This window comes from Lepus europaeus, chromosome 14 (genome assembly GCF_033115175.1).
Source record: "Lepus europaeus isolate LE1 chromosome 14, mLepTim1.pri, whole genome shotgun sequence".
In the NCBI taxonomy this organism is placed as follows: Eukaryota; Metazoa; Chordata; class Mammalia; order Lagomorpha; family Leporidae; genus Lepus; species Lepus europaeus.
Window position 1 is genome coordinate 35302448 of NC_084840.1, and position 72089 is coordinate 35374536.

Sequence of the window (72089 nt, forward strand, 5' to 3'; positions counted from 1 at the left end):
TTGTCGCTTTGATACTGAGTTTGCTGAGCAGTTGGGCTGTGTAAATTGTTGACACTTGTTTGAGCATAACCAAACCAAGCATCTCATGCGGGTTCTCAAGAGTCTGGAAACTGCAGCTTTGTAGAGACGAACCTTGAATGTGGCCCTGGAACAGAATTTCCCCATCCTGCACAGATGCAAGTAGAGAATAGTCTCCACCTGATTTGTGTCTGATGGTGGTAAAGGCACGTTCTGTACCATGTGAACTTCCTGGCACACGCAGCTGCAGCTCTCCCAGTGGGGCTATGTGTTTTTCCAAAACAGATACCACTAACATGGATGTTCTTGGAACAGATTTAGGATTGATCAAATAAGTAAGTAGTGACTTTGGACATGTGTCCCAATGTCTTCAACAGTGCTGTGAACTGACTATTAGTATGCATTCTCTGTTATCTTTAAAGATAATTTAAGTTTAAAAAGCATGTTTCATATGTTTCAATAAACTGGAGTTTCAGAGATACAGTGTCTGCTCTTGAAGGATTTATAGTTCAGCTGTAGATACTGACACAGACACATGGACCAGTAATTATCATGTAATAGGATACATGCTATTATAGAAATAGGTCCCTGGAGGAGGAAGAAATTAATTCAACCTTGAATAATTTGGGGAAGGCACTATAAAGGGTCCCCCATCTGAATTTTGAGAAAGAATATAGGATTGCTGTAAGTGATAAAGACAATGTGGGCTCAAATTGGCTACAGTGAACCATATGAGAAAAGATTCAGAGTGAGGAAAATATCTGGCCTCCTTAGGGAAGAACAAGAATCTTTGAAGTGGCTTAAATTTAGTGATGAGCAATGAGACTACAGAGGTAAACCAAGGCCATAGTATAAAGATCCTGCCCAGGAAGGAAAGATGCTGGCTAAAGTGTTTTTTTTTTTTTAATAAAATTTCACAATAGAAGAGAATATTAAGGAAAGTACAATAGAACATAGGTCTTTTTAGGAAGACCTGGTTCTTGGTGTGAAACTCAGTTGTCACCAAGAGCTATCAAGCCATTTCTACCAATGGAATAAACAGTCATCTCCTTCAGACTCACCCTTAGGATGTGCTGTATTTCCTGTAAAATCGTGCAAGTTTTCTGCACCTAAGTCTTAGCAAACTTTCTTGACACTCAAGTAAACTTTCTCATTCTCAGTATTGCTAATCCTCTCCTCTCCTGTTTTCTCACTCCTTCCCTCCGCTCCTGTCCCTTTTCCCTCTCTCATATCTGGTAACCCTTATGAATCAGAGATACTCATAGGCTTTCTAGAAGCTCATTGAGTAATAATTCACTGACCAAACATTCCTTGAATGTTTGCTAAGCCCTCTGTCAGGCTCTTTGTACAATGCTAAACAGAAGGGATTAGCAGGTGACGCTTGAGGAAGCAGAATTTATTCATGACTTTATTATTCTGCTCTATAATTTCTCCTGTATGAGGATACTTCAAAAAGTTATTGGAAAATGTATATTATGAAAAAGCTATATATGGATTTAAATTTTTTTTTAGCAAACCAAACCTGTCTTTTAATTCCATGTTCCACAAAGTTTTTGAAACATACATATGTCACACATTTGTGATCTTACTGCATCAAAGCTATTTTTCTGAGCATCTATAGTGCATCCTCCATTCCTCAGTCAAGCCTTGTACCAGGTTTCCTCCCAACAGCCTTCTGGTCTTTCCCCATGCCACAAAAACACCAGTTACCACTGAAACTCATCACTTCTGTGACATCATTCTGATGACTGGCATCCTTGTTAATTTCTTTGAGATATACTCAAAGAAATAGCCATGTGGCTCTAAATTTAGCAGAGAGGTTAACCTAGGGAGAGAAGAAAAATATGTGATTTGGGAGGGGTTTCAGGGCCTTCATCTGCTGGCAGTGTACTATATCTTATGAGGGGTGATTAGTTTACAAATATTCTTTTTGGGTATATTTGTTCATATCTTTTTGTATAACTGAATTATTTCACAAAAGATAATGGATAAATTGCTTGCTAAGTGCTACCTTGTGTAAGTTGCTTAACTTCTTTATGCATCAGTAACCTCATTTGTAGGAAATAATGGTAGTTGTGAGGGTTACTTACGTGAGGTGATTCTTGTCAGGTAGTCACAAATTGCTTGACATAGGGTAGGTGCTCAATAAATGTCAATGATTGTCTTCATCTCTCTCTTCCTCCTAAATTCTCTAGAGTACTTTTGCTCTACATTATGTAATTTAATGTTTAATTGGACCCTGTTTGGTTCTGTAATTTTTGCTTTTTTTTTTTTTTAAACTGTGCTGCTCTTTTCTCCTTAGGTCAAGTGCTGAGTGCTGCCCTTCTTAGTGTTTTCCACAGTGCCATAGCATGATGCTGAGAGCATCTGAATAGGTTAACAAGCTTACACATGTAGTGCTTGGAATGGTCTTTTCAAGGACTGAGTATATATGACCCCTGCAGTTTTTCATTCATCTATGACTGAGTATCTGAGGCAGAAACCTGTGCATGTGTGTTACTTTCCTCCTGTGCTACAATCTGTTAGCAGCCACCATGGGCTCAGAGTTAAACTATATGAACCAGAAGAGCACAGGCATAGGCTTTCCAAAGTCCACTCATTGCTTCCTTCTTCCATATAGTAGTAAAGACCTCCCACTAATTCAGTAAGCTTGCACACACTTCTGCCCTTCTCAAAGCAGTATTTCTGAAGGTTATAATCTTCTATTTCACACTTTAAGGAAAACCTGAGCTAACATTGGCTTCATAGCCAAGTTCTAATGGTGATAATCATCATGTTCTTGGCAGAACTATTTGAGGGACTTCTTAAAGCCTCAGTGTGAGCTCCAGCATCTAGCGCACAGCTAAAAACCTCACCAGGAGCTGGCTGCAGAGCGTTCATTTACCTAGCAGTAAGCCATTTCTCAAGCTGCCTCCTGCCTCTGCAGTGGAGTCTTGAGCCAACCCAAACAAAAGGGGCCCAACACACTGGCCTAGACCCCTAATGCATGCTTACGGACTGCTGAGACAACATCCCCATTCATCACTGGAATACTGAAAATTCTAGGAGGCCAAGTGAGGCCTCGGTGGAGGTTGGTGCTTCCTCATTCTGGACTCACTTCTTGTAATCTTGAGGAATCTGTTTAGCTGAACCGCTCTTGCTGAGGTTTGTAATTGGGCATCAGAGGGGAGAGCAGGAAGAGGGAAAAGGGTCAGAATGATGAAGATAAGTAATTGCAAGAAGAAAACACATCTAGTGTGATAATCATATCTCTGAATTGTGTCTCCAGATGGAGTTTAAATTTACCTTGAAGGATAAGATCCAAAGAGATCCAAATCAGTCACTGTATCCATGTTTTTGATAATGAATGTATGGCATTTAAGTAGATTCACTTAAGAAGTGAATATAAAAGCATTTAAGCAGACACAGCAGGTATAAACACCATGTGCACCCTACATTATAGAGCCTCATAGGCTCCAAGTTTCCCCATCTCTACCTCCGTCCTCATTTTCTGAATTATATCCTAGTAAGGTTACATGCCCATGCACACACACACACACACATTCTCCATCAACCACACTTTCCTGGCCTTGGAATTCCAGGCAGTCAAGTCTGACTTCTGTCAATTACTCCAGATGCTAAACTAATTGGCTTGATGCTCAGATGAAAGAATCCAAGTCTAGAAAGGCAGGAAAAGCCCCCTCCTGTGACCAAAGCCATTAAACTTCAATTAGGGGATAGATAGGGAAGGTGTAGATGAGTCTGGTCTAATTATGGGGCTTCATCTGACAGCTCAGTTCCTGAAACCTAGGCCAGAGCAGGTGATTTGGAAATCTGATCCCCAGACAGCTGCAGAGAGCACAGGCTGAATTCACCCTGCCAGCCAGACCTCCCTGATGCTGGCAGCTCTCTGCAGTGTGTGGCTCCTCACAGCTTATCACTGCCTGGCGAGCTTGCCCCACCTGTTCGGTGATGGCTGAGCACACAGAGCCCTGCTGGGGCTGACATCTGTGGACTCCAGCACAGCAGACATGGCTGGGGTCGAGAAGGGTGAGAAAGCTGCTCCTGCTCTGTGTTCTGGTTTAGACCATCTGTAGAAAAGTCCGACCCATGCTTCAGGTGAGCCGGAAGCTAACTAAAGCTTCCACTGTCTACATCCTGGAAGCTTGGGGAGACTTGATGACAAGCTGTCCCCTGCTGTTTTCTGAAGGCTTCCTGAGGCTATAGCCATTCTTGCGCTGTTGCATAGAAAGTGCATTAGGTGCCATTCATGGTGTTGCAGCTGGATGGTGTTCCCCCAAAATCATATGTTGATGTCCCCATTCCCAGTGCCTCAGAATGTAACAGGTTTTGGAGGTTTTAAAAGAGTTTTGAAAAGACATGATTAAATTAAAAACAGGCTGTTGGAATGGGGCCCTAATTGAGGATAGTGGTGTCCCTAGAAGGATGTTGGGACAGATTAAGAAACATGAGGGCGTCTTTGAGCACAGAAGGATAAGCCCCTGAAGTAGGAGCAAGGGAGCTGCCATTTGTACACCTAGTAAAGAGGCCTCAGCAGAACCCAACCCCACTAGCACTTTGATCTCAGACTTCCAGCCTCTGTAACTGTAAAAAATATCTTTTCAAGGCACTTAGTCTGTAACGTTTTGTTGTGGAAGCTCTAGCAAACTAATACACATGAGTTCATTAATCAGCCCAACAACTCTGTGGGCCAGGTATTGTTTACCTGCTAGGACACAGAACTGGAGCAAACAGACTAGATCCCTGCTGTCATGGACTTTGTATGTTGGGAAGAAAGGTCAGTCCCATAGTAAACACATGAACAACTCAGTTTGAGAGAGTGGTAAAGTTTGTGAAGTAGGCATGATAACCAACTCAGGTTCCTTGGCTCACTTGCAAATAGAACCTGACAAGGCCAATATTCAACCCAGACAGGGCTTAGTAGGGACTTATGCTCAGCCAGCACAGTGGGACAGCACAGCAGGAAGTTTCCACTGACTGACTCTTCAATGGGAGCTGAATGTGTTCTCCAGGGGGAGTTGGGGGGGCCTGGTGGTAATCTCTTTGGCTCTGACTCATTCCCCCTTGGGACACAGAACTTTGATTTGTTCCTGGCTCAGTGTTCTGTTCAGACGTGATTGCTCTTTTATACACGACAGACTCAAAATGGCCATATTGCTCATTATCCCTTACCCAGGAAGGTCACATATGGGTCACACTGGGCTACTCTGGGCAAGTGTGCTAGTTGGGAAAATCCGTAAAGGAGCAGTTGAGGGTCTTCTGTGGTCAGGTTTTGGATGCTTTTTGCATCTGAACTGTTTGTAGCTGGGTGGGGCCACCTGAGGATGAAAATGGATACATTATTGGGTTGGAGATGGATACATGTTGGATTGGGAGGACCTTGATTTTGTGAGCCCTGTTTCTATCCTGCCCCAGACAGAACAGGATGGTGTAGTGCTGCTTTGGAGAGAGTGTTCAGGAGAAGGCCTGTTAGAGGGATAACAGTAGAGCTGAGAGCTGAAAACACAAGGGTATTAGGCACATTAAGACCTCGAGAGGAGATGAGGTAAAGGTCCTGAGACAAGAACAACCTGATGATGCCAATGAACAGAACCAAGTTTAGTATGAGTAAGAGAAGTGTGTGGAGATGGATTTCTGTTAACCTGAAGGGTTTGAGTGGCCTGAGGCAGATTTCTGTACACAACCCTGCCTTTCTCCAAGTTGGTGAGGGGTGAGGGTCTTGAGTTGGAAGAGGGCACACAAGGAGGTGATGGACACACATCAATGTCCTGAGGATGGAATCTAAGCTTCAGGCCTAGATCAGTGATTTTCACCTCAATCAGAATCAATGCCTCTTTTTACAACAAATATTTTATAAGATCCCTTCATTATCTTGAAATCATCATAGACGAATTGACCTATCTGAACATATCATTTTTAAAAAGTCATGGCTCACTAGGCTAATCCTCTGCCTGCGGCACCGGTACTAGTCCCGGTTGGGGTGCCAGTTCTGTCCGGGTTGCTCCTCTTCCAGTCCAGCTCTCTGCTGTGGCCCAGGAAGGCAGTGGAGGATGGCCCAAGTCCTTAGGCCCTGCACCCGCATGGGAGACCAGGAGGGCTTCTTTATTTGTTTTTGACTTTTATACTGGGATCCTCACATTTCTACAGGATTTCCTATTAAAGTTTTTTTATCTTATTGTCTTCTATTCTGTGGGCCTTGCATGGTCCTTCAAAGGTCTCAGGAGTTGACAGAAGTTTCTGTGAGAATGTGGACCTTCATGATGGCCTTAGCTTCTGAGGATTCCTTACCATTTAAGCTTTTAATTTGAAACACATTTTTAAGTTTACCCAGTATGTGTTTCAGAAGAAAGAAAATTCAACATGTCTAGTCTATCAAATTGCTGGAAATGTAAGATTCTCCTGACTTCCTAAAATCTTCTCCATTGGCTTTAGATCTCACTGGCATCCTCCCTCACCCCCCACCCACTTCTGGTCATCTTTCTTAGTCTTCATTGGGTCTTCTTTTTCTGCTCCCCACTCAAAGAGCAAGACCTCCTAGTGTTCTATTTTTTGCCATCATCTAATCTTTTTGGAAAACAAATCTTGCTCATATATTCAACTCCCAAATATGTATATTGGGTGACTCCCAAATTGTCCACTAGCTAGCCAAACCAATCTTTTGAGTTCTGCATCTGTGTATCTACAGGTCTTCTTTATTGGGATGTACTTATGGCACCTCAAGCTTAAGTTGTCAAATGTTGGCTAATTATTCTCTTCCTCCTTTCTTCTTTTGCTTATTATTTGGAAAAATGACAGCAACATCCATCCTGGTAATCAACATAGAAACATGAGAAACATTCTAGATTTCTTCCCTCCCACATCCTCGCCATGCAATTGATCACCAGGTCTACTGATTCTGTCATCTTAAAACCTCTCAAGTGTACCACCTACCTCTTTTCCATCACAACTCCCACTTCCTAATTAATTGAAAGCTTCATCATTTCTCTCCTGGATTGATGTAATAACCTCCTCAATGTTTGTCATTCAATTCACGATCCTCCCTGGAGTCAAAGTAATCTTTCTAAAACACATATGTGATCATCTCATAACCTACCCCCTTCCCATACCTTGAATTCATCAATGACTCTTTATAGTCCTCAAGATAAAATTCACATTCCAAGTTCATCTTGTTTTACTCCCCATTTTCCAAGACTAGAGCCATACTGAAATATTTGCAGTTCTGCAAGCAGGCTACACTTTCTTATAGCCTTGTGGCTTTAAATACACTATTCTCTTTGCTTAGAATATCCTTCCTCTCCTTCTTTGGAGGCTTATAATTTTTTATTTAATATGTAGAATGCATATATTACTTCTTAAATCCTCTCCACCTGCCTTACTCTGTGGTATATAGTTCCTTCCTGCCATTGATTGAATGATTCATTCATTCATTCATTCAAGAAATGTATTTTGAATCAATATTATCTATCTATCTATCTATCTATCTATCTATCTACCATCTATCATCTATCATCTATTTGTCTATCCATATATCCATCTTACAGGTACAATGCACTATACTGGGCATTAGGAAAGTAGTGAATAGTGAAAGTCAATCATTATTACATTACAATGGAATAAATATAAAGATAGCAGAAAGCATAGTGAAGGTAAATATGAAAAAGTCTTGTATGAACAGAGGGCTATTAGAAGAGGATATACAAGATAATACTTCAAAAATTCATGGAAAATGGAACTAAAGGAAAAGTTTATTTGGGTATAAAATATTTTGAAATCCATACATATGAAGGGACTTCAAAAACTTCATAGAAAATACATATTCTGAAAAAAAACTAATCAATTATTTTGTACCAAAATAAACTTATCTTTTAATTCCATTTTCCACAAGCTTTTTTGATGTATGCTTGTATAAATTGTTATAATTGCTCCTGCTCTTTACTTTCACTTTTTCCCCTCTCCCTTATTTTCCTGAAAATAACTTATGTAGGAACCTAATTAGCATATGCCTGGTTATGAAATTTTCTGTTTTCAAAATATTTGTATTTAAAATCAATTTAGCCTCTGTTATTGACATACTCGATATCATGGGATGTTGGGTAGTTGTGTCCAAATGTTCCTATAGGGCTTATCCAACCATGGGAAAACATTGGTATCTGACTCAACAGGACTAGCAAAGACCAAACCCAAGAAAAAGGATGAACATGATTTGAACTATACTTTTAGATTTTTAAAATACATTCATTCTTGTTTTATTCCACAAAGCCATTGTAAAAGTTTATAAAAATATGTATTGTTCAGTGGGATTAAATATATTATCAAGGGGATGAGGGTAAAATGGGAAATAAGAAAAGGACTACTATAAATCTGAAAGAAGATTAGTACTTGGAAGTATTAGACAAAGGCTAAAAATTTGATCCTAAGCTTCTTAACAGCCAAAACAAAGGAGGATCATGATTAGTCACAGTTCTCCATAAGAAAAATAAAGCAAGTCACTTGTTCAGAAAGGAGCATAGTTTTTCAAAAACCGAATCCCAAGGAATTTCTCCCATGAATGTATAAACTGCTGTGTGATGTGGTGGCCACCATTCTTAGCATGATCCCTTCAATAGCTACAATCATAGACAAAATGAGTCTGTCTCATAACATCCTTGATGGTGGATAGTTGGCATAATGCCAAACAAGAAGTCAGTGAAAACTGTTCTACAAAGAGTGGATTTTGGGGAAGCCCACAGAAAATTCCTTGACTTTAGAATCAAACATCTGAGGATTGAGTCTTGGTTCAGTTGAACACAAGATGTGTGAACTTAATCCAGTTACTTCCTCTTTCTCAGTTTGATCTTAGTAAATACTGTGATGATAATACTCACACATTGGCTCAATGGTTCAGTTAAAATTCAGAGTATCAAATGATAATAATAATCAACGCCCATTGTATTGTTACACTACGCCAGGTACTGTTTAAATACTCTGCATGGATCATCTGATTTCATCTTCCCAACAACACCATCACATGTGCACTGTTAAAGTTCTCATTTACCTATTATGAAACTGAGATAAGAGAAGTTGGGTAATTTGCTTAAAATCATAGACACCATAAGATATTAGCCCACTCAGACTAGCTGTGGGGTTCATGTTCTTGAGGCATTTTATTCTGTGATATTATGTATCTTTGAGGCACATTTTGATACAAATCATTTTTTCACAACCAGATTTTTGGTAGTAGGTTTGTGTTAATATGATCTTACAATGACCTGAAAAACCAATTTTCTCTGTGGCCAAATAATGTGAGACTCTTTTGCTTTGCCCTGGGTAGTCTAGTTAAGTTCCTCTAGGATAGTCAAGGAAATTGACTATGCACATGGAATAAATGTCAGGTTACCCCACAGAGCTTTAAGAACAGAAAAGTTAATCTCGTGTTCTGCTTATTGTCTGTGGCAAAGCCCCTTGCTCTCCACTCACCTCGTCTATTCAGTTGTCAGACGGCTGCTGGCTAATTGGCCTACTGAGTTGCCTCTTTAGCTGGTTTGTGTGGCAAGTGGAATCTGGCAGGAGGACTTAAACAAAGCTCACCCAGCATGTCTTAGCCTTGCCAAACGCCAACAAAGAGCAAGCTCAAGTTCTGCAGAGCTGAAGAGCTGAACATACAACTAGTTGATGGTTAGAAGATAGGTCTGCTGTCTCAAGGGTAGCTTGTGTTTCTTATTAAACAGGTTGAAATGACAAGAGGCACTCTTCTGAGCACTAGAGTTTGAACAGAATGGCATATGACTGCTATGTGAAGGGCTGAATCCTAGTTATAAATCATAGTAAGAAAAGCCTGAAACTGAGCTATCACACACTCTTAAATCTCCAAAGTGTGGCCTGGGCAAGCCATTACAAGAAGTCTGCATACTCAGATATAAGAATTCCATGTCTCAGTGCTTAAGGTACACTTCCCTGCAATCCATTCCTTTGTCTCATCTAGACTTTTTGCTGGGATTTTCCACCAGGTTCCATGACCTGATCAAAGGTTAAATAGGATTCAATATCCCACAGTACATTAGAGAAAGGTGGCAGCACAGCAAAGGAAGGCATGTTGGACCCATGGTTAAGTCTGCTTATCTGGAGCCACATCTGGGCTCCATCCCTTCCTGGGCATGCAACCTTGTACGAAGTATTTAATATCCACAGCTTTAATTATCACCCTTAGCCTTGGTCTGATTATCTATAAAACACAGATAATGAAAGAACCAACTTTATAAGGTGGTTTTGGGTGTAAAATAAGATAATCCAAATAAACTACTCAACGTTTTTAGAGAAAATGCTTGATAAAGGTTATTTTCATGATAATTCTTAATATCATGCATCACTGGGGGAGATCCTAATAAACTCATACTGGAGGAGCTCAGGAGAGAAATGGAACAGAGCCCGAATTAACGTTAGAAATCCAAAACGATTCAGAATGTGACAGAGGGACTCAATTCTGTTCAGGAATGAGGCACACTAAAGCACTGCTCTGAAAGGCAAGGAACACAGCAGCAGGGAAAATGAACAATATGATCAGTTCTGGTCATAAATCCTAATGGGCAGTGACACATCACTTGAGATCAGTCAATAATCCATGGGAAGGATACAATGAAGAAATCCAACTGACATTGGAGAAAACAGAAGCAGTACACGAAAAAGGAGAAAACTAGAAAAAAACTACCAGGGCACTTTGAAAAGACTTAGAAGGCTATTTCAGTCAAAAAATAACAAATTGCAGTGAGAAAGGATATATATTTGAATAAGAAGGAAATTAATACATTAATGATATGGTTACCAAATCCTAGAAATTAAGTGAAAGAAGCCAAGTAATAGAACAGACATGGATAAAGGACATACTATTTATATATAAAGTAAGTGCAGTAAATTTTTCAGGATATAAGACAAAATACTATTGGCAAGCAACTTGAAGAGTATAATGCAAAATAAAATTAATAATGAGAACCCAGGATAAAAATTCTAGATTATTTCAGCCAAAGTTTAGGAATAGGAGCAGAAGTTGAAGTAATTTTTCAGGATTAATATGTAATTATTTATTTTGTTTGGAAATATGTTGAAATATATTTGATCAGGGCAGGTGTTTGGGTTAGTAGTAGAATGCTGGTTGAGGCATCCGTGTCCCACATTGGAGTGCCTTAGGTCAATGCTCAGTTTTGGCTCTTGACTCCAGGTTTCTGATGATGCAGACTTTGGGAAGCAGTGGTGGTAGCCCAGGTGGTCAGGTTCCTGCTACTCACATGGAAGACCTATACTGAGTTTCTAGCTTCTGCATTTGTCCTGGCTCAGTTCTCTCCATTGAGGGCATCTGGGGAATGAAGCAGTAGGTAAGAGCTCTTTGTCTCTTTTTTTGTCTCCTAAACTAAAAAATACATATGTGTGTATGTGTGTGTGCATGCACGTGTATGTATATATGTGTATATATTTGATTAAAATGTACATATTATTATCAGAAGTATAAAAATAGAAAGTATAGGGCTCAAATCACTTGAGAGAAATAAAGGGAGGTGCTGGCGTTGTGGCATAGCCGTAAAGCCACCACCTGCAGTGCCAGCATCCCATATGGGTGCCAGTTTGTGTCCCGGCTGCTCCACTACAGCCTGGGAAAGCAGTAGATGATGGCCCAAGTTCTTGGGCCTCTGTATCCACTTGGGAGACCTAGAAGAAGCTCCTGGCTCTTGGCTTCAGATTGGCGCAGCTCTGGCCATTGCAGCCAATTGGGGAGTGAACCAGTGGATGGAAGACCTTTCTCTCTCTCTCTTTCTCTCTGCCTCTTCTTCTCTCTTTGTGTAACTCTGATAAATCTTAAAAAAAAAAAAGAAAGAGAAAAAGCCTCAGACATGAGAGGCAGCATAAGCTGAAGACCATGGCTTCTAGAAACAGATTCTCATACCTGAGTCCTGGTTTGCAATTTAACACTTGTGGGCAAGTGACTGGACCTTACTAAGCCTCAGTTTCTTAATTTTCAACATAAATCATAAGGTTATTTTCAATATTAAATGAGATAAAAATCAAAATATACTTGGATTATGGCTTGGCACATTGTAAAATATTTATATTTTTCAGCTATTAATACTGCAGATGGCAAAAAAAAAGTAATAGACAACTTGAAATGATAGTAAAATTCCAAAGATATCAGTAACCATGTGAGTGAGATACATTTTCACAGTAAAACAGTCCACAGGTGAGTAAAGATGCAAAAGCCAGATATATGCCACATACTAGAGACATCATCTAAAAGAGTGTTATTAAAATTTTGAAAATGGATAGGAAAGACACACCAGGAAAATGTTAAAACTATTAATAGTAGACAAAAGTAAGACTCAGTTAAAAACAAATGAGGTAGGCATAAATTAAGGAAGAAAAATTGTATCTTCACTTGCTTATTTGTTAACAATGATATTTATTGAACACCTACAAATGTACTAGTCATTGTTAAAATGCTGACAATATAATGTTTTTTTTTTTGTTTTTTTTTTTTTTTTTTTTTTTTTTTTTTTTGGACAGGCAGAGTGGACAGTGAGAGAGAGAGACAGAGAGAAAGGTCTTCCTTTTCTGTTGGTTCACCCCTCAATGGCCGCTGCAGCCGGCACACTGCACTGATCTGAAGCCAGGAGGCAGGTGCTTCTCCTGGTCTCCCATGCGGGTGCAGGGCCCAAGGACTTGGGCCATCCTCCACTGCCTTCCGGGGCCACAGCAGAGAGCTGGACTGGAAGAGGACTGACCCGGACTAGAACCAAGGGTGCCTGCGCCACAGGTGGAGGATTAGCCTAGTGGGCCGCGGTGCCAGCCGACAATATAATGTTGAGCCAGACAAATATATTCTCTGTCTTAAAGAAGCTTAATTCTCGTGTGATAATAATACAATAAACTTAAGGATGTCCAAGTACAATTGGCAATGGTTAGAGCTATAACTAAAGAATGATAAAGCAGATTGAGGAAGGAAAGAATGATGGGGGCGTCCACTGTAGTAGGGTCGTAAGGAATGGCTTTCTGAGGAGGGGAACTGAGTGGAGTAAGAAATAAAAACAATTAATCTAATAAAAAGAATAACAGGTACAATTACAAAAAATAAGAAGAAAAAGAACTCATGTGACTGTTGGGGTGAGGACGGGCAGGAAGACAGCATGCTGTATTCTCTGAATGCAGTATGCACACAGTGCAAAGATCTTGTGTAACAAGTAATCCACCCAAACAACAGCAAAATAGAGAAAGCAAAGCCAGTGAAAATTCAGGGAGAAATCCAGAAATAATGTGGTAAGATACTCAGAAGTCGAGTCATTGTGTAGGATGTATATTTAAAGTTGAGTAGAAATGTTGGTTAAATATATATGTATATAACTTGTTAACCAAGAAACAAGAAAAACACATTTTTCTAATATACATACTACTCTGAAAGAATTAACCCTAAATTGGCCACAGAACAAATAATAAATTTTATAAATGCAAATAAATAGATGAGTATGTATTGACTATAATGTAATACAACTAGATATTTAAAAAGTCAAATATTATGTCTATTTAGGCATTTATAAAATTCTGAATAAAAGGTGATAGAAGTCATACTAGAGGCCAGCGCCACCGCTCACTAGGCTAATCCTCTGCCTGCGGCGCCGGCACACTGGGTCCTAGTCCCTGTCGGGGCGTCGGATTCTGTCCCGATTGCCCCTCTTCCAGTCTAGCTCTCTGCTCTGGCCTGGCAGTGCAGTGGTGGATGGCCCAAGTGCTTGGGCCCTGCACCCCCATGGGAGACCAGGAGAAGCACCTGGCTCCTGGCTTCAGATCAGTGCGGTGCGCCGGCCGCAGTGGCCATTGGAGGGTGAACCAACGGCAAAGGAAGACCTTTCTCTCTCTCTCACTGTCCACTCTGCCTGTCCAAAAAAAAAAAAAAAAAAAAAGAAATCATACTAGAATCACAGATTGCTTAGAAATAAAAATTCTGATGTTTCTCAGTATAGTAGGATGCCTAAAGTTCAAAATAATGTTCCATGTTCTGTAAAAAAACTAGAAGAGATAAACTGGTAAATTCTAATCACAAATAAAATATTTAAGAAATGGAAAGGCTAATTAAGAAGTATTACATATTAATCAATAAAAATAGTATTCCTGAATGATTTAAAGGCTTTCCCCACCCCCCTCTTAAATATATTGTTTATATACATAAACAATACTCAAATGTAAACCAGTATTCCAAAGGCTGTGTGCAGTTTATGTGAATTTTTTAAAACAAGGAAGATTTAAATAAATAATTATGGATTCAGTTACAATATGAAAATAAAAAGAAACCTAACATTTAAGAAAAGAAATGGAAAAGATTAATAAATACAGAAGCAGAAGTTAATGCTTTATAAATCCATGATGTGAACAAAAGTATTACAGACTTCAGTTAAATAAAATTATTTTTTCTTCAAGAAGATCAAACTAAATGAAATAAATATATATTTAGCCTTCCAAAACTAAACATATCCCACTAATCTCAGTAGAAATCAGCAAAGGGAAAACAATCACAGATATAAAATTTTAAATTAATGAATATGCTTATTAATTTTATCTCATTGAATTGTCAATTTAAGACTGTTTAGAAAAATATAAAGTGAGAAAACTGATATCAAAAGATGTATTAAACCTGAAAAAAAAGTAATCATAGAAGTTGGAATAATTGTGAAATACTTGCCCTTCTCTGTATAAAAGTTCCAAGTAATTTTCCTAGGAAATTCTATCAAACTTCCAGAAACATAATTTCTCTATATTTAAACTTTTTCAGAGTATAGAAAGATGTATAATTTTTCCAGTTCATTTTTCAAGACTAGCAAAATTTTTTATTAAATCTGAACAAAGAGAATATAAGAAATTATGACTGAGTTTCATTCATGACATAGACATAAAATCCTAAACAATATAAAATAAAATCCAGCAGCATGTTAAATATATCAGACAAGAATGGTTCAAGATAGGAAACCCATTAATGCAGTGTCTCACATTTCCAGAGTAAAAAAGAGAAAAAAAACACAGCAATTTTAATAGAGACCCCAACACCTGCCTATTAAATTTTCCTAACAAGGTAAGAATAGAAAGATCATCTTCAGTCTGATAAAAGATATCTACCAGGAAACTACTGCAAACATCAAGCTAGTACACTTTTAGTTTAACTATTTATGGAATGCTTTAATTTTCCATTAGTGGTAAAATGGGACAATATCACCAAAAGAACACCAAGAGATAATTTGTTGGTTTGACAAAGAAAGAAGTGGTTGAATAGTTGCACAAGGGATGCTTTTTCTAAGTATAATTTTCAAATGGGACTTGCAGATACTTTTTAACTAAAGTAACTACCTGTTTTTTCTGACATCGTTAAAAATTGTTTTTTAATTACCTGTTTTTGTGACATTGTTAAAAATTGCCTATTTTTAGGCAATGCACAATTTTCTTTTGCATAATTGTAATTTGCTGGACACATTCCTATGGAGCATAGCTCATAGGGCAAGAGTGATACTGGATGAATAATAACAGTTGGCGTTAAGTGCATGTTTTATTGCAAGAAAACACTTCAAATGCATCATCACATGTTTCTGTGGGCTCTTATGCTTTATGAAAGCCATGCAAATTGACATTGACTAATGGGCTCAGAGCCCAACTTAATCATTCCAGGATTCAACAGACCCTTGTTGAGAATTAAAAACAAGTTATGATCTCCACGGGGAAATTTTGAGAACTAGTACAAGCTCTTGGAAATCTAAGAATTTTTGACACATTAATTGAAGGAGTGTTAAACTACTTTCACTTAACTGACTCCTGGGATTAACTGACACTCTAGTCCCTCTGTAAAAAATACCTTCTGAGGCCCAGGGCACTCTGGCCTCCTAATGGTGGCTCTTGCACTCTCACTGTTGCTGTTTCCAAATGAAGTCAAAACTTCCTAAGGAGATTTTGGTTTATTCCCAAACTTATTTGTATGTGTTGTAATTGTTATTGAGATTAGATAATTTAATTAAATGATATGTAAACCAGTTACAAACAATAATGTAAAACAGAACTATTGTTCCTATGAAAATAAAGTTGGAGATTTAAAAAGCTTGGTGGCTCCCTTGTACCTTAAACTTTCTAGAAATGAATCTTGTCAGGTTTGGACCTTGCACATAGCTCTTCCCCATCTGTCATGATTGTTATGATGTCTGAATACTTTAACCATGTTATTCTTTATGGACAGAAATAAATTCTTGCCTTTTAATTTGAACTTTTTATGAGAAGTCTTTCCCCTTATCCACATCACAAAAATGTACCCCTATGTTAGAGTGACTATTCAAATTGCTAGCTCAATGCAAAATGGAAGTGAGCGACCCTTTGTTAAGTATTAAGAATGTCATATAGGAACAGTAGAGTATTCAACCAAGCAAATAGGGTCTTCTGCACTGCTTGTGTGCATGCCCCACACCCACACACCTGGATCTGTTCCTGTATCATCTCTGAAATATAATTGTTTTACTTTTTGCTTTTAGAGTTTTAATCTTTCTGGAATCTGTATTTGTATAAGACATCAAATAGGGATTTAGTTTACTCTTTTTTTCTCTTTCTTATACTGACCAGTTTTTCTTAAATTATCTACTACACAGCCGATTCTTTCCTGTTTTTATGAGTGTAGATGAGTCTCTCCCCAAACTTTCCATTCATTTCTAGTGGGGTGTGTGTGTGTGTGTGTGTGACAGGAGAGAGAGAGAGAGAGAGAGAGAGAGAGAGAGAGAGAGACAATATATTACTCCAGCTAGTTTTTTTTTTTTTTTCTTTTCTAAGTTGCCTTGCTTATTCCTGGTCTTTTAGTCTTCATATACAATTCTTTTTTTTGACAGACAGAGTGGACAGTGAGAGAGACAGAGAGAAAGGTCTTCCTTTTCCATTAGTTCACCCCTACAATGGCCACTGCAGCTGGCGCGCTGTGGCCAGCGCACCGCGCTGATCCAAAGCCAGGAGGCAGGTGCTTCTCCTGGTCTCCCATGCGGGTGCAGGGCCCAAGGACTTGGGCCATCCTCCACTGCACTCCCGGGGCCAGAGAGCTGGACTGGAAGAGGAGTAATCGGGACAGAATCCGGCGCCCCGACAGGGACTAGAACCCGGAGTGCCAGCGCTGTAGGCAGAGGATTAGCCTATTGAGCCACGGTGCTGGCTTCATATACAATTTTAAATTAAGTTTATTGAGTACCTTTAAAAAAAACCCTGACAGGGATTATAGTGAGGACTATATTAAATTTATAGATTAAGGGGAGAATTGATACGTTTATAATACTTTTATAATATTTGCTCAATCAAGATTTTGGACTATGCTTAGTCAAATTTCCTTTTTTACAAGTTTATTTACCTATCTATTTTCACTTTGAAAGACTAACAGACAAAAAGATAGATCTTCCATCTGTTGGTTCATTCCCCAAATGCTCCCAACAGGAAGCTCTGGCTTAGGTCAATATCAGAAGCCCAAAACTTTATCTATCCAAGGTACGTGGTAGAGACCCAAGTACTTAAGCCATTACCTGCTGCCTCCAAGAGTCAGCATTAGCAGGAAGCTGAATCAGAAGTGGAGTGGCCAGAATTCAAACCAGACATTCAGCTAAGAAATGAGAGGATCCCAAGTGGTGACAACTGCTGTGCTAAATAGCTTCCCTATCATCAGATTTTCTTTTAGATAATTTATTAGAGAGTTGAAATTTTTGTGGAAACCATGTGTGCTTTTTGAGTTATATCTTGGATAGTTTATTAGTTTTGGTAAATGCTATCTATGTTTTCTAAAATCCACTTTATAATTAATTTTTACACTCTGTAGGTAGATGATCATATCCTTTGCAAATAATGCTGGCTATGTAACTTGCAGAGCCTAGTGCAAATTGAAAATTCAAGGCCCTTTTTTCAAAAAGTGAGAAAAAGATGGTGAAGGTGCAACATATAGTTTTTTTTTCAGTAGTCACTCTCTTATATTGTGTAAAATAGAGAAGAAAACAATAAACAAATTCTTTCAGGACTTTCAATAATTAGAATCATTATTTCTCCTCATTGTAAAAATAAGGGAAAAACTTATCAAGATTCATAAAACAACTAATAAAAGGCCTAATGCAAAGTGGATAATTACATACGTGTGAACTGCATGACCAACGATTTCAATGACTAGGACATCTTGGTCGTGAAGCAGGAAATATACATCATTCTGTGAAAAATGGACTCTGAGAGTCAGTGAAGCTTTGCCACAGACATCCTGGGGTAGGACGCAGTTGGAATTTTGTTACGTCAGTCACTATTGCCAATAGACAGAGTCTCAGCTGAGAAAGTTACTGATGTGCATTGACCTTTTCTGTGTACCATGATGCCCTCTGCATCCATTGCTGAAGTTATCATCTCTATCATAGCAGGTGGTATCATGGGAAGATGATTAGATCAACAGCTGGGGAGAAGTGTGTATTCACAACTCTTCCTACCGTGATAGCTCTAGGTTGCCTATCAATTGGTGCTTATACTGAGCTGCTACTATTTACAAGAACTGAAACAAGCATTGAGGAAAAATGCTATTAACAATTTTGTTTTATAGATAATATAGATTAGACACACTTTAATATATAAAATAATAATCAAGGTTTCTCAGCAATATTGAAGACTAGAACAAAATAAAAAGTTCTTGCCACAAGTACAATGAATAATTTTTTTAAAAATCCTTGAATTCAGGGCTGGCGCTGTGGCGCAGTAAGTTAAAGCCCTGGCCTGAAGCACCGGCATCCCATATGGGTGCTGGTTCTAGTCCCGGCTGCTCCTGTTCTGATCCAGCTCTCTGCTGTGGCCTGGGATAGCAGTAATAGATGGCCCAAGTCTTTGGGCCCCTGCACCCACATGGGAGACCTGGAAGAAGCTCCTGGCTCCTGGCTTTGGATCAGCTTTGAATGGCCGTTGTAGCCATCTGGGGATTGAACCAGAGGATGGAAGACCTCTCTCTCTGTCTCCACCTCTCTATGTAACTCTGTCTTTCAAATAAATAAAATAAATCTTAAAAAAAAAGAACAAAGTCTCTTGAGCCCCACTTAAAAAAAAATCCTTGAATTCATGTTGACCTCCAAGAAAAGGGGGAGATTTTCTGAGGTATCAAAATAGAGGAGAAATTAAACCTAGAGGTTAACAGAGGTGAGCTTGTATGGATGCTCAACCTGGTTCAGTGGGGGAGTAAGGAAGAAAAGAGGAGAAGTTGCAGCGTTTAAAGAATCAAGAGGCTTACACTTTAAAAATATTATACTCAATGGAGGAGGCTGGAATTGATATGGCCCATGTAGAAAAGTGAGAATATTAAATGTGTAAACACAAAGAGAATGAATAAATGTGCAATAAATGTTAAGAAAGCTTCCTGTTTCAATTTAGGATGTAGATTAGGAAAGAAAATAATAACACTTTCCCTAAGAATTTGTAATTGCAGGTTTGTTGTCCATATTCCCACTATTGTTTCTTTTTTTAATATATATATATATATATATTTATTTTTATTTTTTTGACAGGCAGAGTGGACAGTGAGAGACAGACAGAGAGAAAGGTCTTCCTTTTGCCGTTGGTTCACCCTCCAATGGCCGCCGCGGTTGGTGCGCTGCGGCCGGCGCACCGCGCTGATCCGATGGCAGGAGCCAGGTGCTTCTCCTGGTCTCCCATGGGGTGCAGGGCCCAAGGACTTGGGCCATCCTCCACTGCACTCCCTGGCCACAGCAGAGAGCTGGCCTGGAAGAGGGGCAACCGGGACAGGACCGGTGTCCCGACTGGGACTAGAACCCGGTGTGCTGGCACCGCAAGGCGGAGGCTTAGCCTAGTGAGCCGCGGCGCCGGCCCATATTCCCACTATTGTTTCTTTACTGAGTATAACATTCTTTTATAATTTTGCCTTACACTTCTATCAACATAGACTTAAACATAATGTTTCTCATAGTACTTCTTTTGATTGGCATTAGAATAACTTTTCCTGTTCTTTTAATTATACTATTTTTTAAAAGACAAGCACTCTTTTTTAAAAAAAATTTTTTTTTATTTATTTGAGAGGCAGAGTTACAGACAGAGAGCAGGAGAGACAGAGAGAGAGGACTTCCATCCGCTGATTCACTCCCCAAATAACTGCAACGGCTGGAGCTGGTCCAATCTAAAGCCAGGAGTCAGGAGCTTCTTCCAGGTCTCCCACATGGATGCAGGGGCCCAAGGACTTGGGCCATCTTACATTGCTTTCCAAAGCCATTAGCATGGAACTGGATCAGAAGTGGAACAGCCAGGCCTTGAACCTGTGCCCAAATGGGCTTGCTGGTACCCCAGATAAGGCTTAACCTAGTACATCACAGCACTGGCCCCTATTTGTACAACTTTTGTTTGACTTATGTTTCTTGTAGCCATAACTAGCTAGATCATGGTCAACTTCAGCTAGAATGAGTCTCTTCTTTTTCTAACTAGCCAATGTAATTACTCTTAAGGAGTAAGATAATACTGTCATCTAATTTTATATTTCTCAGTTACTGCATTCTTATTTTTAACAGTTTGCCTGCTTTCCATTGGATCTATCAAATTTTATTCTTCTGGCTTAAAATTTATATAATCTTTTCTTTTTAAAAATATTATTAACTCAAGATTCATTCTAATGTTTACTTCTTTTAGATTTTAAACTTACCTGTATCTCTGCCTCTGCCTCTGCCTATCTCTGGTAACATCTCTAGCTAACATGCAAGTATCTTAGGGAAATCCACCCACAACTCTCATTTCATTGTATTAGTTTGTTTACAGTTTTAATTTTGGTTGTTATGGATATAATCTCTCTCTCTTTCTCTCTCAGTGCCTTTTAAAAATTCTATCATTTAAATAAAATTTTTGGAGGATATGATTGCCATAGCCTGAAGTAAAAATCTGTAGGGAGGCTAATTTTCACAAGGGCTTTTTAAGTTCTCCTCTTGCCTGGGACAATCACCAGATTTTTTGTAGCCAAAAAATTGGCAACAGTAGTCCTGGCCACTTGTCAAGGTACTAGCTGGGAGTAAAACCCTCATGGGTGAGAAGCTGATGAAAAACAGGTGATGTCTAAATAGCCACCCTTGAACATTCACTTCTACACTTCTTCCCCTTCTGAAACCCAAATGTTGGTAAATTATAGTCAATAGGCTAATGATTAGGGATAGTCCAGGAATGGAGAATTGTTAGTGGGATGGGAGCAAGTATAGGGAGTTGATAAGAGCTCTCAAACCGGATATTCTCCTCCCTGTCTTGCAGTTTACACTGAGAGAGAAACCTGCTATACTTAACCTTCTCTGAAGCATACTGCCTTATTGGTGAGGTAACATCCCCCAGGAAACATTAGCTTGATGACCAACCATGTATTTAACTGAAGAATGTGTCCACTGTAAAATAAAAGCAACCAATCAGACCAGATAACTCCTGAAACAGAATAATTGGGATGGACACTACACTGATGTAGAATAAGCACAACAAAATGTTCCAAGAGACAAAGCAAGATGTTACTAATGTAAATCAGGAACAAGAGGAAACCATAAGCAAAAATTATACAATAAGTGAAGTAAGGACTGTGATAGATGAAATGAATGAAAGAATGGATAGAGCTTTGGATTTAATTAAACATTTGGATGCTCAGATTGAAAAGCTGTCTCAGAAAGCAATAAGGAAAGAAAGAATACAAAACATATAGGAAAAGTGAAAAGATAGGGGATATAGGTAGAAATAAAAGTTTGTAGAAAGTGGGAATGCCGCATTAAAATAAATAAATGGAGATGAAAAAACAGAAGTGCTCATGAAAATATTTTTGTGACTAATGAGGGAATTCCAATTTAAAAGGACCATAGCACACATAAATGAATTATAATGACAATTTAGGGTATAAGAAATAAATGGACTGTTCAGAATGTTTCCAAGAGCAAGAAAAAATAATCTATGCTAGAAAATTAATCAAGTAGATGAGGCAGGTATTTGGCATAGTGGTGATGATGTCTCTTGAAGTGTAGCTTGGGATGCGCTCATCCCATATCAAAGTGTCAGAGTTTGAATCCTGACTGTGTTCCTGGTTCCAGTTTCCTGTTGATGTATGCATATTCTGAGAGGTAGTGGTTAATGATTTGAGTAGATAGGTCTCTCCATCCCCACCCTTCTCTCTTTCACTCTCTTTCAAACAAAATAAGCAAGCAGATAAATTTTTAAAAAGAATTAATTTATATCATGTTACTTGGCAGCAACACTTATACAAGTATAAAAATTTTTAAAGTAAATAACCTAGAATTTTAAACGTTATATACAAGGGCATTGCCATTTAAATATGAGGATGTAATGAAAAATTTTGTAAGTGTATAGGTTTCAGGATATTTTTTATATAAATTTACATTTTGAAGCAAGTTAATGAAATAGGTAAATAAAAATTAAAAAGATAAATTAGAAGATTGAACATCAATATATAGATGTTATCTGTGGGCAAACTGACAATTGCATTGCACAGGTCTGTAAATACCAATGCTTGGCAAAATTAATTAAGACTGATAGAAAAGAAATTGATACTTTTTCCTCTATCAATCATAGGTAAATTCATCAAGTTTTTGTTGATGTGAACCAATTATTATTATTAGTCCTTTAGTTGTATATAAAAATAGTTGGATACAAATTTATACCAGTACCATTTTTTGCTTTCAGAGAAGCAAACTTCTAAGAGTGTGATTGTTTAGAAAGGGCAAGATGACCTACAATTATCTTAAACTATGGTGAAGAGATGTTGAGTGGATTTGAGATCTAGTAGCTAGCCCCATTTCTTCTTTTCTTCCCTGCTAACATACATTACTCTATGACACCAGTTGACCAGAAAATTCAATATTTCGAGGAAAGTTCAACGAAGCTGGCTTCTGTTGACTTTATAATTTGGTCAGAAGCAATGAAAGAATGATTTGAAAAGGGACAATAAACAACTTCAGAAAACAGAAGAAGCCCAGCTCCAGAGAGTTAAAGCTGAGACCCGGTGGATGACCCAGTCACCTGGCCAGGAGTGAAAATGTGGTTTAAATTCTGTCTTTGGACTAGTTTATCTAAGAAGACTGAGCTGGGGTTGGGAACATTGGATATATTCTATAGAAGAGCCCTTTTATGTTTATAAAGTGCTTCATGCAAGCAATATGTCCTTGAATCCTTGCATGATCCTATACAGCCAAGTGAGAATGGAAGTGTTCCCATTTTATAGATAAGTAAGCAAAGGCTGGGTGACTTTGTCTTACCACATGGTTGGCAGAATCAGTAGTTGAATACAGGTCTTTCTGCTCTTCTACAGATATCAACACATTCCCTCTTTGTGAGAAAACATGACATCCCTTATCATGAAGCAAATAAACTCCAAATTAGTAAAGTCTTTCTGATTCATCTTGACACATTATTTAGAACTATGGCCAATAGACAGAAATGAGTAACCAGAGTGTAGAATACACTACTAAAAATATTTGCTGGGATTAGGCCAGTTGAGAAGTTAGCCTTAGGCACCTCAAAAGGTGTGGAGAACTCAGTGGAAGGAAAAAGGAAGAAGAGATTGCAACAGGGAAAGAGTGATCCCAGCAAGAACCGTGAGGAGTCTCCTTTCCTGTGAATCTTGTCCTGTATGATTTTAAAAGCTAAGCCCAGACTACAGATTTTCTAACAGGAAGTCATCCTCTTGATTTGTTCTTTGACTTAGTCTTTTTCCACATAACACAATTTGTACAATACAGACAGCACCAAAGTTAGGCTTCTTGGAGCAGAATCATAAAATAGTTCTGATTTTTCCCATGTGGATTGTTTACTGGGTTATGGCTGGTTTAATCTTATCAGCTCTACTGAGTGAGATGAGCTGAATGGCTTCCCCAAAGTTTGCCTCTCAGCATGCAATCCTCCATTCTCTGCTACCCAATTAATGTCAGAAATCCTGGGGTGAGGTGTCTGCTGAACTGTAGCTCTAAGAATTAAAAGAGGAAATAGAGAGGAGAGACAGAAGAAAAGAGAAGGAGGGCGGAAGAGAGACAGAGAATCCTAATTTCCTGTGTATATGCATGCACAGTCATTGCTCTTCTTATCCTTCCAATCCCTTCAATAAAAGGAGGAACAGTGTCCTCTGAAGTAAAATGCAGCCTAGAGCATAAAACACAGTCATCAGGAGAACAATGGAAAAGAAAGAAATAAAATTATCCCTATGGGCATTACAGCTAAAAATTACTCCAGAGACAGATCTTGTGGGTCCAGATTGGCTCCTTTCCTCTTGATCAACTTGGGATTGAGGACTTACCTGTGTGTGTGTGGAAAGGGAGAGACATGTGCTGGGGGTTGTGGATGTGGTGTGGATTTGAGAGCAGGGTGGGGAGAGGGAAGAAAAAAGAATGGATGTGGATTTCTGTCTTCATTGATGCAATTTTGGATGGTGAAGCCCTAAGCACTACAAGGATGACTGTGTCAAGGATATGCCAGGGAAGTCCAAGGAAACCTGCACCATGGGTGCCACCTGTCTGGTACTCAGAGCTGCACCCAGTGTAGAGGACTAGCCATGATTAGTATTCTGAAACACCAGGCTGAGTGCACTGCTAGAGTAAATTAGAGAAAAGCTGAACAAGTTTACCTCTTTATAACAGCAGCAACCAACCACTGTGTAGCTCTTAAAATATTTTAGGTGTTGTCTGAATGTTCAAGCATGTGTAAAAGTGAATTGGCTCATTAATTCCCAATGATAACTTTTCCAGTGGGTGCTAGTAGAGTCCTGCTTTAGAGAGTGGGAAGCTGAGGTGCCCAAGAGCACAAAGCTGGTGGTGGGGCTGGAGCTCAAGCTCAAGCAGTCTGACTCTGGAATGTGCAGTCTTAATACCACATTTTAGTACAGTTTAGGACTAAATGAAGATGTTCACACTTGTTTGATTTAAAATGGCGATAATGATAATAAACTCTCAGCAAAGTGGGAAATTGGTCACATAAATTAACTTATGACCAAAGTTTTTGGAGGTATTAAAATTCCTGTTTTAAAATATTTTAGGGGCTGGGGCTGTGGCGTAGTGGGTAAAGCTGCCGTCTGCAATGCTGGCATCACATACGGGTACTGGTTCGAAACCTGGCTGCTCCATTTCCTATCCAGCTCTCTGATATGGCCTGGGAAAGCAGTAGAAGATGAGCCAAGTCCTTGGGTCCTAACACCCATGTGGGAGACCCAGAGGAAGCTCCTGGCTCCTGGCTTTTTGGATCAGCACAGCTCCAACCGTTGCAGCCAATTGGGGAGTGAACTATCGGATGGAAGACCTCTCTCTCTCTGCCTCTTCTTCTTTCTCTGTGTAACTCTGACTTTCAAATAAATTAATTAATCTTTAAAAAATATTTTAATAGCATAGGGAAGTCTTCATGAGATTGTATCAATGCAAAATAACATGGGTTGTGACTACTTTGTTAAACTGTCAGATCTTTTGCATCTCATTTTTAATTCTATCTCTGAATGGATAAGCATAGCAAAAATTACTGGGAAAAATATACTAAAAGATTTACAATGGTTATTTTCAGGTAGTAGAATAATTAGAGATTTTTGTTACTTATACTTTTACACATTTATTTATTTAGTTTCACTATTTATTTACATATTTAAGATAGGAAGATGATAGATACAAAGAAAGAACAAGCGAAATAGAGATAGAAACAGAGACAGAGATAGGGATCCCATCTGGCTGATTCACTCCCAAAGTTCCTGGTTCGGCCAAATCTGGGAGCTGGGAACTCAGCCCAGTCCATTCCCATTGGTGGCAGAGATTCAAATATTTGAGACATCACCTGCTGGTAGCCTGCTGCACACATTAGCAGGAAGTCATAATCTAGAATGGAGTGTTTCTATATTCTTGGCACTCCAATATGAGATGTAGGTGTTTCAAATAATAGTCTAACTGCTATACCAAACATCCACCTCTTGCCATTTTAAAAAAATCTACAGATTTATGATAGTTATTTAATTAAGACACAGATGAGATAAAGAGTGAGAGAGAAATCTTCCATTTACTGATTCATACTCCAAATGCATGCAGTGGCCTGGGTTCTGTTACGTCAAAGCCAGAAGCTTGAAACACAAACTGAGTCTTTCCCCTGGATGGCAGGGGCTCAAGTTGAGTCATCACCTGTTGCTTCCCAGAGTACACATTAGGAGGAAGCTGGAGTCAGGAGTGGAGCTGGGATCCAGGAACTCTGATATAGGATGCAGCCATCTCAAGTGGCATCTTAACCACAACACCAAATTCTCACCCAACATGTGCATAATAAAGGCAAAAACTTGACTTTCCAGGGAAGTGGTCAGGTTGAATACATTTCTTCATTCCTGTTAAGTACATTCCATTCTAAAACCCTTTGCTTATAATGCTGGCTGCTCTTGCTCTGGGACTTGGCTCTGCTTGCACTGCCCACTTTGAATCCCGTTTTTTATCTTTCTTGAACTTAGTGCTCTATAAAGACTTACCTTGGTCTCTACCAGGGAAGCCTATGGTGAATTCTGGGATGGTGTGGCCTTATTTGTAGAGAGGTTACTCAGCCTCTAAATTACGAATTTGAACTTTTGGTTGTGGATCATATTTCTGCTTATGAGGCACAGGCATTATCTGGGGGCCAAGTTAAACCTGCAGATGATTTAACTCAAGGATTTGACACATTGGCAAAAGGTAGCCAATATATTTCTGTCTGAATCAGAAAAAAAAGAATATCAAATATTTTGACAATAGAATCATTCATACACAGGTGTTTATTTGTAAACCATTGGGTGCATTATAGTGACAGTACATCTTCAGATCCTTTACACACTAATTATAACAGTCACAAGTATGGAACGATTCAGCTGTAATTCCTGCTAAGGAATATCTACGCCCTTTCCTCTAATTGTCAGTTAAGCATCCTTTTCTTAAAGACTGAAAAATATTATTTAAATATTTTGACTATTTCTGGAAATTTCTTTTGAGTTTTGTATAGCCTGCATCCATCCTTCTGAGATTCAAGTGTGTTCTTTCTCTTTTTGTATATTCAGCAAAAGTTCCCTCCAACCCCCATCCCTCTCCTCCTTCTCTCCCTCCAGGGCAGCTGGTCTTTGATTTTCTCAGCTGAACTATAAGGCATTAATTAATAGATCTTTCCCATGGCTCTTTTAATGGGAATTCAAATACATAAAACTTTAGGGTCAAACAGAACCCAGGAAGGTTTCAGAATTTCAAAGCCATCCCTACAGTAGTCTGACATTTGATGATGTGATCGCCACCATTTTCCAAGGTCTGCGTGTGGAAGAGGGACAGGAAAGAGTTTGGCTGGGAGCACACATTTGGTCTGACTGCAACTTCCCAGGAAACTGGCATCAGAGTTATTCTTACCAAGGTGCAGTCTGTTTTACCTGTGTCCTTTTCAGGTTGGTTGACATTCTTGAATAGGGGGAAAAAAGATTAAGTCCTGGAAGGGCTGACTGCAGGTCTGCAGAATTATTTTCCTTTCCTGGTGTGTCCTAAAGGGTCCCACACAACCCCATGACCCACCTTAGCCTTGCCCAGATGTGAGGCCAGCACACTCTGTCTCCAGGCTGCCTGTGAACCAACATCCTCAATGCCTTTTCAGCCCAAAGACATAAATCATTGATTTTGTATGAATTAGGGATTACTGCTAAATCGTGTGCTTTCTATTAATAGATCTTCATAAATGCTGCAGGTGCAGCTGGAGCACCTCTTTGAAGTATTGCTTAATCGTCCCCTTTCCAAATCCTCATAATCCAACCCTCATAAAAACCCCGGGGATTATTGATTGAGGGGGCCTTGGGGATCCCTAAAGGCGCTGCAGCTCAGACGCTGGGCTGCCCTGGAGGTGTGGCTGCAGGGTGCACTAGGGAATGGGTACCAGGTGTGGCCAGGCCTGCACGGCCGGTTCCTCTCAGGCTGGAATGGGGGCAGTACCCAGCGAGGGGAACCAGAGAGAGCTGTGTCCACCACGGGCCACCTGCTTCTGCGTCTACCCTTTCAACCTTGATGAGTGGGGATTATCCCCCTCTTAACTGTTTCGCTTAAAACAGCATTCTCCAAGGCTATGGTTTGGGACAAGATTTCTTACTTTAAGTAAACTGATTAATTGTAATTAATTTTATCAAAATAACCACAAATTTTATGATTTAATTAGTTAGATTTAAATTTAATTTGTTTAGTTAACTTCTCTGCTATCATGATATTTTGTGCCCCCCTTGCAGGCACAGTCCTTCCCGCCACGCTGTACTACTTCCCAGATAGTCCCTATAGGACCAGAAGTAATAAAACTTTATTTTCTTCATCCAGTTCCCAACGAGGGTGTCTGATGCAAATGTCACCTTCCTGGTGAAGCCTTCCCAAGTTCCTAGACAAACTTAGCCACTTCTCCTTTTCTGTTTTCCTAATATTTTGTTCATACTTCTATTTGGCACTGTTTTTGGATCCCTTTTATTAGTAGCACTGTTCATTTGTTGGACACATCCCTTATCTCTTAGATTCTGTGCTATGTTCTGGGTGCTACGGATACAAAATTGAATAAGACACAATACCTGAGTTTGAGGAAATCACAGGATCCTGGGAGAAAGATGTGAAAGTAACCAGAAATATAGATTGCTAAGTGATAAAATAAAAAGCACTTTAAGGTCTTAGGTAGAGAGTCACTGATTTGTGAAAACTTGAGAATTTTCTTACTGAGGACACGAAGAGGATGTCTGGTACTTCCACGATGCTTCACAAATATTACTGGAATTATTGGTGCCATTGGTTCCGGACTCAAATTTCCCAGGTCGGAGTACCAAGTTCTGCCTCTCAGAAGATGTGTAACCTAAGGCAGATCACTTGAACATGCAACCCTCCTTGCTCATAGATGAGATGGGTATAATACTGACCTTCTTCCAGCTTTGTTACCAGAAGCCAAAGAGGAAAAGTAAAGTGAAAGTAGCTTGAATGCTCTCAATGTGCAAATCCGCCTGGCTGCGAATGATGGAACTCTCAGGACTCAGAGCAGTTCCTTCTACTGAAAATGAAACCCCATGAACTGAACTTAGGTGCTCTGGGAAAGTCAGTCTGTGGCTGGAGGTAGAACAGTCAATACGGGACTGAAGTCTTGTTCCTTTCCACGCCTCCTGATAGTTGGTCCATATGTTTGTTTGGAGACCATAGGCTTCAGAGATTGGAGATAACTATGAAATATCCTTGAAGTGTAATTAATCAGTTTTATTTTGTAAAATCCAGACCTCCTAGGAAGAACTTTGCTAACAGTGTTTTGTAGTCTGGTAGAAGTGACTTTTATGGGATTCAGCATCAGATAGACATCTATAGTTATGATTGGTGGGCTTTGAGAATTGCTGTCATGTTCATATTTCTTCTCATTGCTTTGAAAACTGTGGTCAGGAATGAACAATATTCTGTCATTGTGAGTCTGAGGGTGGATAAATCCATCATTGGTTTAGGCAGCTTTGCCTTGCACCATAGTGCTAAAAATCACAAAATTAATCAGCTAGTAGAAAGACACCCTTGGAGGTGAGTAGAAGGAAGAAGATGTGAATAGAAAGGAATGCATTTGGACAGGGATCTATTTATCATTGCACCTATAAAAATATAGAAATGTGCAGAGTAGAATGCACAAGAAAGGGAGGCAAAGCTTTCCAGGGAAGGGCTGCTGCCTCTCTGACAAATCTACTGATAGAAAAGTGGGTTTGGCACCATTCTGACTGTCCTTCTCTCAGGGAATGGTGCTTTTTGGATGAGGTTGAGGTATTATGCAATGAAAAAGAAAGCATTTGATCATCAAAAAGAACGAGAAAGTCTTTTTAATGAATCTAGATACTCCTCAATATATATGACACAGTCAGAAGCTAGATTTAGTCTACATGGTCCATTAACCCCCAAATGTGTTTGCCACATTTTGTGAAACCAAGAATGCAGGCAGCCATGGATGACCAGCTGTGAGATGTGCAGTGATATGGAGCAAGACAAGATAGTTTGTGTCCACCAAACTATCCATGTCCCGTATACACCATTCTAACTAATAGACTAGTACCATCATCCATATGACAATATGTCTTTGGCTTTTGTTAAGCTGCTTTTTTATTGAAACAAGAAATAAGGAAAAATACCTATAATTCCCCTTGATTACAAATCTGAAGACTGAACTGATGTTATCCTCAGTACAATAAACACATTTCCCTCTACCCTTTAACTTCCTATTCCCCAACTGCTACTTTAGGGATAGCACTACTGCACTCACTAACTCAATCACTCAGGGTACCTGTATTTCTTCAGATTAATTTGTTAGCCATAGAATTGCGTGTGTTCCTAAAATAGACATTTTTATTCTGAAGTTTGTTATGTAATTTAAATTTTAACAACTGTTAGTATATTCCATTAAGAAGTTAAAGTTAAAAACATAATACTAAGCAACCATATATTGTGAGATTATAATTATTATTCATACTTTAGCTTGATGAAGAAATCCTCCCATTTGTCTTTGATTTGGACATTACTTTTGCTGGGAGGAAAGACAGTTAGGGACATTTACCCTGGTGGGTCACCTCTAAGACTCACAGAAGAATGAATGGGATGCCTGCCTCCCATTTCAATAAGATGCTGATTAGGTGGTGTTAATTTCAAACTGCATGGGATACACTAGAATTTATAGAACTTAGTCCCAGTACTGACCACCCAAGGAAAGCAATCACATGGAGTAATCACTGGGAAAAACAAAACAAAACAAAAACACAGATCCCAAGGGAGTCCTTCAGCAACGCTGATTGTAAATGTCTTCTGTAGAAAAATATGCACAGGAGACTGAACCATGTTGTTCCAGGGAGACAAATACAAAGGAAATTAAATGATCTCTTCATGTAGAGATTCCCCCATATGAGTATATTTTCTTTGTAATAAAAAAATAACCCAAAAGAAAAATTTAACAAAAAAATTAATAGTGCACTTGCAAGTGTTGTCCTTTGAATTGCCTGTAGGAATCCATTTCTCTCTCCCTAGTTTGCCTTGAAAGGTGAGTAGCTGGAAGCACTCATTTAACTTCCTGATGCCATCCGGGAGCACTTGCACTCCTTCCACTAACATGCCAATTAAGGACCTATGGGATCCTCAAGGGAGCAGGGCTGCTCTCCAACCCCAGCCAAGCCCATCTGGAAGGGAGGCAGCACTCCTGTAAGATGTTTGCCCAAAGCCACCCAACAAAGGTTGCAACTTCCCAGAGAGAGTATCAAATGAATCTGTTAATGAAGCCAACACCAGGAGAGAGGTGGAGGGAGGAGGGGTGTGGGCAGACTCAGAGACTTAGTGACCTGAGGAAAGTGGAGGATTGAATCACCTGGTTCTCAAATGAATGTAAATGGGAGGCTTCCCGTTTCGGTGGACAACATTGCCCAGCTCAATCTTTAGCAACACTGTGGAATCTCAGAGAAACCAAGGGCTTTTGAGTTACATTTTGAAGACAAATAAAAAGCAGTTTGAGTCTCACAGGGTATAGTTTATATACATTATTATTTGTCCATGCTGTAATTTTTGACTTAAGTAGGAATCTGTTCCAAATTAGGCCCTGAGTTAACTGGAAAAAATCATAGAGATGAAGAGTTGAAACACTTTATTTTATAAGGGAAATTAAGTGAAATGTGTAAGCTCACACAAGTGAATGTAATATCTGGTGAAGAAATGACCCCATGCCACTGTACCACAGTGATGTAATTTCCACTGTATTATTTTGTACTTTCTGTGTGTCTAGTTTGCTTTTTTAAGTTTCTCCTCCCCACTTCCCTGACCCTGCCATCATCTTGCTTCTTTTGAATATGAGCTCTCTTCCCACTGCCTGTCCATGTGTTATGTATTTCCTTTTATGGTATTTTGGAAGTTTTACTCTGCTTCTGTTTTGAACAGCTGGAAATTTAACATGCATATTTAACTTTAAAAATGCTAAGATTAATCAAGTATCTTTACTTTCCAACATATCTTAGGATTTCTTTTTTGAACTTAGAGGTTTTAAATTTTTTTCCTTTAATTTTTACAATAATATAATTTCAATTTACTTTATAATCACAGGGTTAATGCACCATTAACCATAATGTTCAATAAGTGAAAAGTGGAGAGACCACTGTTCCACAGGAACACATACAAAAGTTATAAACAATAGTGAAATCATATGATGTCAGTTTCATTCTTACACATTATTGTTTTGTGTATTCTGTATTAACTACCACATAACAGAGAAAACATATGGCATTTGTCTTTTGGGGGCTTGCTTTTAAACTCAACCATTTTCATTCAATCTATATTGAATTGTCATCCAGTATTTTGATTCTATCTTTAATTTTTTGAACTATGGTCATATTGTAGTGAAATATACAGATTTTAAGAGTACATTCTATGTGTTTCAATAATATAGACTCAACCAATATTTACATCAGTATAACCACCCAAATCTAGATATAGTTTTTCCTTCAAGTTCCTTCAAGTTTCCCTATTCCCTCTTTCAATCAATTCCCAACCCCTATTAAGTCAAAGCAATTTTGATTTCTCTACCACCAGTTAGTTCTTTCTAGTCTAAGATATGTTATAAATGAAATAATACTTTATTATTAATTGTGTCTTGTTTCCTTTGCTCAAAATATTTTTGAAATTCACCTATGTTCTTAAGTATATCAATGGTTTAGTGATCTCTAAAGTATAATCTTGGGAGTCCCCAAGAAACCTGATCAGTGACAACTAACTGAACACCAAAAAGGAAACCTGTTGAAGTGAAATGGACACCATGAGAAACAATGAATTGATCAGCCCTTGTCTTGACTGTTGATGAACAACTTAATACTTTATCCCTTTTAGTATTTTTTTTTGTTCTACTTAATATTATTGGTTTGAACTCTTTAATTAGCACACAATTATTCTTAGGTGTTTAAATTTAACTGAAAAGTGATCCCTGTTAAATATAAGAGTTGGAATAAGAGAGGGAGGAGAGGTACAGTTTGGGACATGCTCAATCGGACTTGCCCCAAATGGTAGAGTTAGAAATGTGCCAGGGAATTCCAATTCAATCCCATCAAGGTGGCATGTACCAATGCCATCTCACTAGTCCAAGTGATCAGTTTCAGTTCACAATTTATCATAATGAAAGGATTAAGAGTCAAAGGGATCACACAAACAAGACTAGTGTCTGCTAATACTAACTGAAAGAATTAAAAAGGAGAGAACAATCCAACATGGGAAGCAGGATACACAGCAGACCAGACTCGTAGAATGGCAGATGTCCTAAACAGCACTCTGGCCTCAAAATCAGCCCTTAAGGCATTCGGATCTGGCTAAAAAGCCCATGAGAGTATTTCTGGCATGGAAAGCCAAGACACTCTGGAGAAAAAAAAAGACCTAAATGAAAGATCTCTGCAAGTGAGATCCCAGCAGAAAGAATGGGCCATCAAAGAAGGAGGTAACTTTCTCTGAAGGGAGGAGAGAACTTCCATTTTGACTATGGCCTTGTCTAAATATGATCAGAGTTGGCGGACTCAAAAGGCTTCCATGCCATGGGAGACCAGGATAAGTACCTGGCTCCTGCCATCGGATCAGCGCGGTGCACCGGCCGCAGCGTGCCTACCGCGGCGGCCATTGGAGGGTGAACCAACGGCAAAAGGAAGACCTTTCTCTCTGTCTCTCTCTCTCTCACTGTCCACTCTGCCCGTAAAAAAAAAAAAAAAAAAAAAAAGGTTTGGCAACTCATGACAAGAGCCTCGGGTGATTACTGATGCCATAAACAAGAGTGTAAATTGTTAAGTCAACAACAGGAGTCACTGTACACTTACTCCCCATGTAGGATCTCTGTCCTTAATGTGTTGTACAATGTAAATTAATGCTATAACTAGTACTCAAACAGTACTTTACACTTTGTGTTTCTGTGTGGGTAAAAACTGTTGAAATCTTTACTGAATATATGCTAAATTGATCTTCTGTATATAAAGATAATTGAAAATGAATCTTGATCTGAATGGAATGGGAGAGGGAGTGGGAGATGGGAGGGTTGCGGGTGGGAGGGAAGTTATAGGGGGGGAAATAGCCACTGTAATCCAAAAGATGTACTTTGGAAATTTATATTTATTAAATAAAAAATAAAAAAATAATTATTTATTTTCATCTTACTTGAAAGACAGAACCACATACATGTACACTTACAAACATACACACACACATGCATGCACACACATGCATACACAGAAAGAGGGAGGGAGAGAGAGAAAGAGAGAGAGAGAGAGAAACAATCTGTATCTATAGGTTCATTCCCCAAATACTCACAATAACTAGGACTGTGCCAGGTCAAGGCTAGGAGCCAGGAACTCCATGTGGGTCTCCCACTGGGTGGCAGGGCCCAAGCATTGGTTATCATCGGCTGTCTTCTATGATGTGTTTACAGAGTAGCTAGCAAACACTGGCACTCTGAAGTGAGATGCAGCACCCAGGCGCAGCCTCATTTGCTGTGTCACAACACTCACCCCTGCTTTTCACATGTGGATGATGACTTTTGATAAGCAGTTTTTTATTGTGATCAGGTTTAATTGTTCAATGTTTATATGGGCTGATGCTTTTATGCCTTGTCTGAAAATCATTGCCTACCCGAGGTCATGAAGAAACATCTATGTTTCATTATTCTAGAAGCTATATAGTTTTAAATTCTGTGTTTATGTCTGTGATGTACCTTAAATTCATTTTTGTAGGTAATGGCAAAAGGGTGGATATCTTTCCTATGGCCCAATTTCTACCTTCAGGGAACTAGTGCAATTTTGTGGACACATCTTTCTTTTTTTTTTTCAAGATTTATTTTATTTATTTGAAAGACCAAGTGTGTGTGTGTGTGTGTGTGTGTGTGTGTGTGAAAGAGAGAGAGAGAGAGAGACAGAGAGAGCGAGATTGAGATTCTCCACTCACTGGTTCACTCCCCAAATGGCCGGAATGCCTGTGACTACACCAGGCCTAAGCCAGCAGCCCAGAGCTTCTTCTGGGTCTCTCACATGGGTGCAGGGGCCCAAGCACTTGGGTTGGGACATCTTCCATTGCTTTCCCAGGCTACCAGCAAGGAGTTGGATCAAAAGTGGTGCAGCCAGGACATGAAACAACACCTCTAAGAGATGCCTGCATTGCAGCAGTGACTTAACCCATTCCTACAATATACTAGATAATCCAGAGATTTGAATTTTTCAGTATTATGATGTTCTTTATGCTATTACTGATTTCTGTAACATTCAGTCCCTTTTCTTAATATGCTGTTGTCTTACATATCCATAAAAATCCTAGATAAAATGCTACCTATTTCACAAAATCCATACTTATTTACCTGCCTTATTTTTTCTAACAATTTCAACTTTTCATATGCATCTTACATATCACTTTTTAAAATCGTTCCCCAAAAAGCAATACACCAAGATCAATTTGCACACATTAGATGGCCAAGAAAACATTACCGAAGTGAGTTTTATTTCAGGTTTGGGGTTTGAAAAAGATGATTTGTTGTTGGAATTTCCTTTTACATGCTACTTTATATGAGCTAATGTGCTCCTTGATGTCTGCTAAATAACCCATAAAAAGATGCAAGCAAAAACTTAAGCAAATGGCAAGCTGGAAGAAGATGCTTCTTCATAACAGAAAAGCTCAAACTTTTCAGAATTTCAGCCCAATAGACCAGGTTGAGTACATTTAAAATTTCACATACTTAATGTCACTGTTGATGGACAGTACTGACATTTTAAATCAATTATCAGTTAGTCTGTAGATTTTTCTATATATAAAGAAAGAAAAAGAAATTGTCTAGGAATAAAATCCAAATTATTGAGTTGTTAAGGTACAATATACTTACAAAATTTTTTCATTCAAGGGCTTAGTGGTGTGGCCTATTTTTTTGGGTCCTCTCTTCACCTCTACTTACTTCTAGACTATGAAACAAAGCATAAACTGAGGTTCTGTGTTTCTGTACTTCATTGAAAGTAAGTATATTTTTCAAGGTTGTATAAATTCATTAGTTAGGGGCCAGAATTATAGTGCAGCTGGTTAACCTGCTGCCTTTAACACCAATATCCCATATGGGCACCATTTTGGGTGTTAGCTGCTCCACTTCCAATTCAGCTCCATGTTAATGGCCTGGAAAGGCAGTGGAAGATGGACCAAACGATCGGTTCCCTGACACCCACATGGGAAACCCAGAAGAAACTCCTGGATCCTAGGTTTGGCTTGTCCTAACCCTGACTGTTGTAGCCATTTGGGTAGTGAGTTGGTGGATAGAAGATTCTCTCTCTCTCTCTCTCTCTCTCTCTCTCAGTGTGTGTGTGTGTGTGTGTCCCTCTGTCTCTGTAACTCTGCTTTTCAAATAAATAAATAAATCTTTAAAAAAGAGTTAGTTCTTTCCTCCATGTTTTGGGTACTATGCAATACAAACCAATGTTGGTTAATTTAAGGGAGAAAAAGAAATTCATTGGCAAGGGAACAGGATGTCTTACAGAATTAACAAGAATGTTAGATATCCAGGCTGCAGAAAGGTTGAGAACAAAGTACTTAGGCAGAAGAAACTAATGGAATGTTTATTTGGGCAACCACCATTAAGATGAATTAGCTCCAACACTTCTCTGCCTTTATCTCACTCATCTCCAGAATTAAATTCCCCAGAATGAGAAAGATGAGCTCCTATTTCTTGACTCCTGTACTTGCCCTTAGCTGGGGAAAGAGAAGGGCACTGTGATGGATCTGATGACAAGAAACAGGGAGAAAGTTTGTTCCCAGAGGAAAAATAGAGCCCCAATATTAGAAAAAATGGGACTGGGTAGTGGGTGATTGAAAACAACAGAAAAGTACAGAATTGGCTTTTATTTATTTTTTCCCAAAGAAACCTTTTTTTTAATGAATACAAATTTCATAAGTACAACTTTAGGAATATAGTGATTCTTCCGACCATACCTGCCCTCCTGCCCTGATTACCACCCAGGCTCTCCTATTTTTCCCATTCCCTGTCCCATTCTCCATTAAGATTCATTTTCAATTAACTTTATATTCAGAAGACCAACTCTATACTAAGTAAAGATTTCAACAACTTGTGCATGTGCACACATGCACACACACACACATACACAGTTTGAGAACAAGTTTTACAGTTAATTCTCATAATAAAACTCATTGAGGACAGAGGTCCTGCATGGGAAGTAAGTGCACAGTGACTCCTTTTGTTAATTTAACAATTAACACACTTATGTAGGATATCAGTGATCACCTGAGGCTCTTGACATGAGCTGCCATGGCTATGGAAGCCTTTTGAATCCACAGTCTCTGTCAGTATTTAGTCGAGGCCATAAGCAAAGTGGAAGTTCTCTCCTTCCTTTAGAGAAAAGTACATCCTTCTTTGATGGCCACTTTTTTCCACTGGTGTCTCTCTCACAAAGATCCTTCATGTAGGACTTTTTTGCCACAGTATCTTGGATTTCCATGCCTGAAATGCTCTCATGGGCTTTTCATCCAGACCAGAATGTCTTAAAAGCTGATTCTGAGGTCAAAGTGATGTTTAAAGCGATTGTCATTCTATGAATCTGCTGTCTGGACTGCTTCCCATGTCGGAACATTCTCTCCTTTTTAATTCTATCTGTTATTACTACCAGACTTTTGATCTTACCTATATGATCACTTTAACACTTAATCCTATCTATATGATCATTTTAGCACTTAATATATTCACTTTAGCACTTAAGATTGCATTTTTACCACCCAGCTTAATGGGACTTGGGGTGCCATGGTAAGCTCTAAAACTATGCCTTTAGAAGGAAATCTGTAGGAATGTATGCACAACTACACAGCTTTACAGTTATAAAATTCCTCCCCTCTATCTTATTCTCACTCTTATTTTTTATTGAGGTCTATTTTCAATTGACTTTATACACATATGATTAATTATATGTTAAGAGTTCAACAAATAGTATGAAGAAGAGAAAAAAAACTTTTCCATGACAGTCAAGACAAGGGCTATTCAAGTCATTGCTTCTCAAAATGTCAATTTCACTGCTACATATTTTCTTTTAGGTGCTCTATTAGTTCTCACAAATCAGGGAGAACATATGGTATTGGTCCATTTGGGATTGACTTATTTCACTAAGTATGGTTCATCCATTTTATTATAAATGACCGGATTTCATTTTTTTTTTTGATCACTGTGTAGTATTCCATAGAATACATATCTCATAATTTCAGTCTTCAGTTGATGGGCATTTAGGTTGATTTCATGTCTTAGCTATTGTAAACTGAGATGCAATAAACACAGGGGTGCAGATAACTCTTTTATTTGCTGATTTCATTTCCCTTGGGTAAAATCCAAGGAATGGGATGGTTGGGTCATATGGAAGGTCTATGTTCAGATTATTGAGGTATCTCCAAACTGTTTTCCGTAGTAGTTTTACCAGTTTACATTCCCACCAACAGATTAGATTACCTTTCTCCTCACATCCTTTCCAGCACTTGTTGTTTGTTAATTTCTGTATGAAAGCCATTCTAACTGGGGTGCGGTAAAACCTCATTGTGGTTTTGATTTGCATTTGCCTGATGGCTAGTGAACTTGAATATTTTTTCATGTGTTTGTTGGCCACTTGGATTTCCTCTTTTGAAAAATTTTTAAGTCCTTGGCCCATCTCTTAAGTGGGTTGTTTGTCTTATTGTTGTGGAGTTTCTTGATCTCATTATATATTCTGGTTATTAATCTTTTATCAGTTGCATAGTTTGCAAATAATTTCTTCCAATCTGTTGGTTGCCTCTTCACTTTCCTAAGTGTTTCTTTTGTAGTACAGAAGTTTCTTGGTTTGATGTAATCCCATTTATAAATTTTGGCTTTGATTTCCTTTGCCTCTGGGTTCTTTTCCAGGAACTCTGTCTGTGCCAATGTCTTGCAGGGTTTCCCCAATGTTCTCTAATAATTTGATGATATCAGGTTGTAGATTTTAGGTCTTTAATCTACTCTGAGTGGATTCTTGTGTAAGGTCTAAGGGAAGAGTCTTGCTTCATTCTTCTGCATGTGGAAATCCAGTTTTTCCAGCATCATTTGTTGAAGAGACTGTCCTTGCTCCAGGAATTGGTTTTAGTTCCTTGTTCAAATATGGGTTGGTTATAGATGCTTGGATTTATTTCTGGAGTTTCTATTCTATTCCATTAGTGTGTCCATCTTTTTTTAAGATTTTATTTATTTATTTGAGATGTAGAGTTACAGACAGTAAGAGGGAGAGACAGAGAGAAAGGTCTTCCCTCTGTTGGTTCACTCCCCAAATGGCCTGCAACAGCTGCAGCTGTGCTGATCCGAAGCCAAGAGCCAGGTGCTCCCTCCTGGTCTCCCACGTGGGTGCAGGGGCCCAAGCACTGGGCCATCCTCCACTGCCTTCCCATGCCACAGCAGAGAGCTGGATTGGAAGAGGAGCAGTTGGGACTAGAACTGGTGCCCATGTGGGATGCCGGCGCCTCAGGTGGAGGATTAACCTACTGTGCTATGGCGCTGGCCCCTCCATCTGTTTTTTACCAGTACCAGGGTGTTTTGATTATAACTGCCTTGAAGTATGTCTTGAAAACTGATATTGTGATGCCTTTGGCTTTGTTTTTGTTGTATTAGATTGATTTAGCTAGTCGATATCTCCTGTGTTTCCATATGAATTTCAGCATCATTTTTTTCTAGATCTGAGAAGAATATCTTTGATATTTTGATTGGTATCAATTTGAATCTGTAAATTGCTTTCAGAAGAATGGACATTTATATTATATTGATTTTTAAAATCCATGATCATGGAAGATTCTTCCTTTAATGTATCTTTTTCTATTTCTTTCTTTAATGAGTCAAGTGGATGTAATAGTGTTGGCAGTGTGAATGTACACACTGTCCTCATTGTAGAGATCTTTGACATCCTTGGTTAAATTTATTCCAAGGTATTTGATTATTTTTGTAGCTATTGTGAATGGGATTGATCTTAGAAGTTCTTTCTCAGCCATGCATTGTCTGTGTATACAAAGACTGTTTTTTGGGGGGTATTGATTTTATATCCTGCTCCTTTACCAAACTCTTCTGAGTTCCAATAATCTCTTGGTGGAGTCTTTTGGATCATTTATACATAGAATCATGTCATCTGCAAATAGGGGTAGTTTGACTTCCTCTTTCCAGTTTGAATCCCTTTGGTATCTTTTTCTAGCATTAATGCTCTGGCTAAAACTTCCAGGAATATATTCAATCACAATGGTGACAATGAAGATCCTTGTCAGTTGTCAATCTCAGTGGGAATGCTTCCAACTGTTCCCCATTCGATATGATGTTGGCCATAAGTTTGTCATAAATTGTTGAGGGATGTTCCTCCTATACCCAATTTGCTTAGAGTTTTCATCATGAAAGGATGTTATATTTTATCAGATGCTTTCTTTGCATCTATTGAGATAATCATATGGTTTTTATTCTTCAGTTTGTTAGTGTGATGTATCACAATGATTGAATGGCAAATGTTGAGCCATCCCTGCATAAAAAGGGTAAATTCCACTTGGTCTGCGTGAATGATCTTTCTGACATGTTGTTGGATTCAACTGGCCAGAATTTTGTTGAGGATTTTTGCATCTATTTTCATCAGGGAAATTGGTCTGTAGTTATCTTTCTCTGTTGAGACTTTTCTGGGTTTAGGAATTAAGGTGATGCTGGCTACATAGGAAGAGTTTGGGAGGATTCCCTCTCTTTCAATTGTTTTGAATAACTTGAGAAAAATTGGAGTTAGTTTTTCTTTAAATGTCTGGTAGTAATCAGTAGTGAACTCATCTCGTCCTGGGCTTCTCTTTGTTTGGAGGGTCTTTAATAATTATTCAATTTCAGTCTTGGTAATGGGTCTTTTAGGTTTTCTGTGTCTTCATGGCTCAGTTTAGGTAGATTATATGTGTCCAGGAATCTATCCATTTCTTCTAGGTTTCCCAGTTTGTTGGCATACTGCCCTTTGTATGTAGATTTATGTAGGTTTTCTTTTTTTTTGTTTGTTTGTTTCAACCATTTTTTTCTTTTTATTACTTAATGAATGTGAATTTACAAAGTGCAACTTTTGTATTGTTGTGGCTCCCTCCCGCGGCCCTCTCCTCTCCCACTCCCTCTCCCATCCCGCCCTTCATCGAGTTTAATTTTCAATTAGTATGTAGGTTTTCTTAACAGCTTGAGTCAAGTTCAACCCAATTTGGAAAACTCTTCAGGATCATTCCAGCTTTGGCAGTTCCATCTGAAAAGACTGGCCATGACCTTTTCAGAGACCACATCCCAGCACAATTTACCCTTTGTCCAATCCTTTTGCCTTCCCTTCTCCAACAGATGTGTTGATATAGTGAATACTTCTTGCATATTAACTTATTTCCTTGGGGGTTTCTTAGGGACTCTGACCTGTACAACCATTAGGTTGGGACTCTAGTCACAGAGATTTTGTGTCTGCATGGCAGGGCCATTTCTGCCTGCATGGCAAATATGGAACTTGAGATAGTCTCTTGGCCACCTCCAACTCTGCTGCCCTCTCCTAGCCAAGCCCATGCTATTTCTCATTGCAGGACAGTATGTACATTCACACTGCCAACACTATTACATCCACTTGGCTCAGGTCTCAGGAAAGATCCCTGACAGGGAATCAGGGGATGTGGAACCCATTCTGGGGCAGTTGCTTTGTCATTGTGAGGTCACAGGCCAGCAGGAGTCAGGGGCAGGAGAGGCTCATAGTTTCTACTTGTAAGATGACTATGCTGGAGTAAATAATCTCTGAAGTCTTAGCTTACAAATTCTGTTACTTTATAAAAACAAGAATGCATATGCATATGTAATTCACCTGAATCTTAGTTTTTATTTTCTGTAAAATGAGATGAAACTTAGCTGTAAAGGCTAATGCAAGTATCTGATAACGCAAGTGATCTCCAACTTGGTATGATTCAACTTAAAATGGTGCAAAAACCAGATTTGTTCAGTAGAAACCATACTTAAAATTTTGGACTTTGATAGTTCCTGGGTTAGCCTTACAGGGTTTGATACTCAGGTGATACTGGATAGCAGCAAGAGCTGAATTCCTAGCCAGTCCTATGGTTACAAGGGAAAACAACCGGTACTCAGTGTGTTGCCAAGCTGCGATGTTAGGTAGGTTAGGTGCAGTAAATGGATTTTCAGTCTAGATATTTCCAATTTATGATGGGTTTACTGGAACATAACCTCATTGGAAGTCAAGTTGTGCTTTATAACCTGTGAGATGTAAATAAAAGTCATTACTACATTCATAAAGTCCCTTTATTCCCATTCAAAGAGAGCAGAAATATGATGCCTTTTAATGTTCTACAGTAGTTACTGACTCATTCATTCATCTATAGACTAAAAAAGGGTGAGCATTCGGGTTACTTGTGAAGATTCCAGATAGGACACCTGCAACCCACATCGGAGAACCTGGGCACAGTGTCCAAATCCAGCTCCTAATTTCAGCTCCCTGCCAGTGTAGACCCTGGGAGCTAACAGATTATGGCTCAAGTCATAATTGCAGTTCCTACCTCCCATGTTAGAGATCTGGATCAATTTCTGCCTTCCATTGCAAGCATGTGAGGGGTGACCTAGCAGATGGGCGGGAGTTCTCTCTCTCTCTCTCTCTCTCTCTCTCTCTCTCTTTTTGTTACTCAAATATTTAAAAATTAAACAGAAATGGATAAATAACTTGGATCAATATTTACTTGCATTTCAAAAGACATATATGAGATTGCTTCAAAAATTTTCATTGGAGAGATGGAATTAAAACATTTATTTTAGTACAAAAACTTTTTGAAATACATGAATCATTTCATGAAACACATGTAATATTTGAAGATACCTCAAATTCGCAGTTTTCAACGTTTTTGGTGCCAGAATAAATATCTTTTAAGTCCATTTCCTGTGAAAAATGTTTAGATTCTCTTGTAATCCTGTGACCTAAAAGCAATGTTTCAGTCATAGTTGGTGCATAAAAACTCATGTCTTGTATTTCTGAAGGCATTTTCACATAATGGCTACTTGTAAGCTACTCATCTCCATACATAAAAAAATTAATCATAGAAAGTTTTTTTTGAAGACTTATTTATTTGAAAGGCAGAGTTACAGAGAGGCTGAGGCCATGGCACGCACGAGAGAGATAGAGATATCTTCCATCCACTGGCTCACTTCCTAAATGGCTGCAATGGCCAGAGCTGGGCCAATCTGAAACCAGGAGCCTGGAGCTTCTTTCGAGTCTCCCACCTAGGTGCAGGGGCCCAAGCACTTGGGCCATCTTTCACTGCTTTTTCATGCTATAGTAGAAAGCTGGATCTGAAATGAAGCAGCAGGGTCGCCAACCGACACCCTTAGGGGATGCCAATACCTCAGATGGTAGCTTTACCCGCTATACCACAGCACCGGTGCCATGGAAAGATTTTTTTAATGTTGTCATGCTATTGCACCGGGCTAACATTCAAAATTTTGGAAATAAGCAACATCACCCTTTGGGGAGCCTTTCAACTCCATGTTTGTTTTAAAAGAGCACTGAAATTTTGAGAAATGGCACTGGATTAACTTCACTTCCAGCTACTTCTCCCTTGTCCTCTCACTCTCATAAAAAATCCTAAGCCTACACAGATATCTTATCCATCCTGTCTCCTTGCTTTTGCTCTTGAAAATTACCTTGATATAGACCCCCATTTCTTTACTACCCACATGTGCAAGTTGAGTATGGTGACTTTTCCATCACAATTCATTTCTCTTTCATTTTGTCTCCCTCAGCATGCATCAGGGAACAGGGGCAGGAAGGACAGGTGTAGAGAGATTGGGACATGTAAGACCAGATTTTTACATGCAATATGAAGGCATGGACTAAGCTATCGCATTATACCAGCCACAGCTCTCTTCATAGCCTCAGTGGAACACAATTGAAGGGTTCATTCATGCTGCAGAGGGAAGATTCCCATCCAATGGATAGATTTCCCCTACAGCTGAACTTCTCAGAGGACCATGGCTCCCCTTGGCTTCTCAGCTTTCTTTTTGTGTATTTTGAAATGAGTAACTGTTCATCTTTTCAAAGCATTCTTCCCATCTGCTTCTTGACAAGGTGTCCGACTAAATTGCATTTTGTGACACATGCTGACTGCAAACTAATAAAAGAATAACCAGATAAGTAATAAGTAGGTTTTTAATCGAAGACTATATTGAACTGGAGATAGTAAAATCCTGCATAACTATCTGCAGATGCTAAAAATCTATAAAGCTATAGCCTGGGTCAGATGGTTTACCCCCCTAATATGTTAGCCTTTGTTTTGCCTATAGTTTTATTATTGAACTTAATAAACTATCAATTTTATTATGTACAGTGCATAACTCCTGGAGTTTTACTGTAGGAACTATAATTCTGACCTAGGTGAGACTAAAGAAATCATTTCATGGGTAGATATTTTTAAATAGGAAGAATGTTAAAAACACATTCTTTGAAAAATTTTATTTTCATTAATCAATTTGACTTTTGGAAAAAGTTGGAGAAGTCATTGAAAAGAAAATTTTAACTCCCAATTCCTTATTGTGGTATTTCCTCTGATATGAACTTAAAAGGATCTTTGAAACATCTAGGTGTCTCACCAGTAAAATTATTATGATTTTAACAAAATCAGTGTGGAATGAAACCAAAAGAAAAAGATGGGTTATAAGGAAAAGTGACACCTTTCGCATTAGCCCAAGCTTTTTGCAGAAACATTGGTTAAAAATGCTAAAGATGAGAGAAAATATCTCAAAGACCTTTGGGACCTTAATGCATTTTGCAGACTCTCTCTGAGATTAATCTGGTGATTTTGGCATGGAAGTGTCTGATGTGGTTTACAAAAAAGCAGGTTGCTGCCATTTTGCTTAGTGTTACTCTTAAGAATGCTGGCGCCGCAGCTCAATAGGCTAATCCTCCGCCTGAGGCACCTGCACCCTGGGTTCTAGTCCCGGTTGGGGCACCAGATTCTGTCCTGCTTGCTCCTCTTCCAGTCCAGCTGTCTGCTGTGGCCCAGGAGTACAGTGGAGGATGGCCCAAGTGCTTGGGCCCTGTACCCACATGGGAGACCAGGAGGAGGCACCTGGCTCCTGGCTTTGGATCAGCATGGTGCGCCAGCCCCAGCGTGCCGGCCGCAGTGGCCACTGGGGGGGTGAACCAACGGAAAAGGAAAACCTTTCTCTCTGTCTCTCTCTCTCTCACTGTCCACTCTGCCTGTCAAAAAAAAAAAAAAAAGAATGCTTAGTTAAAAGTGGGTTAGCTTGACTTGAAATCTAACTTGACCAGCCAAAGCCAGAGAAATTAGAGAAATTATCAATGTGGCAGTAGACTGCTGCAAAGAGAGGCTTGAGTTCATTTAATTCTATCCTCAGGACCATCAATGTTAAGTAGGATGGCCAAAACTGGCACCATTTCCTTGGATTAGGGCTACCCACATTAAACTAAAGAACAGAGAATTAGATGAAAATCAATGACACATTTTTCTTTTTTAAAACTATTTTCACTTTCGAACTATTTGCATATTGGAACTATTGAGCTGACAATTTAAGTTTTTGAAAATAAATGTTTCAATGTCACTCATGACATTTTGAGATTTGATGATCATATACAGCCCTTGTCTCTACTGTTGAACAGTAGAGACTACAGATACATTATGATTTAGAAAGACAAAAGTCCAAACTGCAAACTGCAGTTCTTTCTTTATCTTTTTTTTTTTTGAAGACATAGGACTGACTCATCTTTCATGGGTCATACACATTAAGTTGTTTCTTCTTTATTAACAAAAGATGATTTTCCTATTTTACAATTTATTTTTAGTATCCTTTTTCACCTGTGACAAATAGCAATGGGTGGTGACCCTGCTAAACTCAAGACTGAGATGGTGATAAAATTGTCTTTTCGAGTGACATGTCAAGCAATTATGAACCACATGAGAGAACAGGAATATGGCAGATGGTCATGTGCATCTGGGAAAATTAGGTAGAGTTCACTCTAGGTTCTCAGCTACCAGTCAGGAAAGTAGTGTAGGCATCTTTGTAAAACCTTCATTGAGGATGTTAACTCAATCCACAAAATAACTCCTCAAGAAGGGCACAGTGTGCCACACTGAATGGACTGTTATCACCATGGGTCAGACTGGGATGAGGCTGGACCTGGGATACGTTAGAGCACTGCAGTCAGCATTCAGGACATTGTCTAGTTCAAGGACAGGGAGCCTGGAGAAGGTCTCTAAGAGGACGATTAATAGTACAGAAATGGGAAGGGTTTAGGAAAAGATGTTGCCTCAAGTGGCAAAACTAAAAGACGGTATATGGCTATTGGGAAACACAAAAGATGAGAAGAATCCAGAATTTTCATGGGAGTGAATATGATTTTCATTTCATTAAATTAAAGAAATAGAATGGGGGCCAGCGCCATGGCTCACTAGGTTAATCCTCTGCCTGTGGCGCCAGCATCCCATATGGGCGCTGAGTTCTAGTCCTGGTTGCTCCTCTTCCAGTCCAGCTCTCTGCTGTGACCTGGGAGGGCAGTGGAGGATGGCCCAGATGGCCATTTGGGGAGTAAACCAATGGAAGGAAGACATTTCTCTCTGTCTGCCTCTCTCACTGTCTGTAATTCTACCTGTCAAATAAATTAAAAAAAGAATTAAAAAAGAAACACTTATTAGTACTTATAGAAGCTCATAATAAGTCAATAAGTCTACTTTTTAAAAACTTTTATTTAATGAATATAATTTCCAAAGTACAACTTATGGATTACAATGGCTCCACCCCTCTATAACTTCCCTCGCACCTGCAACCCTCCCCTCTCCCGCTCCCTCTCCCCTTCCATCCACATCAAGATTCATTTTCAATTCTCTTTATATACAGAAGATCTATTTAGTATATATTAAATAAATATTTCAACAGTTTGCACCCACACAGAAACACAAAGTGAAAAATACTGTTCGAGTACTAGTTATAGCATTAAATCACAATGTATAGCGCATTAAGGACATATAGATCTACTTTGTTACACACTATCTTATAGGATTTTCTGGCAGACCAATCACAATGAACTTTTAAAATTAATTATATGTGAAAATGATATAGGAAAGTAAAATTTTTGTCATTTTACACGAGTATTCCCCCACCACACCCCAAAAATGTTCCCATTGGTCCTACAAATTTAATAACAGTTGCAGGTACAACTGATCCTAGGATAGTTACAATACAGATTATTATATTAAAAGCTCTGAAAAATGTCATGTAAAATAAACATTTTTAGCTTGCTTTTAAAGATTTATTTATTTATTTGAAAGGCGGGGATGGGGAGAGGGGAGAGGAGAGAGAGGAGAGGGGAGAGAGAGAGAGAGAGAGAGAGAAGAGAGAGAGAGAGAGAAAGGTCTTCCAGGAGCCAGGTGCTTCTTCCTGGTCTCCCACGTGGGTGCAGGGGCCCAAGCACCTGGGCCATCCTCCACTGCTTTCCCAGGCCACAGCAGAGAGATGGACTGGAAGAGGGGCAACTGGGATTCGAACCAGTGCCCATATGGGATGCTGGCACCGCATGCGGAGGATTAACCAAGTGAGCCACGACACCGGCCCTGCATTATACACTGTAAAACCTCTACCAATTAACATGAGAAATGATGATCAGAAAACCACATTCATCTATCTTATTATTCCTCAAATATGCTTAGCATTAATATGTGAACCAGTGTATGGAATATCTCTCTGTCTCTCCCTGCTCTCTCTATAACTCTGTCTTTCAAATAAGTAAAATAAATCTTTTTTAAAAATTGTGGAATTCCCCTGTTCAAGATTCTCCAGTGGCCCTCATCTTAGAGTAAATCAAATCTTCTGAAACAGCCCTGGGAGACCCTACATATTCTACTCTTGCTTCCTCTGTACTTTCACCTCCTACTAGTTTCATTGATCTCTCTGCTCCAAGCACACTGACCCCTTAGCTTGGTGTTTGTCCAGCAGTTGCCTCTGCCTGAGCACTCTAGCTTCATAGGTCCATATATTTTCTTCCCTCCTTCAGTAAGGTCTATGCTCAAATACTAACTCTGGGAGATGTCTCTCATATATGTGCATAGAACAGCAGTCCCAGTATCTTCCTACATTCTCTCTTAGCCTCCTTTAATTCTTTTTCGTAGTACTAATATTACAAATCTTAGCATCATTTCATATACAGTCATGTTCCAAATAATGATATTTCAGTCTTTGAGGGGCCACATGGATAGTAGTTGCCCCACAGGAGTATAAAGGACCTGAAAACCTTCTATCATTTGATGGAGACATCATGGCTATTGTAACATCATACTGTGATATATGAGTCAGGTGTTTGTGATAATATTGGTGTAAAGAAACCTACTGTGCTGACAGTAAAAAGAGTAAGCTAAGGTTAACTTATCAAAGAAAGAAATTTCTAAAATAAATTTAGTGTAGCTTGAGTGTATGGTGTTTGCAAGGTCATGGACAGTAGCATTCTAGGCTTCACACTTCACCACCACCCCCACTCCCTCACTCACCCAGAGCAACTTCCAGTTTTGTAAGCTGCATTCAGGGTATGGGTTCCATTCAATTGTACCATTTGTAAATCTTTTATATTATTTTTTCAATGTACCTTTTTAATGTATCGATTTACTTAGATACACAAATACTTATCATGATGTTACAACTGCCTGCATTATTCACTACAGTAGCATACTATATGGGTTTGTGGCCCAGGAGTGATAGGCTAAATTAGACAGCCTATGTGTATAGTAGGCTATGCCATTTTGGTTTGTGTACATGTACTCTGTGATGCTTGCACAATGGAATTACCTAATGATGCATTTCTCAGGATGTGTCCCCATCATTAAGCAACATATGACTGCAAATGTTTATTCATTATCTTCCTATTATGAGATTATAGGTCCTAGGGGGGCAGGGAATTGGTTTTCTTTAAAGTTGGAGTCTGAGTATTGAGATAAATTGCTGTCACATAATGGAGCTTACAGGAAATATATATATTTGCATGTTAGAGCTGGGACTTTTACCCATGCTCTCTGATTCTATCACTTGAAATTATTGTGTTACCCTTTCTCCTGCAGTAGGGTAAATGCCAAACAGGTAAGTGAGCACCTCCACAGGAAGTAGGGGCCATCGAGTGTGATAATTCACCCAGGAAGTCCCAATCTGGCAACTGCTCCGGTGGAGTTGACATTCTGTGGCTTGCCCGAGCTGTGTAGGACTGATGAGAAGTTGAACATGGGCTGTGACTCTGTCCAGTGATCCTTCTGTTCTTGTACACTGTGTTTCCATTGCTCCTCGATAGACTTCAGTCAGGAAATAGTGATTTTGGGGACAGAAGCCTGTATGGATTTTTTTAAAACCAGGAAATGACCTGGGGTCCAAAGTGAAGCTGGTCTCACACAAGGCACTACCAGGAATCCTGCTCTGCCAAGCTCTGACCCCTCCTTCTAAAATAGGCCATAAAATAATGGATCTGTAAACCACTCTGGGCAATTATGGCACTCCTGGAGTGAAAGTGGGCTGTCATTAGCCATGCTTATGGAGACCAGCTTGCTACGGTTGGCTCTCAGCCAGGTAGGGAAACTGCCTCCGATTGGGAGGACACAGGTTCAAGCGGATAATTAGGCAGGGTTTTGTGCGAGTTTGTTGATATAAATGTGCTCCAGATTAGCCTTTCCCCTCTCCAAGCTGAGTAAGGATCAGACAGAACAGGTGGTAAGCTAATGGGGGAACGTGAAATTAATACTTTGTTTCCTGGTCTCTCCTTTGTTGTTTTTGTATAGAGGATTTCTTCAGAATCTTCAAACACATAGCAAGTACCTTTTTCTTCCCAGTTTTATTTAGTTTAGTCTAAAGCCTCTGGCTCAATAGGATCTGAGCCATCCAAGTTTTCAAATGGAGTGTCAAAACTTTTGTGGGAATTGCTCTATGAATAAACATCTGGAAAATGGAACAGTTAAAAACAATATGAAGTAAAATACAAGCCTTTCAAACTAGATACTAAATACCAACCATAGCACCTTTCTCAAACTCCAAGTGTAAGCTTGACCTTAAAGTAAGTAATTTGTCCATGCTTGAGAATTCTGCTAGGTTAGACATAGTCCGCTACTTACCTCTTTCTAATGACAGAGCTTCTTGCCTGAGGAGTGAGAGTTTTTCATTAACATCTATATCCCTGACAGATACTAAAGACCCTGCAAAATACTTCTAGACGGCAACAGTCAGCCTATCAAGAGTAAATAAATGACTGAAAGAACGAATGGATAGATCCAGCCCTTTATTATAATGAGACAAATTTCCTGTCACTCTTGGACTTGACAGATTTTCAGAATGATTTTAGAAAGATCTGAGACTCAGCATTTCTTCCTGCATGGAAGATCCTCAACACTGAAAAGTTCTCCTATGCTATGCATTTGTGTGTTTATGTATATGTATGTGTGTAAGACCTAGAATCCTTCTATGATGTTTTCTCTTAGTTTTCTTTTTCTTTATTTTGACAGGTAGAGTTATAGACAGTGAGATAGACCGACAGAAAGGTCTTCATTCCATTGGTTCACTCCCCAAATGACCGCTATGGCCGGCACTGCACTGGCCCGAAGCCAGGAACCAGGTGCTTCTTCCTGGTTTCCCATGCGGTGCAGGGGCCCAAGCACTTGGGCCATCCTCCACTGCATTCCTGGGATACAGCAGAGAGCTAGATTGGAAGAGGAGCAACCGGGACTAGAACCTGGTGGCCGTATGGGATGCCAGTGCCATAGGCAGAGGACTAGCCAAATGAGCCACGGTGCTGGCCCCTCTCTTAGTTTTCTAGCTCTGTGTCCTCAGTACAGTCACATGGTTTTCTAGTTAATTGTACACTTGCTTAAATTGTTCTATTTGTGTCTGTCTTATTTTCATATGGAAAGCACTATGGTGTGGTGAAGTAAGGTAAGTCCTCTGGAGTGTTACCAGAAAGATGATAGACTGGAGAACTCCATGCCTGTATTCTTCTTGGAAATACCAAGTAAACAGCAATAAATGGGCTGAAGTAGCCTTGTGGAAGGATTAGAAACCAGTTAAGAATCCTCAGCAATCAAGAAAATTCCAAAACAAGAAAAGGCCATCTTCAAAATTTTATGGCACTGTTGCCCACCTTTGACCTACCCATTCCATGGTACAACATAGTGCAATTGGGAGAAAGTTGCCCAATATATGGTTCTTCTGTCAAGATGGAAGAAAAATAATGGAACTTGCTTTCAACATTCTGGCTTATATTGAAGGTGCCAAAGGGATTGGTTTCTGTCTCATCTGGCTGGAAGTGCTAGTGGGAATGATGGAATAGCTTGTGTATCAGGTTGGAGACTCTTGAGTTAATTTGTGGATGCCAGTGTTGCAGGACAGCAGATATTTCTGCCCCTGTGACACTGGCATATCATATGAGTGTTGGTTCAAGTCCAAGCTGCTCCACTTCTAATCCAGCTCCCTGCTAATGTGGGGAAGCAGCAGAGGATGGCCCAAGTACTTGGGCCCCTGCACCCATGTAGGAGACCTAGTTGGAGCTTCAGGCTCCTGACTTCACCTTGGCCCAGCCCAGCCATTTGAGGCATGAACCAGTGAATGGAAATCCCTCTCTCTCTTTTTCTCCCTCTCTTTGTAACTCTGCCTTTCAAATAAGTAAATATTTTTTTTTTTGACAGGCAGAGTGGACAGTGAGAGAGAGAGACAAAGAGAAAGGTCTTCCTTTGCCATTGGTTCACTCTCCAATGGCTGCCGCGGCCGGTGCACCGCACTGATCTGAAGGCAAGAGCCAGTTGCTTCTCCTAGTCTCCCTTGGGGTGCAGGGCCCAAGAACTTGGGCCATCCTTCACTGCACTCTCAGGCCACAGCAGAGAGCTGGTCTGGAAGAGGGGCAACCGGGACAGAATCCGGCGCCCCGACCGGGACTAGAACCTGGTGTGCCGGTGCAGCAGGCGGAGGATTAGCCTATTGAGCCGCGGCGCTGACCATAAGTAAATATTTTCTTAAAAAAATAAATAATTTGTGAGTATTACAGCATATGAGAGCTACAGGGAGACTAAAGATCCATGGGATCTAGGGGAAGAGATTATGAATGGGTGGATATAATAGACAACCTAAGATCCAGAGAAGAAGTCAGTATGAAGCATAGGCAAATTAGATTCTTTTTTTTTTTTAAAAAGAGTTATTTGTTATTTATTTGTAAGGCAGAGTTATAGATAGAGTAGGAGAGAAAGAGATCCTCTGGCTGCTGGTTCACTCTCCAAATGGTCTCAATGGCCAGGGCTGTGACATGCCAAAGACAGGAGGCCACAGCTTACTCTGGGTCACCCACATGGGTGCAGGGGTCCAAGCACTTTGGCCATCTTCAGTTGCCTTCCCAGGCCCATCAGTAGAGAGCCGGATCTGAAGTGGAGTAGCAAGTTGTCAAACTGGCACCCATATGGGATTCAGGCATCGCAGGCAGCTGCTTTACCCTCTACACCAAAATGCCAGCCCTGCAAATTAGACTTCTAAAAGAAGCTATGTGTAGAAAGAAACTGGGATATAGTGGAATACACACGTAATCCCAAAGAAGACATATCTCTAGAAAAAGCCTGTGAGGACTTGAGCCTTCATGTCAGACTGAAGTCTTGCTTGAGTAGAACTTGTCCATGGAGACTAGAAGAGGTGATTATTTTTCCCAGAGCCCAAGTTTCAACAAAATATCACAAAGCATACAAAGAAATAAAGAAACATGGCCCATTCAGAAGAGCAAATTAAATCTACAGAAGCTGACCCTGAAGAAACACAGGCTTCAGACTTTCCTTACAAAAAATTTCAAGACAAACACCTTAAATATGCCCCATTGAGCTAAGGGGTAATATGCACAGACAATTAAAGGAAAGGAAATAATAAAAGTGATACATTAAAATAATGATAATGTTTTAAAAGATGGATATTGCAAAAGAACAAAACAAAAACATAGAAGGTGAAAAACACAATAACAAAATTCAAAACTTTCCTGTAGTTGTTCTGTAGCAGATTTGAACTGGCAAAAAAAGAGGTCATGGATTTGAAGACATGACATTTGAAATGATCAAGTCTGATGAACAAAATGAAGAAGATAAGTGAATGGAGACTTATAAAGTTTCAGAAAAAGAGAGAAATAAGGATAACTTATTTGAGTAATGCCTAAAACTTCCCAAATTTGAGGAAAGACATAAATCTGCAAATATATCTTAAGAAGCTCAATAAGCTCCAAGTATTATTGTGAAGAAGCCTACACTGAAACATTAACTGTTGAAAGCCAGGCTGAGAAAATTCTAAGAGTAGAAAGAGAAAAATGACTTGTAAAATATAAGGGTACCAGGGCTGGTGCTGGGTGTAGCGGGTGACGCTGCCGCTTGCAGTGCCAATATCCCATATGGGCGCTGGTTCGAGTCCCGGCTACTCCATTTCCAATCCAGCTCTCTACTATGGCCTGGGAAAGCAGTGGAAGATGGCCCAAGTGCTTGGGCCCCTGCACCCGTGTGGGAGACCTGGAGGAAGCTCCTGGCTCCTGGCTTTGGATCGGTGCAGCTCCGGCCGTTGTGGCCAATTGGGGAGTGAATCAGTGGATGGAGGATCCTTCTCTCTCTCCCAATCTGCATCTCCTTCTCTCTGTGTAACTTTGACTTTCAAATAAATAAATAAATCTTAAAAAAAATACAAGGGTTCCTTAATTACATGAGCAGATTTCTAAACAGAAAACTTACATAAACAACATTTGAATGACATATTTAAAGCACTGAAAAAAAAGTCTGTTGCTGTGAATATTTTCTAGATTGTTACTTATTTGAAAAACAGAGTGGCAGAGAAGAAGAAATACAATCACAAACAGGGACACATCTTTACTCTATAAATGCCCACACAATCAGGTCTGGTTCAAACCAAAGCAAGGAGCCCAGAACTCATGCCTCCTAGGCACTATAGCAGGTTGCTGGATCAGATGTGGAGTAGCTGGGACTTGACCCAGGCACTCTGATATGGGATGTGGGCATTCCAAGCAGTGGTATCACAACACTTGCCTCTGTTACTGAGAATTCTATTTCAGGTAAACCTGTCCTTCAAAAGTAATGGAAAAATTAATATGTTTCACATTTTTAAAAAGTTGAAGGAGTTCATTATTACTAGGCCTGTTTTACAAGATTGCTAATGTGAGTCCTTCAAGTCAAAATGAAAGGATGCTAAATAGTAACTCAAAGGCATAAAAAACACACAAATTTCCAGGGGTAAGTGTCTGACCTGGAGGTTAAGATATTGCTTGGGATGCCTGCATCCCATAAGAGTACCTGGTTTTGAGTCCTGGTTCCACTCCTGATTCCAACTTCCTATTAATGCAGACCCTGGGAGGCAACAGGTTATGGCTCACGTAATTGGGTCCTTTCCACCCACATGGAGACCCCAGTTAACTTTTTGGCTCCTGGTATTAAGCTGGCCCAGCCCTGGCTGTTGCAGGCATTTGGGCCATGGATGAGAGATCTCTGTCTTTCTGCCTCTCAAATGCAATAGGTAAAAATATATATATATATTTTCCACCTAAAGTTAATATATGGACAGATACAAAAATTTTTTATTGCAATTTTGGTTTATAACTCAACTTTTTGTTATTTTATAGGATTTAGAGATAAAAGGTATAAAATAATTGTAAATCTATGTTGATAGCTACACAATATACAAAGATGTAATTTGTGACATTGTAAATGTGGTTTATGACACATGCAATGATAATGATGAATCTTGTGGCTATTATGCTAAGTAAAATAAGCCATTCACCAAATGATAAATACTGTATGATTTTACTAGATGATGAGGCACCTAGACTACTCAAATTCATATACAGATAGTACAGTGATTTGTGCCAGCAGCTGATGGTGTAAGGGGAATGGGAGCTGTTCTCAATGGGTAGAGTTTTAGTTGGGTACTTGAAAGAGACCAGAACACTGATTGCACAACAATGTGCATATTTTAATACTACTTATCTGCACACTTCAGACTTGTTAAGGTGATACATTTTGGAGGTTGGCATTGTGGCACAGTGCTTAAGCTGCCTCTTGGGACACTTGCGTCTCATATCTGCTGAAAAGCCCAGTTCAAGTTCCTGGTCCCTCTCCTTCTTATAGAGCTTCCTGCTAATGCTACACTGGAAGGCAGCAGGTGATGGATTAAGTGCTTGGATTCCTGCTGCTCATGTCGGCATTTATATTGAGGTCTTAACTCCTGGCTTTAGCTGTACCCAGCCCTGGCAGCTCCAGGCACTTGTGGGTGTGAACCAGCAGATGTAAGATCTCTCTTTCTCATTCTCTTTCTCTGTCTCTCTGCCTTTCAAATAAAAATAAATAGATCAACAAAATGTAACAAAGGTATATTTTTGATATTGTGACAAAATATGCTTTAACAAAATTAAAATTTTTAATAGAATTATGGACCTTAGAACATGATAACCATGCATTTGAGTTTCAAGCTGTTTAATAGCTGAGTAACCTTAGGGAAATCACCATCCACTCTGGACCCCTGTTTCCTTTGGGATAAAATGAAAATAACACATGCACATTATGGTGAAGATAAAATGAGCAACTGCATGTAAGACACCTGGGATATAGTGCAGAGGTAAACATTCCAGATAGCCACTTCTTTGGTGACAGGTTTCAAGTCTAATGCCACACCAAAATGCACAGCAAATTGTGACTTTATTTTAAGAGTTTATTTTTATGAGTGCTTATGTCATCAAAGTTTTGGGAACACAAACTGCCTTAAAGTCATCATTTAGGTGGACTCATAAAGAATGAATAGCTTGCTCACTTCTGTGACTGTGTGCACATTTCAAAATCAAACAAGGTCAGTTGCTGAAGCTGGTATTTTAAAAATTTGTTGGGGTGGGAGAGGTAGAGAAGGGAGGCCAAAACTAAAAGGTATATATGGACACGGATTTTTTTCTATTCTATAAATGCATTTTTATAAGATGCCGCACTGATGGCTTTGTGACATATTACACTGTCCCTTTCCATCACTCCTTTACCTATCCTACGGGGTGGGACCCCACATAGGTCCATTATTTCATGCAGATCCAGAGAATCTAAAAATAAAAGAAGATGTGGGACAGCCTCTAGTATTACTTGTGCCACATCTTCTGCCAGCTTCAAGGGAAGACTCCAGCTATAGAAAAAGGGAGTTTTCTTTTGTCTTTGTTGCTACAACCTGAAATCTCTTATCAGAATCCAACCTTGTCTCTAGCCAAATGGCAAAGAATGACTATTTTTCAATGACTATTTAGGTCTAAAACCTTTGTTTATAGGGATTTATTTAGAAAAATAAAGTCTCAAAATAGAAGTCCAGGCTTATCATGTGAATGTCTTTTCCTACCAGTTTATAAGCAACAAACTGTTTGGTTTATTTTTTCCTTCTCCTGGAGATAGAGTACATTCCAAGAGGAAGTTGATGTCAAATGTTTGGACAAACAGCTGAGATTTGAGGACCAGCTCTCCTGGGATGGTGGAGGTTTTCTTTATTACTTCACTAGTCTGGTGAGTTTTGGTTTTATAACAATTATTTTAGAAAAGGAGAAATATTTTCTTATCAGGAAAATACCTCTTTAATGTCTTTAATGGATTAAAGAGTTCATATGGGGACTAGAGTGCTCTATCGTCACTCTGGGCCTCCTAAACTTAGTATCTGTAGGGCACCCCTTTTTGCCTGTAGAGTTTCAGGTTTGTTCCAATAATATTCACAAAGGGAGTGAACAAATGTCCAAGCTGACAACCACTACTCTAAATACTTAAAGCCACAGCCAAATATTTCTCTATTTTCACCCAAAAAGGAGGAGAGAGGGCAGGGCAGGTTGCTGCAAAGTCATGTGCAGTATCAAGTGACTTTCTCAGAGATGGCAGAATCATCCACTCAGCATGGTGACAGCTGGGAGACAAGCCAGCTCCTGAAACCAAGCAGAGAAACCATCAGTGAGCAAGGACAACTGTGGGACACAAACATTTTTATTTTACCTTTTCTTTCTACAAGCAGCTTACGCCTTGGGAAGATGGATATGTCTTACACTGTTTCCAGTCAGTGACATAGAACCTATCACAGGGCTGGGTTACTGATCTGTACAACAAAGACCTTTGGTGGAAGTTCTCGCTGGCACGTGTGTGCGTGTGTGTGTGTGTGAGAGAGAGAAACTCAGAGAAATTTCTGTAATTCATACTCAAATTACCATGTGTAATAAGCCACTATAAAAAAAAAAACAGAGAAAGTCCTTGAACTAAATCTCAGATTCAAGATGCTCACCTGGAACAGAGAGAAAAGGACTGAGGAGTGAGTTTCTCCTACCTAAAGTTCTTTCTTGAAAGAATGTGGAGAGATACAGAAAGATAACATCAGAGGATCAAAGCTGCCACATTTTTGTGGTTAGCTAGAGATTACAGTAGAGAGTGACGGAAATAAAATGTTAAAAACCTCCAACATTCCTATTTAGACACAGCTCCTCCCCTTTCTGGCCAAAGGACTGCTCTCTGGCAAGTACTGCCCAGGGATGATATATCAGTTAGCCAATGACCTAAGGGCTAGGACCTTGTAAAACAGCAGCAATAAAAGAACAACAAGTTATAAACCCTGAATCCACAAGTGCCCCAGGAGACTTGCCTGCTGTGTTCCCTAAGTGGACAAGAGGACTGCAAGGGATCTTTCTGAAGCCAGCAGCTCTCAGCGTTGGGGTCAGGGAACAGCTCCACCTGTTGGCAAAATCCAGATTTGTTGTTTGGGGCAGGATAGACAGGGAAACAAATCTAGACTACATACAAGGAGAAACTGTCCTATCTCCCAGGGAGGATGAACACTGGGCCATTTTCTGAATTGTCTTCCCTACAAAGCCTCTATAGTGACCAGCAAAGTAAAAACTGGAAACCATGTTGGGCTGGGATGATGAGAGAGGCCAGGGGGACTCAGCAAGCCAGACTGTTACCCTTGACACTAATTGACTCCAAGAACAAAATTTTCCATTCTCTAGGTATCTTCCTCCTTGTAAACAGATGAGAGTGTCTTCTCCATATTCAAAACTATTTTATTAGTCCTGATCCCCCCCATTATGTTGTTCCCCTCTCCCTTTCTTTCTGATGTCAGAATCCAGGAAAATGCTGACTGTGCATCCAAGAGGTCAGTTGGTGATTACTAAACCTATTTTCTTCTTCTTCTGCCCTCTTGTGTGCTGTCGAACATATAAAATAAGCTACAAGGTTATTCCATATTCTACAAAGGAATATGGTTTTCATTTAAATTCTCTTCATTTTCAAAATTGAGATTGTGTCTTGTGGACACTGGAGATCCTCCATGTTATACAGTATCTATATCCAGACTCATCATCAGCCATTGACAGAGCCAGAGACAGTTATTGAGAGTTCTGAGATATACCTGCCATCACCTGCTCTGAACAGTTTACTGTGAGTCCCTTGGCTGATGGTTGTCAAAGGTAAAAGCAAATCCTCTTATTTGTGATAATCTCCACAAACAGGACACTCTTACATCTACAGGGATGGTTTAGTCTTTTCTAGAGCTCTGGGTTAAATTTGAAACAACCACTGGGCTTTATATTAATATCAAGGCTTTGAAACCACAGTGGGTAATGACTCCACCAGCTGCTTTTCGTCGTCTTTAGTAGTGACCTCTTTTTAGGAATAACTGCCACCTAATACCCCCTCTCAAATACAAGGTCAGAAGAGAGTCAGTTGGCTGATTTTTTCATTTATAAGCTGGGGGGTTGGGAGTTGGCACAAACTGGTTGTATCTATTTCACTCTTTGGGCGCTCCCTGTGCTGGTGCCTTAACATTTCTCTAACGAATACTGGTTGCCTCTAGTTGCAATATAATAATGGCACTATGTAAATCCTCCCTACTAAGGAAATACTGCTTTCCGGCCCCAAAACAAACACAAAACCCATGTACTGATAATATCTTTGTTATGGATACTGGATCAGGATATTTAATGTTTTGTGTTTTGCTTCCATCTCTGTCCATCAGTCATTTGCCTTTTCTCAGTTATGAAGTGTGTACAATTTCTGTCAATAGCAAAGCATCCATCCAGCCTTTTAGGAGGAATGCTGGCTTAGTGAGGTCAAAGCATTTGCTTCTGGAGTGATGGAATTTATGCAATCAAGACATGGGAGCAGATCCTGGCCACTCTGACATCTGGGACAAGGGTCATCCAAGTGCAAGCACATATATGAATATGCAGTGGAGGTTACCCCCATGCAGAGAATGGCCCTGCAGAAGAAATAACTCAAAATAAGGTACTTGGTTGCAGATGGTTCCTACCCTGTTGGAGCTGTTACCTTTTACACCCCTGACCATTCCTCCTGGCATTTCAGACTCAGACACTGGGGGCAAGAAACTCCTGTGCAGTTGAAGGTCAACTACCAACATGGAATTATGCCACTGAGTGGATCATGGTGCCCTTGACATAACTGCAATTCAGGCTCCTCACTTTCCAATCCTTGTTTATGTGAAGGTTCTTCAAAAAGTTCATGGGAAATGCATAGTTGAAAAGAAAACTATGCATGAATTTATAAAAGCCCTCCAAATAAAAATAACTTTTAGTCCCATTTTCCATTACATTTTTGAAGTTGTGTTATAAATAATTGACTGAATAGCATTAGTGAGTACATTTATTTGTTGAATTACATATTATTTAGGAATGTAGGCGTTGAAGTTGGAGATTTGTGCATTCATATTCCATTGTGTTATTTGCTAGGTGGACTACAGTACCTTAACTGAGCCTCATTTTTCTCATCAGGAAGATGTTGTTGCTAGTTACCTCTACTTTATGCAGCTCATGTGAAGATTAGGAGATAATGTATTAAAGTGAAAATGTGATGTCTGATATATATTTAACATTCTGTGTTAGGGCTTTTATTATTAATAATGCTGTAATTTTATGGTTATTAAAATTGTTAGATTTTGGCTGTTCTAGCCTATGTGATAATGTAGTTCTGTTTCATTCTTATGCTGAGTACCTAAGAAATATAATAACAGCAATAAGCAAATTCATTTATTTTTGTCTCAGCTATGTGGACATAATCCCACCCAAGTTGTCAGGCTTCTCTTCTACAAACATTTCTTAGTAACTCGTGTTCAGGGACCTGATAATGTGGAAACAATTTGGCCTGTTGAAATAGACAAAGTCTTATTGTCAATATCAGATTTAGCCTTCTCCTATACTGTGGGGGTGAGCAGAGCTTTCTAGCCTTCATGAAAATATTGCCATCACCAAGAACAATTTTCTGGTGGAAAAGACCTAGGGAAAAGACATTAGCAAATGTCCACACTGAAATATGAAAGCATCTAAGCTTGAGTATGAATGGTATGTAAGCATTATGAAAGTGGAATCTAATTCTGTACTGAAGAGTTTTCTTTTTTGAACACTGCATGGAAACTTTTCAATAGAGAAAAAATACTACTCTGATAGATTTTTTTTCCTGAGAGAGATCAAAGATACAATTAATTACTTCTTTTTTTTATTCCCCTTTCATTTGTTGAGGCATATGGGAGCAAAGTGGGAATTTCTGTTTTAAGATTTGTCTATGCAACATGCATACAGGTATGTACACATTCCCAATGAGGGGAGACTCCTCCTGGGTGATTTAGGGCTGCTTACAAGGCACACTTACAATTACCCTGCTCCAGGCTCTCATTTTTTTTTTCCAGGCTCTCATTTTCCAAAACCCATATGTTGTAATTGATATGAAGCACTAAATGTTTTGCTGCACATGTGTATTTAATAGACACAAATTTAGAAGAAATCATTCAAACTGCCAGTGTGTTTTCATCAGCATCAATATCATCACGTTAATTCTTTTTCCAAGTTGGTGGTGAATCCAGACCCCTCGAAATGGATGATTGATAGGGCTGGCTGCAGTCAGCTGTGATGAGCACAGGTGCTCACTTGGATGCTAGGCCCTGTGAACATAGCCCCATAGCCTAACATTTGGGCTGCATGCATTTCTCTTGATGTTTAGTACTCACTCTTCCACCAGTACAAAGCTCATGTCTTTTGACAGCTCCATGCTGTTATCTCTGTGTGTGAGACAGAGAATCTGAAGAGGTCATGGGGCAGGTGATCTCTATTTCCAGCCCTGCAGGGGAAGGCTGCCAATGGGCTGCACTTATGTTACAATCACTGCAACTCTGCTCCTTCTCATGGAGGTCGATGTAAAAGTTTTGCTTAGTTCTTCTCACCCTTTAGTCTTTTTAGCAATAGTTTTTTTTTTTTTCTGGTTTGCTCCCTAGAATTCATATTTCAATGTATGTGTTGTTCTTCTGCCTAGCTTGTTCACTTCAGTCTTAGATAGACCCAATATCACCTGAGGGCATTCTACTATCTACTTTCCTTACCAAGATCAGACATGGAGATTTTTGTTTTTATGAGCTCTACTTTGAGGTTGCCAGAGAACTAAACTGCTAGTAAGGCATATTCATACATTCTTTTGTGTCTTACAGAGGCCCTTTGGAACTTACATTACTATTACATTACTGTACTGTAATGCAATGAGGTTGGCTTTGCCTAAGGCCACATAGCTAGTGATTCAATCAGTAGCTGAACCTAAAACCTTTGCCTCAAGTCCATGTGGATTGTAGCCCAGAGTCCTGAGTTCTGAACACAGACTGATATACAATCATGCATGTGGTTCCTGCTGTACCAGATGTTCTTTCCAGGTTTGGGGGCAATGCAGAGGCTGGACAAGCATGGAGGGTGGACAGACCACCAAAACTGTAGGAGCAAGCAGGGATTAGAAACTGAGAGGTGTGGAAGAAGAGATCAAAGATCCAAAGAGAAATGTCAGTATCTCCCAAACCAACTGAGCAAGAAAATGCATCAAATATGAGTAGTAGATAGAAGTATCAGTTTGTGAGTGAGTAGAACAAAGACTGCAGGTGAGCATGGCAGGCCATGGTCCAGGGCAGTGGCCTAGAGTCAGCTTCACTGTTTGAGTCATAATCATATTTCCAAGGGTAGGACTCAGATCTTTCCAAGCAGCAACTAAATAAGTTGACATTCATGTGTTTTGGTATTTCTGTGGTATTGAATTTATAATTTCAGAAAGATCAGCGGGCACTGGGGTCAGCTGTACCCTAGATATCTGTTAAGATTACTTAGGAGGTACCGGTAATGTGAAGTCACTGATCTAAGCTCCCCAATCCCCGCCATCTCCCAGTTAAGAGACGATCCAAGAGACGTATTTACCAAGCTGGGCTCCAGACTGAATGCTTATTTTTATGGGATCCTTTCATTTTTTGGTTGGTTCCCAATGTATAGTTTCCAACCAGGCCTGGCTTACAAGCATAGAATGTATGTGATCTGCTTATGAAAAACAAATACTTTTACCTGGTACCATCCAGAGTCCTAAAGGGAAGAAAATGCTGTAGGAAAGATTCAGCTCTCTCCCCTGGAGAGGCCAGGGTATGATGGACCTCTGACTTACTATGAGGAATTTACCTTGCCCTATTGGATTCTTAGTAGAGAACAATGCCTCCTATCCCAAAATACTGCCAAGGGACTGGGATGGAACTTGAGGCTTCTGGATTGACTTATTGTCTAATAGAAATCCCAGGTGTTACCCAAGAAAGACTGATCTAGCCGTATTTGCATAACTATATGACTTGTTCTGATTCAACACTGATTCCTGTATCCATTAATTTTTTTTGATTTATTTTTTATCTTTTATTTAATGAATATAAATTTCCAAAGTACAGCTTATGGATTACAATGGCTCCCCCCCCCCATAACTTCCCTCCCACCTGCAACCCTCCCCTTTCCCGCTCCCTCTCCCCTTCCATTCACATCAAGATTCATTTTCAATTCTCTTTATATACAGAAAATCAGTTTAGTATATATAAAGATTTCAACAGTTTGCCCTCAAATAGCAACACAAAGTGAAAAAATACTGTTGGAGTACTAGTTATAGCATTAAATAACAGTGTACAGCACATTAATGACAGAGATCCTACATGTTATTTTTTTTAAAAAAAATTGATTAATTTTCTATGTAATTTCCAATTTAACACCAAGTTGTTGTTTTTTTTTTTCATTTTCAATTATCTTTTTTTTTTTTTTTCCCAAGTCCAGATTTCTCTCCACCTCTGCTCCACCCACCCCGGTCCTTTCCAAAAAATAAAAAAAGATTAGAATTGGAAGAAGTCGGCAGAAAGGCGCGCGCCCCCAGCCCCCGGCGACTGCTGCCCAGGTGATGCGTCCGGGACGGGCCCGCGCCGGTTGCTCAGTCCGTGGGTCCGTGTGTCCGCCCGCAGCTTCTCAAGTGAGGGGAGGGCGCTCTGGGCAGGGTCTCCGCAGCGGCTGTCGCTTCAGAGCTTTCTCTCATTTTCAATTATCTTTATATACAGAAGATCGATTCAGTATATACTAAGTTAAGATTTCATCAGTTTGCACCCACACAGAAACACAAAATATAAAAATACTGTTTCAGTACTAGCTATATCATTACTTCACATTGGACAACCCATTAAGGACAGATCCCACATGGGACGTAAGTACACAGTGACTCTTGATGTTGATTTAACAATTTAACACTCTTGTTTATGGCGTCAGCAAGCTCCCTAGGCTCTAGTCATGAGTTGCCAAGGCTATGGAAGCCTTTAGGGTTCGCCGACTTCGATCTTATTCCGACAGGGTCATAGTCAAAGTGGAAGTTCTCTCCTCCCTTCAGAGAAAGGTACCTCCTTCTTTGATGGCCCCGTTCTTTCCACTGGGATCTCACTCGCTGAGATCCTTCATTTAGGTCATCGTCTTCTTCTTCTTCTTTTTTTTTTTTTTCCCAGAGTGTCTTTGTATCCATTAATTTTTTCATAAGACATTTATTGAATTGCAGTGCTAGTCTTGAAAGAAAAAATCCAAATAATTATTTCTCCTTGGTTTGCACTGCATATTGATCCAACTGCTTTGAGGAAACTTACCTCTACTTTGATGATACTGCTTGTATACTCCCTAAAATATCATGAGAAGAAGGGAAACTTCTGGATCCCTGATGATTATCACAGTAGTTAGAACACAGGGGGTGCTCAGTAAATATTGTTGTATTCAGCAGAAGCAGTCTCTGCTATTGTTGATCTCTCCTCTGCAGCATGTGAAACAGATATGCAGTTTGATGGAGATAACAGAAAGTCGTCTGGGCAGTGCTGAAATTAGGTACTAAGTGCAATGATGATCAGTGTAAGTACCAGCAGGTTAAACTCTTCCTCCTAAGATAAGGAAGACTGTCTTCTAGCACTAGAATCTGAATTCCTTTCCCTTCTGCTTTTCCTTGACTCTTGCATTCATTCCATAATTATTTATTTATTAATTATTTCAACAGATTCCATAATCCAGAGACTAATTTGGTGAATCTTTTGGTGTTTAACATTTATTCCTTACCTTTCTGGAACGAAAGTATTCCTGCTTTTTTTTTTTTTTTTTTTTCTGAGACTTTGAGGTCACTTAGGACTGGTATTTTAATGAGTAGTCTTCGGGTGAGCAGAGCTCAGCAAAAACATTATAACTACACGACACAGGGAAATTGGCCATTTAGTTCTCTAAATTTGCCAAAGAGTCAAAGACAGAGGTCCCTGTATACCAGGCACAATAAAATGCTCATCTTTTTCAGGGTGTTATAAAGGTGTTATAAACTCATTCTGAATTATATTACCTTCAAGCTATTTCAGTGGAAAGTCCCCAGACACTTCTTGGCTTTCTTTTTATCTTTATCATCCTGATTCTTGGTAATTTCTTAAATATTTTCATTTTTGAAATAATAAAACTTCTAGTGGATTCCAAGATTCCTTCTGTCTTTCTTGACATGTTTTTAGTGAAATACAACATCATGGTCAGGATGACCTCTTATTCTTTCTAAAGTTTGGGCAGTTATTATTCCTTGGCTCTTTATTATTCCCAGATTCTGGCTAATCTTTGCCAATTTTCATTACATTCTTACTAAAAAAATTGAACTAGTATCTCAAGGCTTCTATGGTTTGAAAATGATATTTCAAATTTCCCTGGCAACTTTGTGATCCCAAAGTAAACTTATTCTTCAGATTTAGATGTGAGAGCAATGTCTAATTTCCAAAACGAGATCTTAGGAGATATAGATGTGAGTCACTTTTGCTTTAGCAAAGACTTTCAGTGGGATTGGCAGCTCCTTGGTTTATGGCTAACTATCCTAGAAATGACTTACATAATGACTAATTTTGTCAGGTGGCTGTATAAGTCAAGATAGACAGCACTTGGTGATCTCTAGATTTTGAGACAGAGCTATGGAGGATAGGTGTCAGGAACTGCTGAATGGCCAAGGAAGTTGAAGTGGACCCATATGGATCTTGGGGATCTGGAGCATCCCAGCTAGTTCTGACTTATTCTGGAAGGATCTTGGTGGTTCAGATAAAAGCAATATTCCCTGCACCATATTTCAGGACCCTTGGGGGTACCCTTCAGATTCTCCAAGCCAAGGAACTGAATACAATAGTCAAGTCCTTGTGATAAACCCCAGTTCTGAGCCAAGACTGAAGCAGTTCAGAAGCTAGTTTCACAAGTTTGAAAAGTCAGGATGGGTTTCCTTTTGCTAAAATGTTCTAGGGTGAAAAGAATGTGAAAGTAGAGTTACTGGGCTGAGGATGAAAGGATGGGTATGATGTGGGATTGAAATGTCATTATAAACATATGATTGGAATTTTCCCAAGTGTACTGGATAAATGTAAAAGGAAGCAACATTTTTTATAAGCACTCCTTCTGTGTCCATCAAAATGCTACATTCTGTTACTACCAAACCTGTGGAAGGTTTAGCTGGCGTGTTGGTTCATCTTCATCTTTTTCATAGGCACCTGTGATCAGGGAACAGTGTTCATTACATGTACGTGATCTACTAGGCTGAAAAGTAATGCTTGCGATGCTTGTTTCATAATTTTGGTTCCTGTTGCTGCCAGAGATGAGAACTAAATTACCCAGAAGGTTTCACAATCTGCTTGTTTTGATCTGAAAAATGGTGACGTTGGCCATTTAGTTGAGAAAGAAATGGTATCTGAATGGGCAACTGTGAGATACTGGAAATAACATGGGATTAGGATTGGGAAGATCCTCGTTAGAGTAAATTTATGGTGTTTATTAAGTATGCACCCTTGTCTTAATTTCTTAATCTCCCTCAATCTTACTTTCCTCAACTCTTTTATGGATATACTAATACCTGCCTAACAAGATTGTTATAAGCATTAAATGAGATAAAGTATATAAAATGCGTTGCAAATTTAATGAACATTTAAGCTTAAGTCAATTTTTATTCCAGGAGCTCTGCCAAAGCATGGGAATAAATTGGTAAAAAGCACACTCTGGTGCCCTCAAGGAGCTGGAAGTTTAAATAAGTGGGATATAAATGAATGATTGTAATGATTATAATCCAATATGATAATATTTTGATAATGGTAAGCAGAAAGTACAGTGGGATTACAATGAGAGCAAAATGTCTGAGTTTGGAAACAAAAGATAAGTTAAAGATTTTCATGCAGATGTATTCATGAGGATTACAAGGGGTAGTTTGTCAAGTAGGTAGCATATTATAGGTATTACTACTCTAATATTTTTTAAAGATTTTATTTATTTGACAGGCAGAATTACAGACAGTGAGAGAGAGAGAGAGAGAGAGAGAGAGAGAGAGAAAGAGAGAGAGAGAGAGTTATAGACAGTGAGAGAGAAACAGAAAGAAAAGTCTTCCTTCCATTGGTTCACTCCCCAAATGGTCGCAACAGCTGGAGCTGCACTGATCCGAAGCCAGAAGCCAGGAACCAGGTGCTTCTTCCTGGTCTCCCACGCAGGTGCAGGTGCCCAAGCACTTGGGCCATCCTCCACTGCCCTCCCGGGCCACAGCAGAGGAGCAACTGGGACTAGAACCGGTGCCCACATAGGATTTTGGCGCCACAGGCGGAGGATTAACCTAGGGCACCACGGTGCTGGCCTTAACTACTCTCTAATATTAATTGTTATCCAAACTATTCACATAATCTGACCACAATTTTAAAAACTTACTTTCATTTTATTTCCAAAGCAGAGAGACAGAGAGAGATTCTAACTGCTGGTTTACTCCCTAAATTGTTGCAAGAGCCAAAGCTGGACCAGGCCAATGCCAGGAGCCTGGAACTCCCTTGGGTTCTCCCATATGAATTGCAGGAACTCGAGTACTTGAGACATTGCCTGCTGCCTCCCAGGGTGCACATTACAGGAAGCTGGATCAGAGCAGAATAACTAGGACTCAAACCAGACACTCCAGTATTGGATGCAGTTGTCATAAGCAGTGACTTAACTGCTGCTCAGGAGATATAATAAAGAGAATTTAATAATGTAGCTTTGAAACTATTAACAGATATTTTAATAAATTAAATCATAATATTAAATATTTAAGAATTTCTGTTTGGTGTTGGTGCTATGGCTTAGTGAGTTAAGCTACAGCCTGCCATATTGGCATCTTGTATTTGCATGGGTTCTAGTCCCGGCTGCTCCACTTCTGATCCAGCTCCCTGCTAATGCACCTGCAAAAGTGGTAGAAGACCGCCCAAGTCCTTGGACCCCTGCACTCACGTTGGAGACCTGCAAGAAGCTTGTCGCACCTTGCTTTAGTCTGGCCTAGCCCTGTCCATTGTGGCCATTGGGGGAGTGAAGCAGTGGATGGAAGATCTCTGTGTGTCTCCCTCTCTGCCTCTGCCTCTTCCTCTCTGTAACTCCACCTTTCAAATTAATAAATGTCTTTTTTTAATTTGTTCAGCAGAGGTTTTTTTGAGTTGAACTAGAATGAGGATGATGCAGTGAGGTTTCAACTTATAAATACCATAAATATGGTGGCCAGAGAAGACAGCAGCTAATGTTGACATTGACCTAACTTAGCAAGTATCTGATATATATTCAGATATTGGCTAACTCACTCTGGAGTTCCATACTGGCTGTCAGAACTGTACCAACAGTACTCATTGAGGCAGTGCAGATTTTCCTGGGAGCCCTTTCCTCCACCTACGTCTGCTCAGAAAATCCTATAGAACCCAGAATTAATACACACATTTGCTCTTGCTCTGAATCACCTGAACATGCTGTGTGCCTACTGAATCAGGGTGCACTTTTAGCTGTGCACAAAATGAAAAGCCTTCTCAGTCCAATGAGATCAGGGGATTTACCTGTTTTTCTGTAGGTGGTTTACTTTTTTACTGGGTGCCCTGAGGGTTGCACAGAGGAGCTGTGATACACAATGCTCCTGCCCCTGCCCTTCTCACAGACTGCTTCTCTTAGCTGCCTGGCTCTCATGGGGTCCTATGTCTCTACTATAAAGAAAACAGAAGCATCTGGTGATCATTTTCTTTATGGATTTTTAGTTGGTATTAGATTTTAGTTGAGGAAATAGACTCTTCGAGCGTTAACATACTGTATCCAAGGTTACAGAACTGCCAGTTCAGTCTGATCCCAAAGCATGTGCCTTAGCCACTACCCTACAAAGCCTTGAAGGCACCAGAACCTTAATGACATACTCCCAGCTAGGCGTATTTGCAATATGTAACAGATACTTGGAAAATGGTGATGCTGATTCAAAGAACTATACCTAAATGTAGGTTGTTAAGCACTAATAAGAGAAGATCGTTTTTCACCTGAGGAAAGGGAAAGTCAAATTACATAATTTAACAGTTATTGCCAACCGCATGTTTTGGCTCACCTTTATATAAAGTACTATAAAGAATTGTCTAAACTTGCTGTTTCCAGTTTTTCCTAGCACAGTCTCTCTTAAACTCTCTGGTCAGGCTTTTGCCCTCAAACCCAACAAAGCAATGCTCTTGTTAAGATCATTAGTGACCGGCCCCGTGGCTCAACAGGCTAATCCTCCGCCTTGCAGCGCCGGCACACCGGGTTCTAGTCCCGGTCGGGGCGCCGGATTCTGTCCCGGTTGCCCCTCTTCCAGGCCAGCTCTCTGCTGTGGCCAGGGAGTGCAGTGGAGGATGGCCCAAGTGCTTGGGCCCTGCACCCCATGGGAGACCAGGAGAAGCACCTGGCTCCTGCCATTGGATCAGCGCGGTGCGCCGGCCACAGCGCGCCTACCGCGGCGGCCATTGGAGGGTGAACCAACGGCGAAAGGAAGACCTTTCTCTCTGTCTCTCTCTCACTGTCCAGTCCACTCTGCCTGTCAAAAAAAAAAAAAAAAAGATCATTAGTGAACACCATTTTGCTACCTCTAATGGTCAGAGCTCAATCTTTTTTTTTTTTATTTTTAAAGATGTTTATTTTTTTATTTAAGAGGTAGAGTTACAGACAGAGAGGGAGAGAGAGAGGGAAAGGTCTTCCATCTGCTAGTTCATTCCCCAAATGGCCACAGTGGCCGGAGCTAGGCTGATCTGAAGCCAGGACCTAGGAGCTTCTTCCTGGTCTCCCACATTGGTGCAGGGGCCCAAGAATTTGGACCATCTTTCATTGCTTTCCCAGGCCATTAGCAGAGAGCTGGATTGGAAGCAGAGCAGCTGGGAAATGAACTGGCGGCCATATGGGATGCCAGCATCACAGGTGGAGACTTAGCCTATTATGCCACAGCACCAGCCCCCAGAGCGCGATCATTATCTTCCTTAATGCATTGGTGCCATTTTAATAGAATCAGTCCTTTTTTTGGAAAGTTTTCTTCAATTACTGTTGCAGCAGCCAGTCTGTCTTTGTTCTCTTACTCATTTTTTTCTGAATCTTTTACATTTCCCTGGTTTCTAAATATTTGAGTGTTGCTGGGATAAGCCTGCAAATCTTCTCTTTGTCAATATGCATTTAGTCTCATATATTTAAATAGCTTTCAAAGCCAACAGTTGCTTTGAGTGTGGGTGGGTACAGCAGCATCCAGCGGCAGATGGCACAGATAAGCCATGCAAAGGGCTGTCTCAGACCCAGTGTCTTGCACCTTTTTTACTAACGCTTCTGATCTTCTGTTCTAGGGAAATACTTATGGCATTGTGGGAAACAACAAATAGGCCTGGAACCTGTGGGCTGGATCGACTTAGAATGCTGGAAGGGACAAAAATGGACTTCTGCTGTGCTAGAGCTCCTTTTGGGGATGGCCCTGAGAGGAGGTGATGGGGGGGAATCTTCCCGGGGGCAGTTTCAGGAGGCACATCTGGTCTCCCACTTTGAGTGGAGAGAGCAGTGGCCCTGTGTTCTCCCACAGGAGATGTTCTCTCCCGCATGGACTCAGTGTTCTGTCACATCCCCGACCCTTTGTCAAAAGTGTTCCTTTAGAGTAAAATGATTCTTCCACTCCGTCTTGCTGGAACAATATCCACTCTTTTTCCAAGATGGAGTTGAAATGTAACATTCAGAAAGTGGACATTTGCCCTAGCAGTTAAGATATGGGAGGCATACATCTCATACATGCAGGTTTAATGTTGGGCTCTGCTCCCAATTCCCACTTCCTGCAAGTGTGCACCCTGGGAGGCAGCAGTGATGGCTCAGGTAGTTGTGTCCCTCCCATGTGGGAGACCTGGATTGAGTCCCCCGCTCCTGCCTGCTTCCTGGCTCATCCACAGTCATTGCAGGAATTTGGGGAAGTGAATCAGTGGATAGAATCTCTCTCTCTCTCTCTCTTTCTCTCTGCTCTTTGTCTCTGTCTCTGTCTCTCTCTCAGTCTCTATGTGTCCACCTTTAAATAATAACAAAAAGAAGTGTAACCTTTTCCATGAAGCTTACCAAGACTCCTGTAAACCGGATGTCCTGTCCTTTGGCTGATTATTTTTGTACTTATGTCTCTAGTGTAGCACTCCTTGCCTGTGTCTGCACTGATTCATTTCCCACATGGGGCTTTAAGCCCTTCAAGGAATGGGGACAAATAAAAAATGATTGAACAAGTAAACAGATGTCTAGATGCAATGTGCCTGAGGAAATGGATGGACTCTGAGGGAAATGCTGAGCCTCACAAGACCACTGTGTTTGAAGATAAATCAGTGAGCCACCGTCTTCCCATTGCCATTGGGCCAAGAATCGGGATTTTGTCCATGTTATCTTTCTTCACAGCTGACAAATTCTCCTGTCCTTGGTCTCATTTGACTTCTTTTTTAATTCACCATGGACAGAGGAGAGAGATCATTCCGGTATCTTTCAGTGCATCCTAAGCCTTGGTAAGGGTGAACGGCTGCTGAATGTCCATCAATGTGACCTCAATACAGGGTCTAGAGTGCCTGATAAGTGTGGGGTCTGGACCTTTCGTTTCTAATTGCCCAGCAGCATACAAGGTGACTTTTCCAAGCAGCACAAATTTCACAATCTAGAGAGTCAAACTCCCTCAGGACATTTTTACCAAAGCAAAATGCCAGTAAAAAGTTATTCCTATAAGAAAATTTGAAAATAAAATCAGAAATTCATAAGTGAAGCATATACTCAAGTATTTCCTAACCACCATGCCATGTGTATTTCAGGTCCCAGCATTGCTCTGTTGAGAAGCAGGAGGTGGTAGTAGTGGTAGGAGAGTGGGATAGATCAGTGTTGGGGACAAGGAGATCATATTAGAGTACATGTGCTCTTAGGAAACAGAAACAGTGACATGACAGATGTGTTTGTGTAGAATATATGAGGTGGGGGACGCTTTAGAAGGCATATCATATTTGAGAGGACATCTGAATATTAAGAGAAGCTAGCCCTACACACAGCAAAGGAAAAGAGCATTTCAGGCTGAGGGAACAGGAAATGAAAAGAATTTGCATTGGGAAGGTGTTTGGTTGCTCAAGAAGAAATAGAAGAACCAACATTGCTGGAGTAGAAGATGAGGGAAGGTTCTCTGTAGAACAGGGTAAGTAAGCAGAGCCAGTGGTAAATATCAAATTATGGGTCCTGGAAGTTTCTAGACTTGGAGGAATAGTTTTAGGAGGAAAAAGTACAGAACAACAGCTACAAAATTAAGTATTAATGACATTTGTTCACAATAAAAAAGAAATGAAATGCCAATACTGGAGGGTTAGTTTTTTTTTTTTTAATTCTTCTGAAATAGCTGTAGGCAACTTACCAACAATGTTTC